Source organism: Perissodus microlepis, chromosome 16 (genome assembly GCF_051167445.1).
Source record: "Perissodus microlepis isolate ML-2025 ecotype Zambia chromosome 16, ASM5116744v1, whole genome shotgun sequence".
NCBI classification, from domain to species: Eukaryota; Metazoa; Chordata; class Actinopteri; order Cichliformes; family Cichlidae; genus Perissodus; species Perissodus microlepis.
Window position 1 is genome coordinate 27872053 of NC_140476.1, and position 72089 is coordinate 27944141.

The 72089-nt window shown below is 41.0% G+C and overlaps 5 protein-coding genes, 1 long non-coding RNA gene and 1 pseudogene across 6 annotated transcripts; 1 reads left to right on the forward strand and 6 right to left on the reverse strand.

The window, feature by feature from the left end:
• Positions 1-657: 657 nt before the first annotated feature.
• On the reverse strand, positions 658-1569 carry LOC146371094 (olfactory receptor 6N2-like). The gene has a single exon (XM_084908232.1). The coding sequence runs from the start codon at positions 1567-1569 to the stop codon at positions 658-660; it is 912 nt and encodes a 303-aa protein (XP_084764358.1).
• A 3554-nt stretch (positions 1570-5123) lies between these two features.
• LOC146371095 (olfactory receptor 6N2-like) lies at positions 5124-6044 on the reverse strand. Its single transcript, XM_084908034.1, has one exon. It carries the CDS (start codon positions 6042-6044, stop codon positions 5124-5126), a length of 921 nt encoding a protein of 306 aa, XP_084764160.1.
• Positions 6045-17733: 11689 nt separating this feature from the next.
• On the reverse strand, positions 17734-21994 carry LOC146371096 (olfactory receptor 13C2-like). Its single transcript, XM_084955040.1, has 3 exons — positions 21063-21994; positions 20915-20922; positions 17734-17966 (listed from the first exon to the last, which is right to left on the reverse strand). The coding sequence occupies exons 1-3, from the start codon at positions 21992-21994 to the stop codon at positions 17734-17736; spliced, it is 1173 nt and encodes a 390-aa protein (XP_084811166.1).
• Positions 21995-38826: 16832 nt separating this feature from the next.
• On the reverse strand, positions 38827-39774 carry LOC146371097 (olfactory receptor 6N2-like). Its single transcript, XM_084955041.1, has one exon. It carries the CDS (start codon positions 39772-39774, stop codon positions 38827-38829), a length of 948 nt encoding a protein of 315 aa, XP_084811167.1.
• Positions 39775-54742: 14968 nt separating this feature from the next.
• Positions 54743-55395, forward strand: LOC146371098 (uncharacterized). The gene is made up of 3 exons (XR_014797110.1): positions 54743-54915; positions 55002-55119; positions 55251-55395. It is a non-coding gene; the product is annotated as an uncharacterized LOC146371098 (long non-coding RNA).
• A 3125-nt stretch (positions 55396-58520) lies between these two features.
• LOC146371099 (olfactory receptor 6M1-like) lies at positions 58521-59453 on the reverse strand. Its single transcript, XM_084907559.1, has one exon. It carries the CDS (start codon positions 59451-59453, stop codon positions 58521-58523), a length of 933 nt encoding a protein of 310 aa, XP_084763685.1.
• A 7399-nt stretch (positions 59454-66852) lies between these two features.
• LOC146371100 (olfactory receptor 2AT4-like) lies at positions 66853-71169 on the reverse strand (annotated as a pseudogene).
• Between the last annotated feature and the right edge of the window lie 920 nt (positions 71170-72089).

Below are 72089 nucleotides of genomic sequence, written 5' to 3' on the forward strand. Positions count from 1 at the left end.
AAACCTCAGCATGTTAATTCTCTCGCTTCCTTATGTACTCGTCCTCATGTCAAACTACTTCCTCCATATTTTCAGTTATCTTCTTACATAGTCTCAGCTTTTGGATTTGATTGTGAGAACCAATAAATATGAAATCACAGTATAAAATTATTAACACACTTCTTTATTCAGAAATCTATATGAGAAAAGTGATATCAGACAGGTAGGATCTTGCTATTTTCTTACTTTCATTTAGAATTTTAAATAATGATCCACTCTCTGCTGCACAAGGAAAAGGCCCAGTTTTTGAATCTCACACTATGACCACAGAAATCTGTGATATTATAATACAAAAGAGAAAAAGCTGTATATTTTTGGTTTTCATTCAATCAATCATTTCAAATGTCCTTAAACTGTATATTAAGAAACAATATTATGAATAGGAGTAAAGATAGTAATATTTTTTAATGAATAATCAAAAAATTACTGAACAGAATCACATGCTTTGAATAGCTGGAGACGTTTATCAGTTTTTACACTGAAAAGAATATGTCTCAGGAATGATAGGTCTTATTAAAGACCTACCAAAGATCAGATATCATTTAACACCTCTTAAATAAACACTAAAAAACAATTTTTAACAAAAGACTGTAAAAGTCTACAATAGTTTACTTTAGTTCAAGAGAACAACCTTTTGAGGTTTTTAGCAATTTCTTTCATTTTTAGTCCATATATTATTGGATTGTAAAGAGGGTTATATGTTACAAATTGCAATGTCATTATAAAACGTGCAGTTTTAGGAAACTCTGATTCCAGTCTAACTATAACCATATCATAAGTAACCAAACAAGAATAGTTAATTAGAACTAGCACATGAGGCAAACAGGTTTGTGCAGCTTTTTTTCTGACATTTCCACAACTCTGACAGGCAACTATAATTATCTTTATGTATGTAAAAAGTATAAAAAGCATGGGGAAAAGTGCACCATTAAATAGAACAACCATACCATATATAGATAGTTCTTTTGAAGTTACACAATAAAGATGGTTTATAGAATTGTTACAAAATATACCTTTCAAAGTAAAGTTACAGAGTGGTGTAATAGAATTTCTTAGTACTGGCACTACAATCTGAATAGCAGGTAAAAACCAGGACAAAATCAGGAAAATACTGACTCTTGTTCTTCTCATGATAGCTGGATATTGCAGAGGTTTACATATAGACACATATCTGTCATAAGCCATGGCTGACAGCAGTAAGAATTCTGAACTGCTTAAAACATAAAACATGAATACTTGAAAAAGACAGGCGTGATACAAAATAATCTGTTTTTCAGATAAGAAGTCAATCAAAAGCTTCGGGTAGATGACAGTGCTCAAAATAACAGAGTTCACTAACAAAGCAGCAATGAAAATGTACATAGGCTCATGAAGGCTTTTTTGAACTATGATGACCCACACAATAGTGGAATTGCTGCAAATTATTAGAACGTATACCATAAACATAATTACAAAATAAATATATCTGTATTTCTCCACTTCCACATGACCACCAAAAGTTATATATGTTATATTCATTTCAGCATTCATGAAAATCAGATATTATAAACTAAACTTTTAAAGAGGCAGAATGTTTAAAAGTAGTACATATAAAATATTATTATTCATAGATACCTAAACTTGGAGTGTGTTCATCTTTAGAAAGTGAACTGTTCAAGTCAGACCAAATATATGATGAAATGAAACTTCAAGCTCCATATATCTCATTCAACTCTCCACAAAGACCTATTACCATGTTCAACCTCTGGAGACATAAGCCGACAGTGGTTAGCCCTTACTTACACGGGTACATTTTCCGGCTCCTCCTCTTTTACTACATACATACGTGGGTATTAATTGAAAAACAAATTTAAAAGAAGAAAAAATTAGTTGACCGGCAGAAATGATAATAAAAGAACAGCAAATATAGTCCTATATTTAAATATGTAATTCTGTTCAGGCTAAGACAATTTAATGTAGATCGACATCATGCACACTGCAATGCAATGTGGGGAGACAAAATAGTTAATGCACTTTAAGATAATTTCTGTTTCTGTTTTCTTTTTTCCTATTTCCGTTGTCGTTTTTCCTATTTCTGTTTTCTTTCTTCCTATTTCCATTGTGTTTTGTGTGCTTTTACAGCATTTTTCTTATTGCTGGTGTTTTCTTAAGTTGCAGTCCGTTTGGCCTCTCAGGGCCACCGTAACAATTCCATAATTTACACAAATTTACTTTAGAGAATATAATTATTTGACAAATTGAAAAGAAATTGCAAAGAAAGGTGGCTATATTGGTCGCTGATTTGTTTTTGTTTTGTTTTTGAATGTCAGAAATGTATATTTGTGAATGTGGAGATGTTATATTGGTGTCACTGGTAAAAATAAATAATTGAAATGGGTATGTATTTGTTTTTTGTTAAGTTGCCTAATAATTATGCACAGTAATAGTCACCTGCACACACAGATATCCCCCTAAAATAGCTAAAACTAAAAACAAACTAAAAACTACTTCCAAAAACATTCAGCTTTGATATTAATGAGTTTTGTGGGTTCATTGAGAACATGGTTGTTGTTCAATAATAAAATTATTCCTCAAAAATACAACTTGCCTAATAATTCTGCACTCCCTGTATAACCACATGAAGGTATGTGAATGTGTGTACAATTTTACACCAGTGCTATAATGTTTTCTGATGTGTGCTATACAGGCCTATAGAAAAAAACATACTCATGACTCTCTCTCTCTGCTTTTACAGTGTGGTGTAGACATGTTGGACCAAATGGCATGGATGTATTCCGTAAGAGCAGCAACACGCAGGTGGCCAGTAGCGGTTTTCAACAATATGCTGGACCTGGCGGCGGTGAATGCCTACATTTTGTACATGGCATGTACAGGGTGGACAGGCAAAAGAAGATTGTTTCTGAGTCTTCTACCTCAGCAACTTCGCTGCCGATTCATGCAGCACAAGGAAATATTAGCACAGAGGCAGGCTGCTGAAGCTGCTGCAGCTGCTGTGCCAGGGACTGTAAAGACAACGCAGTGCCAGGTGCAAGAGAGCTGCAACAGGAATCGCAGCAGGTTTACCTGTGCAACATGTCAGAAATTCACCTGTGCCAAATGCAGGGATGATGGACACTGGGTCTGCAAACGCTGTAAAGTTTGAAACACTTTGAAATAAAACAGACTTGTGTACCCATATATTGTGAATGTGTGTCTTTTGTATGTAGGTTGTAACACAGAGGTTTGGCCTGCCTTGGATCTGAGTAAACAAATGCCAATGTTGCACAGACACATACACACACACACACACACACAGCAAATCTGCATTTATTTTCCCACAAGTGGAAAATCTGCATTGTCATTGCAAAAAAGTGGACAGTGCAAGACAAAAGCAGCTAAATAAAAACTGTAAAAAGAGCACGGTATAGAAAGTGCACTATACAAACAATCTGGAAACATAAATATGGACACGTGTATTCAAAAATATATATATATATATATATGTGTGTGTGTGTGTGTGTGTGTGTGTGTATAACTAGACTATGCATATTATGTAAGGTGTGGCTATATAAATATATGTACAAGTCTGTGTATATGTGTTTATGGACAGGCATGCAATGTAGTGACAAGGACTGACAAGAACTACCATGGTGTACTGTACGCTGCAGGTAAGGAAAGAAAGTAGCCTTGCAGGGAAGGAAAGACCTGAATCACTCATGGTTGGGGGTTGGGGGAGGGTGTGTTTGCACAACAAAAGCAGGAGAACAATGGAGCTGAAGACCTGTGAAAATCTCAGCGGGGTGCCAAGAGGTGTTAGGGTCGGGGGGAATTTACGCAAATTTGCGCAGGCTAGTAAATCTAGTAGTAGGGACTTGCACCAGGGAAAAAAAGGCTCAGTAATTCTAGTGTTAAGGAGGTCAGCCTCTGTCTTTATTTTTGACTTTGTTTTGGTAAGGTCAGGGGTGCGGGATTTGTGTAGATTTGTTTTGTTTATTGTTTTGGCCTTGGTTCACCCTGAAGTGTTGACACTCCCGTTTTGTTGTTCCTTTTTTTCACATTGTAAATAAATCACATTGTAACGAACGGATTTGTTTCCTGTGGCTGCTTGGGTCTTGGGGGGGAAGCGAGTGCCTCATTCATGTTACTGCCTGGCCCTAGACGGGTCGTAACACATCTCAGCGTGATCTCTACCAGGACCAGTACATTATTTGTACGGTACGAATGATTTGCTTTGGTACCTGTTCAAACTTAAGCTCTCCTCTGTCTGCCTGGCTGCGCTTCTCAAACAGCAAACTCGCAGGCAGCAGCTTCTCCCTCACCCCGTCCCTCGCTGAGTCGCTTAGTGCCTGAGCTCGGATCATACCAATATTAGGGGGGATTTACGCACAGTCGTAAATTCCCACAGTGTGCACTATGTGCTTTGAATATTGTGTGTCGTTTTTGTTTTATACAGTTGTCAGCCAGGCATCTAACTATGAAAAAATTACACTCCAAAAGACCCCGGGCTTCTGAAAAAACCCGGGCTTAAGCCCAGTAAGCCACCCCCCGCTCTGCCACTGTATTCCACCACATTCATTTCTAATGACAAGTCATTTCAGGCCAGGAAAACCAAGAGTGTGCAAATGTTGAAAAAACCACCGAAAATTGTATGCAGACTAAGAGAGTTTATTTTTTGTGTTGAAATCCTCTTTGTGGACAAAGTGGTGGAATCATAGGTCAGTCTGATCACTAACGTTTTCAGGAGAAAACTTTTAAATCAGTTAAATTTGACTGGAACACAACATGAGGTTTAATCATTCTCATTCTATTTCCACACTGTAACCACAACAATTCATATCCATGAAAAATAAAAACATTATGTCACAAACTACACTGAAACTGCCAAAGGCTGCCAGAACTATCATCTTTATTCAAAATTACTGGATTATTTTTACTATGATGGTTCCTTTTACAGGATGTTCCAGTTGCCTTTTTTACTCTCTTGATCAATGACTGCAGAAAACATTATGCCTTATAATGCACCATAAACCTGCTTCTTTTACCAGTGTGTGGCACAATAAATAAATTACTGATAAATTAGTAAATAAATGTATAATGACACTACATTATTTCATGTGTTTAAGCAACCTTTTAAGGTGATTAGAAATTTCTTTCATTTTCAGTCCATATATAATTGGATTGCAGAGAGGATTATAAGTTATTATTTGGAGTGTCATTACGAAACGTGCAGTTTTGGGAAAATCAGATTCCAGTTTAACAATGACAACATCATAGGTAATCAAAACAGAATAGTTAATCAAAACTAGCAGATGAGGTAAACAGGTCTGAACAGCTTTTCTTCTGATATCTCCACAACTCTGAAAAGCAATTATGATTATCTTTGTGTATGTGAAAAGTATAAAAAGCATGGGGAAAAGTCCGAGATTCAACAGAACAATTACACCGTATATCGATAATTCGTTTGAAGTCACACAGAAAAGCTTGTTTAGTGAATTATTACAAAAAATTCCTTTCAAAGTAAAGCTACACAGTTTGCTATTAATATTTAGTGCAACTGGCACTACAACATAACAAGCAGGTACCAGCCATGCAAAACACAGCAGTAAACTGACAGTAGTTGTTGTCATGATGGCTGGATATTGCAGGGGTTTACATATAGACACATATCTGTCATAGGCCATAGCTGACAATAGTAAGAACTCTGAAGAGCTTAAAAAATAGAACATAAATGCCTGGAAAAGGCAAGCTTGGTATGATATGATCTGTTTCTCAGATAAGAAGTCAATCAAGAGCTTTGGGTAGATGTTAGTGCTGAAAAGAAGAGAGTTCAATAACAAAGCTGCAATAAAAATATACATTGGCTCATGAAGGTTTTTGTGCATAACAATAAGGCATATGATAGAAACATTAAAGCAAATTAACAGAATATAAGCTGTAAGCATGATCACAAAATAAAGATATTTGTATCTGTGAATTTCCACATGCCCACCAAGTGTTACATATGTCGTATTGAAATCAGCATTCATGAAATAGTCAAAAACAGATACAATAGTTATTTAAAATTACCTGGCACCCATATACATCCGGTGTCTTTGTCAGAATTCAGAAAATAAACCAAATGCCAATGTTTGTGCAGCACTTTAAATCAGACTATGTCACCCTCCGTGGACCTTATTTGCATCTTAACAAACATTTCATCACCATCACAAAACTCTTGAGGCCTGAATTTGATCATGCTGTATCCATACACAGTAAGTGCAACACACATACACACAAATCACTCACCAAAAAGAAGGCATTACTGGGACTAATTGGGTTCTTTATAGTACACAAGACATAACATTTAATCACAAATTTAAAAGGTTTTAAATGGCACGAGCTGTATAAGCACAGGCAATAGCATAGGTGAAACCTAGCAAATACTGATGAGGTTAGTGACCACAGAGTCTGAGAATCTAAACTAAAGTTTACAATGTCTTGGCTTCATTTATAGTGGGGTCCAGCCTGCGATTTACAAGTACTTAATGAATGAAACTTTCCACTGCTCATGCAGACATACTGAGACCGGTGGTCTAATCTTCTAATCTTTTTTAGTTTGTTTCCTTCCCAACAGCCCTTTTCCTGATTCACAATTCCCCTTCCAAGTAAATAATTAAGTGCCCTCCGGCAGACGTAAGTTGGGCAAGTTTGGCATAAGTCAGAGGTGTCCAACTCCAGGCCTCGAGGGCCGGTGTCCTGCAGGTTTTAGATACGTCCTTGATCCATCACAGCTGATTTAAATGGCTAAATTACCTTCACAACATGTCTTGAAGTATCACGCAGGGTGATAAAAACTAAAACCTGCAGGACACCAGCCTGGAGTTGGACACCCCTGGCATAAGTGTTAAGAAAATTTCCCATCAAAAGTACATCACATTTATTGCTTCTAAATAGAAACTGCGTAGAGTGTACTCCATTTACTGAGGCTTGCATCTAGAAAGGCAGCCAAAACGACAGTGTAGTATACAGAAAAGAGTCAGATAACTTTCACATTGTTTCAGAGAAATAAATCTGCTGAAGGGTGTGGTCTCTGCTGCTCGGCAAAATTGTACATTCACAATATGCTACAGTATGTAACAAAGTATGCACTTTGTCTAGCACTTTGAATTAATCCACTCTACTGATTAAACGTCTTCATTTTTTAGTTTCATTTAGCCTGTGTTATGTTGTGTTCACATGTATTTCCACTTCCCTGAACACCCCTCAGTCCATATATTGTCTCCGTTTACCCTGGTCCTTTGTCAGAGCATCTGTTTAGTCACCTCTTTGCCATGTTCCAAGTATTGCAGGTTTCTAGTCTTTAGTTTGTATCAGTCCAACGTAGTGCATTACTATAAATTTTTACCATAATATTGCGAACTAACCACTTTAGTCTCCACCAAACTGAACTAAACTGCTTAGTGTTTTCATGCAAACTTTTAGTAGGGCTAATTATTTAACCTATTTATCAGGTCTTTCACAATATGAACAAAACATAACTTCAGCAACAGATCACATATCTGATTCCTTTGACAATAATCTATCATCTTCCTCTCTTGTCCCAGCTTTCTTTCATTTTTTGTAATGTTACAAAAAAATTACCCTTTTTTGTTCTCTGGGAAATAAAGCATCTATATTTAGTTATCAAAAGCATTATGTGCAGAACTATTTGTGTGTTTAGCACTCTGAACACATCAGAGAAATGAGAAGAAACAAAGGATGTGTTGAAGGTGTAAGCAGTTCGTTCAATATTATAATTGTCTTATTACTGAGCAAATAATAAACTCCATACTGTTGGCTGGAAACAACACAAGACTAAAACAGACAAGGCCACAACAATATTTTGGATTAAACTGCCAATCAGATGTAATTGCTTATTCTGTTACCAGGATGTTGATCTGGATTGCCCATGCTCACTTCAACTCCTGTGTACATTGAAAATATGAATACTGAAAATATCAATTAGTTTAGATTATAATTATACTGCAAATATAAAGTTCTAAAAGCTCTCAACGCATGTCGTGCTTATTGATTTAACTTTAACACAAAGAAAGAAATCTTTTCTATTCATCAGGTGACGTCAAATGCCTCTGAACTTTTTTTGAGGTCACAGGTTTATTAATTATTTATTGAGTGTAGGAAATGGTATATGTTCATTTCGCAACAACATTACTTTATGACACTTTCAGTCTTTAATGATATTGTATGGTGACCAGTGTTGGTCAAGTTACTTGAAAAAAGTAATCAGTAACTAATTACTGATTACTTCCCCCAAAAAGTAATCCTGTTACTTTACTGATTACTTATTTTCAAAAGTAATTAATTACTTAGTTACTTTTTAAAAACACGATTTACAACCTGAATAGGTGATAAAGCAATAGATCTTTCAGCCCAATTCTACAGGAAGTGCAGAATTATTAGGCAAATGAGTATTTTGTCCACATCATCCTCTTCATGCATGTTGTCTTACTCCAAGCTGTATAGGCTCGAAAGCCTACTACCAATTAAGCATATTAGGTGATGTGCATCCCTGTAATGAGAAGGGGTGTGGTCTAATGACATCAACACCCTATATCAGGTGTGCATAATTATTAGGCAACTTCCTTTCCTTTGGCAAAATGGGTCAAAAGAAGGACTTGACAGGCTCAGAAAAGTCAAAAATAGTGAGATATCTTGCAGAGGGATGCAGCAGTCTCAAAATTGCAAAGCTTCTGAAGCGTGATCATCGAACAATCAAGCGTTTCATTCAAAATAGTCAACAGGGTCGCAAGAAGCGTGTGGAAAAACCAAGGCGCAAAATAACTGCCCATGAACTGAGGAAAGTCAAGTGTGCAGCTGCCAAGATGCCACTTGCCACCAGTTTGGCCATATTTCAGAGCTGCAACATCACTGGAGTGCCCAAAAGCACAAGGTGTGCAATACTCAGAGACATGGCCAAGGTAAGAAAGGCTGAAAGACGACCACCACTGAACAAGACACACAAGCTGAAACGTCAAGACTGGGCCAAGAAATATCTCAAGACTGATTTTTCTAAGGTTTTATGGACTGATGAAATGAGAGTGAGTCTTGATGGGCCAGATGGATGGGCCCGTGGCTGGATTGGTAAACGGCAGAGAGCTCCAGTCCGACTCAGACGCCAGCAAGGTGGAGGTGGAGTACTGGTTTGGGCTGGTATCATCAAAGATGAGCTTGTGGGGCCTTTTCGGGTTGAGGATGGAGTCAAGCTCAACTCCCAGTCCTACTGCCAGTTTCTGGAAGACACCTTCTTCAAGCAGTGGTACAGGAAGAAGTCTGCATCCTTCAAGAAAAACATGATTTTCATGCAGGACAATGCTCCATCACACGCGTCCAAGTACTCCACAGCGTGGCTGGCAAGAAAGGGTATAAAAGAAGAAAAACTAATGACATGGCCTCCTTGTTCACCTGATCTGGACCCCATTGAGAACCTGTGGTCCATCATCAAATGTGAGATTTACAAGGAGGGAAAACAGTACACCTCTCTGAACAGTGTCTGGGAGGCTGTGGTTGCTGCTGCACGCAATGTTGATGGTGAACAGATCAAAACACTGACAGAATCCATGGATGGCAGGCTTTTGAGTGTCCTTGCAAAGAAAGGTGGCTATATTGGTCGCTGATTTGTTTTTGTTTTGTTTTTGAATGTCAGAAATGTATATTTGTGAATGTGGAGATGTTATATTGGTTTCACTGGTGAAAATAAATAATTGAAATGGGTATATATTTGGTTTTTGTTAAGTTGCCTAATAATTATGCACAGTAATAGTCACCTGCACACACAGATATCCCCCTAAAATAGCTAAAACTAAAAACAAACTACAAACTACTTCCAAAAACATTCAGCTTTGATATTAATGAGTTTTTTGGGTTCATTGAGAACATGGTTGTTGTTCAATAATAAAATTATTCCTCAAAAATACAACTTGCCTAATAATTCTGCACTCCCTGTATATATATATATATATATATGTGTGTGTGTGTGTGTATACAAACACCAATATTTTTCAATACACGTGTCCATATTTATGTTTCCAGATTGTTTGTATAGTGCACTTTCTATACTGTGCTCTTTGTACAGTTTTTATTTAGCTGCTTTTGTCTTGTGCTGTCCACTTTTCTGCAATGACAATGCAGATTTTCCACTTGTGGGACAAATAAATGCAGATTTGCTGCGTGTGTGTGTGTGTGTGCAACATTGACATTTGTTTACTCAGATCCCAGGCAGGCCAAACCTCTGTGTTACAACCTACATACAAAAGACACACATTCACAATATATGGGTACACAAGTCTGTTTTATTTCAAAGTGTTTCAAACTTTACAGCGTTTGCAGACCCAGTGTCCATCATCCCTGCATTTGGCACAGGTGAATTTGTGACATGTTGCACAGGTAAAAAGGCCACTTCTAAGCACTGAAGTGGAGAATACTTCTCGCTTTGCAGTTTCTTTTGCAAGTTGAGGAAGTTCAAGTCGGACTTTATTTACCGTGCCCAGTAACGTTGTTTTGCGCTGCAGCAGTCTGTGCGACAGTGACAGTGAAGTAAAGAAATTGTCCGTTGTGACGTTTCTCCCATCATCCAAAAATGGCTCCATCAGTTTCATGACCACGTTCTCTGCCAGCCTCTCTCCCTTCTGACGACTGGGGTCTTTTCCCAAGTAAGGAGATGCACTGCAGACATATTTGGTCTCTAAATCCGTGGACATCCAGAACTTGATTCCAAATCTCTCTGGCTTGGTTGCGATATACTGTGTGAATGGACAACGAACCTTGGTAGGGAACAGCTGTTTATGTATGGTCATGTGTTCTCCTGGAGTGAAACTCTTAGCACAGTTCTCGTTGAAGAATGTCCAGATGTCGGAGATCGCCACAAATTTGTCTGTTTTCACCCGTTCTGCCCGCGTGTCCTTGCCATCAGATCGAAGGTGTTGCATAATTGAAATGAATCTATCTCGGGGCATTGTCTCTTTGATTACTGGCACCAGAAATCTTTCTGACCAGCAATCTAGAATGGCACAAACGGACACATTATTGCTCTTACAAAGAGAATTGAAATGAATGCCATCAGTTCATGAACTGACAAATTCCAGTCCGGCTCTGTTCTGTGGGCTTGATGGACCGTACACTCTCTGATGGTCTGCAGCATTCCCAGGTCTAACAGGCAAAGGAAGCTTTGGAGCACACTTGTAATCTTACGCTGTCGGAAGATAAACAAATACAGAATGGCAAATTTACATGAACCTCACTCTAAATGGGTTTATATAAATATCACATGTAATATGGCAATGACAAACCTTAGCAGACTCTGTGGGTCTAGCTTGTGCAGTGAAGCACGAGCGATTTGCTACTGCACTGGGCATTCCAATGCCATCTTGTGCCGTGTGGCTCAGACAGGGCTTTCCAGTACCACGGTGCCTCTTCCGTGGAGGCATGTTGGGTTCTTGTTCCGTTTCCTTTTCAGATTCTTCTGAGGAGGTATCAGTGGCCTGCTGGACAAATGAAACCTCTCCTCCATCAGAATCTGCTTCATCCATTTCCTGAAGCAAGGCCAAAGCCTGTTGCGCGGAGAGGTTCTTCCTGCGTAGCAGTGATACGGAGGCCATCCTGATGTGTGTTCTCAGAAATGCGAACAAGAAATGATTCTCCCACCTGGGTCGGTCTGCTTTTATGCACAGCATTGTGCTGTAGTCAAGCAATGCCACTTCCTCACATACACAGTGACAATGGAACAATGTAGGGTTGCCAACTCCCTGAAAAATAAATAAGGGACACCTCGTGGCCAGGGCCGGGCAACCCAGTTCACCCTTCCCAGTGTGGTGAATTTTGTAGCTCTTTTTTTTGTGTGTGAAATTATTTTTTAACCATTTGACTTGAATTTGATTTAAGCAGATGCATATTCTTTGTGATATGACCATATGGGAAACAAATGATCATTTAGCCATTTATTTTTAGCTCAAAATGACAGCATTAACACAGTAAAACAGGTCTCTTTCTTAAACAGAAGCCTGTCATGCTTAACTTTTGAGAATATAAGTAAATCTTTCTTTAAAAGAACTCTGTCCTGCTTAACTTAAAATTATATAAATTAATAGAAAATAATAGAACGAAAAATATTCTTGTAACAGTGCACATATAGTGCATTTAGTACAATTGGCTTCAGTTGAGGTATTATTTCAGCTTTTCTAATGCTAATCAGCTGCTCCTGTTTGTAAACCCACTTGTTCCCAAGATTACGCATCATAACTCATCATCATTATTCATCTATGTATTTACTTTTAGCGCTGATATTCACTGCACATGCCCATATTAACCTTAACCAGAGGGTTTAAAAAAACAAACCAGTGTTTACATACCATATCTGCTTCTGCCGTGGCCTGGTGGACAAAAAATTGGTTAAGGGTTCCCCGAGCTTTCACGCCCCTCATGTTCTTCATGTGCCCACCATTAGAAGCATGCCTATGGAAAAAGTGCGCCGGCACACAGTGCAGTGCGCTTTAAAGGTGTTATCGTGCATCTTCCCAGCCAGGTGTTTTCCTTTTCCCATTCCTCCCTGTACTTTTGCAGCCTTTTTTTTCTTTCTCTGAGGGGAGCAAACATTGCTGCTCTAATGCTGGGCTTACACTGTGCGATTTTTGGCCCATTTTGAGCCGATTTTTGAGTCGTGCGACCGATTTGGTGATCGGCCCGATTTTGGCCTTCATCGTGCATCGTCTACTATACGTGGGGTAAGCGATTAACACCTCACGACCAGCTCCTGATCATCAATCGCTCGTCAGGGTGTCACCACAGCCGCTCACACTGCTCACGCGCAAACACGTAAACGTCGGTGAAAAAGACGGAGCAGCACGGCTGTGCAGCCTGTGATCTGGACACAAGCGATGGAGGCACAACTTGTAGAACTTTGGAAAGCTCATCCGAGCCTTTTCGATGTGGCATCACAAAATTATCACGACCACAACAACCGTGAAAATAGTTGGATTTACATTGCTGCTCAATCACAGCTGCCTGATCAATGTTTTTCATTAGCAATTTAGCAAAGTTGATGGTGGTGACGTGCGTGTCTGTGTGAGTGAAAGACAGAGAGAGAGAGAGAGAGAGAGAGAGAGTGACAGATTTTCTGTTATAACCTTCATTTTATGGAGGCACAGTGTGAGCATTCAGGTCGCATCAGAGCATCGGGCGGTATAGTGTGAGACCCTGCATCGTGACCTACCAACTTCTAACCCCTGCGAGTCAATCGTGCAGTTTGAGCAGGAGCTGAATAACGTGACTGAAAAAATCGCACAGTGTCTGCCCAGCTTTAGGTGTACTGTCGTCCGAGACTTGCACCGCAGTGTCGGCGTTTGTTTCCCTGTTGGCCATGCTTCTTGTTGTGGTCATCTGTTGTCTTCCGGTATTTTCTCCGTAAGCGACCTTTCCTCGACCAATGAGATGAGCGGTAATCTGAATTGTCATACTCGAATTGACATAAGTGTGCTGTCAGCTCATTGGTCACAAAGCAGGAGAGGGGCTGGGAATTATGTTTTCAAACAAAGCGTTAATTCCATAAACATTTATAGACTACTTTTGATTCTCACTGTATTACGGGACAAAGTGCGTCCCTTATTAGCTCAATACGGGACGTGTACTTTTGTTTCTAAATACGGGACGATTCCGTTTTTTAAGGGACGGTTGGCAACCCTAGAACAATGGAAGATCTGTGCTGAGAGTCAAGGAAGGTGTGAATGTGTGTCTTTTATATTTGCAGGTCAGTCAATGTGTGGGATATTTTGTATAGATACGGCAGGCATTTCTGAAAGTTGTAACACAGAGGTTTGGCCTGACCTCTCTGAGCAACTCTGAGTGAGCAAATGCAAACGTGCCAGGCCTCAAGGATAATGGGTGGTTTGCACAACAAAAGCTGGAGGAAAAACAAGCTGACAACCTGTGAAAATCTCAACAGGGGTGATTAACACCTCGGGATTTGCACCAGAAAATAAAAAAACCCAGTAATTCTAGTAGGTGTTGGGTTGAGGGAAGTTACGCAAATTTGTGCAGGTTTAGTAAACCTAGTGCATACATCTACAGCATATATATAACCTACAATCTTTACATGCAGCGTCATAGGACGCTAACAAACCCTAACATAAAGTTTAATCCTTACAATTATACATGTACAGCCACATGGCTAATAGCAATAGCCGCAATAGCCACTAGCATGTCATCGTTAGTGGCTTAAACTCTTGTTCACAACAAATTACCTCACCCAGAAGAATCCGAGCAGTAACAAAACTCCTTTCCAGTTAATAACAATTTCCAGCTAGTTATTTCCACCGTACATCTGACTGAATAAAAGCAACCACGCTTTCCACTTGGGAAAAAACTGACTTTTTCTTCCTCTCCCTTTTTCCTGATATCTGTAGCTGCTACGCAGTGAACGGCAGGAGGCGGTACTTCCCCCTGTATACTTCAAGGACCATCAGGACATTATAGACATCTTCTATTTTATTAATTCTCAACAAAATAATTTAACTTAACAAAACTTAACAGTGAACTCAAAATACTAACATCACTCATAACACACTAAAACCCTTAGTAACTCTCCAGGGTTACATTATGCCTCTAACACTCTGCCTATTGGCTTCATATTAAATAATTTTTTGAACAATAATTTTTAAAAATATTTCTTCACGTCATTAAGCAGGCTGCAAGTAGAGGTGACATGGGTTGCGAGATTGAGACCCAGACATTAGAGCCTCTTAATGAGTGTTTTGTTTGGGTTTCCACAGTCGTGGATTAACCAAAAACAGAGAGGGCATAGCCTATGATATGAATCACTTATGTACTGATGTACACAACGATGGCCATAAGGGGCTTCTCTCAAAGACAAAAATCAGGTAAATTTTATTTTATATATTATGCTTTGTATGTTCAGTATATTTCTGTGCAAAACGAGAAATTTCAATGCACAGCAGTATCTTCACAGTTGAAACCAGATTTTTACATACACTTTAGGGAAAAAAAAAAAAAAATTTTTTTTACTGTTAAACATCAATTTAGAGTAAACTTTTTTGTTTTAGATAAGTAAATATCGAAATATCTTTTGATTTAGTTAAATGTACGAATAAAGAGAGAGAGAGCTGCTGCTGAGGAAATATTTGAGAAGGCCATGGACATTTGTAGAAGCTGCAACATCAAGATTCCTCAGGGAGCAAGGCCATATTATCTATTGAAAAGGAATATTTGAATAATATTGACCCTGAAAAGGTCATTGATAGGTTCACAAAACTCAAGTCTCTAAGATACAGTCTCATGTTACCACAATAAAGAGGTGTTTTCAGTGTAGTGCAGGTCTATGATGATTTTCAGTGCTACTATCATGTAGTATTGATTCTGGTTGTGTCTTGGTTAAGTCCTAAAGTAATCCTGATTTTGAACTGTTGTAGTCCTGTTTTAATTCCAGATCAGTTCTGGGTCTGGTTGAATTGGGGTTTAGGCCCCGTGTCTTGATGCAGCCTCTGATTTTGTTCTGCCTTGCTGCTTAATTAAAAAACTAGTTTAACCCTTTAAGACCTACCATAGAACCAAGTCCGCCAGAGCTTATATTATATTTTTACATGCTGTGGAGCCATTTTTGGGAGCATTTCAAGTTGCTATACATCAATACAACCATTATAACCCAGATTTTAATAATATGTATGCATTAAGTGCATAGTAATTACATAAATTGCAAAAAAGTGCAATAAACTACAAAAAAATTGAAAAATCGTTTTTGTTTTTTTAACATATATTTCTAGTTAGAGAAATTTAAGAGGCTTATCCCTCAAAACTGTAAATACAAAAAAGTTGCACAAAATAGTTTCCCACCACAGGAAATTTATTTTGAGTGTCTTCATAGTTTTATTTTTGAAATACACCAATTTTTATATACTGCAGGAAAAACAAAAATAAATATTATAGTGCAAATTTGCAAAAAAGCAGCATATGCATCAAAATAAACTATTTCCAGCAGTGGAATATGAGTCCTAAGCATCCCAGAAACGACACAGAAAGTCATAAAGTCAAAGATAACTTTTAAAAACACCAGTATAGGCTCATGAGGCCCTGATGGTAAAAAACTACATTTCCGCGAAAATGACGTCACTTCCGGTTTCGGGCAGGTAATGGCGGACATGCGATAGTTGACGCTGACGTCTATTCTAACGTAGGAAGTGTTATGAACACCTGATCGGATCGGCAAAGCGTGTTTCTGGAATATTATGTTTTTGTTGCTGCAAGCGGTTTTTATGCAGTTTTTGCAAAGCTATATGTGGAAGGAAACTGTGACCTAGGACAAGCTGATGGCATAAGATGTAAGTACAACTCCTCCAGTTTCATATGCAAAAAAAATTATAGTGCTAGCTTATGTGGTTGCAGTTCTACAAGGATTTAAAAGTAGTTGCGCAAAACGGAGCATGCCCGCCCTGACCGGTTTTAAAGGGTTAAACATATCAGGTTCCCCATAAGGAGAATCATGTGCTAACGGCTGTCTAAATGACTCGGGTAAAGTTTGTAGCATGCGTGCTTGTTGTTTTTGTCTGCTTCCACTTGTCTTTGCACTAGGATGATGTCGGAGTAAATGTGCAGTCATATTCATTGTGTTCCCACTAGTGCTGTCAGCGTTAATCTCGTTGAAATGACGTTAAAGCCACAACACGGCAAATCTCCGTTAACGAGCTACCACGCTAATGCACTAGTTCCCACCAATGTAATTGAGCATTGCGTGGCACATCCAACATACTGTTTTACTTTAGTCCATGACGCGCTTACCTTCAGGGTCATACGTCACATTAAAACCAAAATAGTTCCAAACGCCAGATCTGAATTAGGGTAGGGGAGCTTCAATTTGCCATTTTGCAACGTGAGCTTAACTTCTGTCTCGCTAGCTTTCCCTGCGGTCAGTGAATCTGCGTTCGACTACTCCGCCTAGGTTGCACTGTCGAGCACAGATCCACTGAGCGCTCAACACAGACAGCATCGTCAGAAGAAAAGTTGATAAAATAAATTTAAAAATTTGTATTGTTCGATACATATGCATATCGAACCGAAAGCACTGTATCGAACGGTTCAATATCGATACGAGTATTGTTGCACCCCTACTAAATACATCATCTTAGATTAGTGTAAGGGTTACTAGCAAGTGCCTTTATCCTGTAAAGAATACACAGCTTTTCAGATTCCAGGAATAGGTTTTTTTCAGTACACCGTTTTGCATTTTGGTCTTCACTGGGGCACCTGCAACTTTTCGAAGGTTGATGGACATTACCCTTAATGGTTGTTCCAAGTTTCTAGCTGCCTATCTGGATGATGTGGCGATTTACAGTGAATCTTGGGAGGAAAACCTGCAGCATCTAAAGGTTGTGATGGTAAAGATCCAGAAGGCTGGTTTGAATGTGAGCAAGTGTCACAAACAAGGATGCAGTGGACTCAAGAGCAGACTCAATTGCTCGAGGTATGTACAGTTTATTGAAAGGAAAAGGAACTTAAACAAGACTGGGTCTAACAGAAATCATTTGCAGGAACTGAGGGAGGCCCGAGGGCGGAGAAACGGACGTAGAACACAAGAAGAACACGGGCGGGAACTTCTGCAAACACAGGAAAAGGGTTTTACTGAATGGGAAACAATTAAAGGGCAGAGGTGAGTGGTACTAGTGGAGAGTCTTGTGCTTACTTGAAAACACCGGCTATTAGGCGGGGAAGGGGTTGCCGTGGGAGCATCCCAGGGATGGTTGAGAGTGTGGGGAAGCTGGTCCAGGTTCCAAGGTGTCCAGGGAAGTTGAAGTACGGGCTGGAGGGCAGGCTGAGGAGAAGATGAGTGTGTGGTCCTAGGGCTCTAGGCAGACTGGAGAACGGGATGGAAACAGAACCAGCGCTGCTGATGAGTATGATGGGTGATGAATCTGGAGAACACAGGAGACGGAGAACACATTAACCCACGATCCAGGCACACGGAGTCCGAGCACAGAGGAGGCCAAGTTTACTACTGGTGGTAGCAGGACGAACTGGCGAGGAGTGGCAGGCAGTGCTGGCTTAAAAACCCTCTAGATGGAGCCCCGGAAATTGGAAGCAGGTGATGAGCTGGCCAACTCCACCCCAGGGGACGGACAACAGGAACCTGGACCACACCCGGCCAGACACTCCCACAGCATATGACAGTAAGTGTGCCTGGGCACAAGAAGAAGTGAAAGATCTAGGATACATTGTTGGCCATGGACAAATAAAGCCGCAAATTAAAAAAATAAAAGCTATACAAACAATCCCCAGACTTAGAAAACAAGAAGCAAGTGAGGTCATTTCTGGGCTTTGTTATGGTCCTGGGTCGGTGACCCAGTGTTTTTGTTTTTGTACTTTTACTTTTGATTTCATCATGGTTTGTGACTGTTTGTGTTTTGGGTTTCTGTCCCAGTGTTTCTAGCTCCCTAGTTTCGTGGTACTTTCTGAGTTCTGATTTTTAGGTTTTGTTATTCGACATCCCAGTGTTAATTCTGTGCTCCCTTTGTTCTGTGTCATCCCTACCTGTGTATCCCCTCTAGTCAGGTCTCTGTGTAAAGCCCACGTCTCTGAGTCTGTGTCTTCGCGTGTGTTTTGAGTTTCTTGTCTTATTGTGAAAGTCTGTGTCTTATGCCAGTGTGTTCAGTTTGCGTTTCCACTGTCTCGTCTTGTCGATCACAATCAGCTGTGCCTCCCTCCTGTGCGTAGTTTCCTCGTTCCCTTCTGTGTATTTATAGTGGGTGTTCACTCATGTTTGTTGCTAGTCCGTCTGTGTTTCTTCTCTGTGTGTTTCTCCCAGAGTCGTCCGTTCGGGTTTTTTTTGTTAGTCACTCCCAGTCTAGGTCACCTTTAGGTTTTGTTTCTGTTCGCCATGTTTCTGATTGTGCCACCAGTGTGATAATAAAAGCTCACTCACTTCCAAGCCAGTGCCTGCCTCTGGATCTTGTCTCTCACTCATCACACGTCTGCCCCACGCAGCCGTGACAGGCTTGGTTGGATGGTATCCAAGTTTTATTCTCCATCTCTCAACCTTGGCAGCCCCTCTTATAGAATTAATGAGAAAAAACACCTCTAAAGTGATGTGGAATGATGGCTGTGAACATGCCTTCCAATCTTTAAAGAGAGTTTTCTGAAGCACCTGTTTTGCAAAGCCCTGGATCAGAGAGTAGCTGGTTTAAAAAAAACTTGCACTTTTCTTAAGTAAGAAGCTGTTTGACAGGGAGAAAAAGGTACTCTGCAGTAGAAAAAGAAGGACTGGCAATTAAATGGCCTACTGACTCTTTAAAATATTACCTCCTTGGAAGAGAATTTACGCTTCAGACGGATCACAGACCCCTGGTATAGATGCACTCCAAGCCACATCAAAATGCAAGGATACTGTGCTGGTGCCTAGTGCTCCAGCCTTACCAGTTCACCATCCAGCATTTTCCAAGAATCTTATTGTCCAAGAATCTTATTGCTGACTATCTTTCCATTTGCCGGATATGTGTCAACCAGAAGGCAGGGTAGTGAGTAATGTTGGGAAGCACTAATGCAGCAATATGTTTGCAAGTTACATCTGTGGTAGCTATCTTGTTTTTCTTGTAAAGAGGGTAAAGCCCAACTTAATTGCAGTTCTTTTATAGGCCAGTTTGAATTGAGAAGGTGTGGTCTCAGAGTATATAAAGCTGGCAGGAAACGGATAGGGGGGCATTTTGGAAGTTGCTGAACACATCAGACATTACTCATCAGAGTAATGTCTGATGTTCCACACCACACCACTCTGCTTAACATTTTCTAACCAGCCTATAGCACATATAAACAACAGATGCCGACCTTTTCCTCTGTACTTTTTCACCTCAACTGTTTCACTTTTGTTTTCCCATCTTTATCAAACACTTCTTCCACACAAAACTCTGTTCTACAAGGTGCATGAGTACACAAGGAAGACAGGGCCGACTGAGATTTGATTGGGGAATCCAGTGTCAGTAATGAAAATGAACAATGGGTTGCTCTGATGGTGAGCAGCAGCCCTTCAGGCCGGCCTGTATAATTGTATTGAAAAAGAAAAATAATTATACCGACCGGTCGGTCCACTGGGCTAATGCCCAGTATGCCAGATTACCAGTCTCTGAACACAACCCACATACTTGACTGTGCTGCTTAACCAGCAAATTTGTTTTCCTTACAAATGTGACATTATGTGAGGGTAAATAAACAGCCTTTCCAGCAGTACAAGATTCATTGCCAAAAAGCAAAACCGACAAAACACACATTTTCCTACCTACTTGTGCTATGTTTATATACATGCCACTCAGATATCATGTCACATATAGAGTAATAAATGAACCAGTGAAAGAGACAGGATAAATAGTCAATGTAACAATGAAAACAACCCAGGTACATGGAGCTCTAATTAAATCCAAATAAATGATAGCAGAATTAACAAAATACATCTAATGTAAAGCTAATTAAAATTTCTACATTTCTGTGCTTTATCATTATTCATTCTTCATATATTTATTTCTTGAATTAATAAATTAAAGAAATTCGACAATATTAATGTCGAATTTCAGTTGATTTTTTTTCAGTTAGCTGTACCTAAATCACAGTTGGTGTCTATATAAAGAACAGTGCATTTGTATAACTTTTTTATTAATTCCTCTACCTTAAGATCTTAGCTTTCATGTTATTAGAACTTTTCATGTCTGAAACTATATTTCTCACACTCTATTCTCTTACTGAGCTTAACAAGTGGCGACTTAAAAAATAAAATCAAGAAAAATGTAAATCGACAGGTCTAGAAGAGAGCTATGAGAACATTAATCAACAGTAAAAGAGGTTATTATATCAACATGAAAAGACTAATTCCTCTTACTAAGGTACCTGTAGGAACAGTTCCACTTTTATGTTATGAATCATCAGTACTATCAATTTTAATATTACTAGTAATATTTAAACAGCAAAATAAATAATACTGATGTTAAACGATTTTTTTTTTTCATTTTATATTTCTTTCCACAGACGATTCCACGATAATTTTGGCCTGACAAAGCAGCTTTTTTAGATGTTTTGAAATTTCCTTCATTTTGAGCCCATATACAAATGGATTAAACAAAGGGTGATAGAGCACAATTTGTAATGTCATTACTATGCGTGCAGTTTTTGGAAAATCTAGTTCCACCCGAGCTATGCTTATATCATACACAAAGAACACAGAGGCACTGATTAAAACTAAGAGATGGGGTAAACAAGTCTCTGCAGCTTTCTTCCTAATTTCTTTGCAACTTTGATAAGAAACAATAAATATTATTGTGTATGTGAAAACTATGAAGAGCATAGGAAGTATTACAAGATCTAGTAAACTAACCATACCAAAGACAGTAATTAATCTTGATCTTTGACACTGAAGAGTGTAAACTGCATTATTACAAAATATTCCTTTTATATTAGAGTCACACAGTTTAGCTTCAGCACTCGCTATTGCTTGGACAGCAACATGACAAGCAGGTACAAGCCAAGCCACAACAAGGAAAATACTCACAGTAGTTTTTGTCATGATAGCTTGATATTCCAGAGGTTTACATATAGCCACATATCTGTCATAGGCCATGGCAGCCAAGAGAGGTAACTCTGAACCACCTAGAGTGTAAAACATAAAAAACTGAAAGAGACAGGCTGAATATGTTGTGACTTGTTTTTCAGATAAAAAGTCAATCAGAAGTTTTGGGTACATAGTTGTGCTGTAAAGAACAGAGTTAAGTAGCAAGGCTGCAATGAAAATGTACATAGGCTCATGGAGGTTTTTATGAGTAAAAATTAAATACACAATAGTAGAATTAGTGCAGATTATTAGAATATATAATGTAAACATAGTAAAAAAGAAAATATATCTGTAGTTGTTAATTTCCGTGTACCAATCCAGAGTTAGAAAGGTAACATTTAACTCTTTCTCCATTATTGTTTTCAAAGACAAAACATTTGCTCATAAAACAAATTGCATAACAACTATTGAATAGAAAACTTTTAGAATTATGCCAACATGCAACAGGCGTTTTTCTGCTTTTCATAAAGGTCTCTGAACTTAAAATATATCTTGGAGAGCATTCATTACCAAGATTCATACAGTTATTCATACAAATCTGTGGCAGGTTTTTATTATTTTGCTTCATCCTCAAGGGAGGGAGAGTTCTGAAACCTCATTGTTCTGCCTTTTTGTAATTGATGCTTTGGGAATGTACAATTATTCCTTCCATTCTGTTCAATGTGAACATTCAGGATGGAAATGCTATCTCTCCTTATAAGTATAAAATTAAAAGTAATACAATAGAAGAGTAAAAAATAAAAATGAATAAAGTCAATAAGAACAGTTGTCTCTCATACAGCAGTTTCAAGGTGCCAACATATGTTTTCAACATACAATAAATGTTGTTCTCAAATCATTGATTAGGTGACTTCATAGCAGTATTCATGTTGGTGATGTCCTTTGTGCAAAAACTGTTCAAAAGTCTTCTTTTGTTTGTCCTGTATCATTAGCCCAAGGACAGAAATTCTTATACAAACTAAGTGCAAAAATAAATAATGCAATTTGCATATGACCAGAACAATAAAACAGTGGGTTATTTGGTTATGTTCATCAGTGTGACAGCCTGGGGGGGAAGAAACTCTCTCTGTAGTGTGTAGTTTTTGTAAACAGCGCTCTGTAGCACCTGCCTGAAGGCTGCAGTTTAAAGATTTTGTGTCCAGAATGTGAGGGGTTTGCAGAAATGCTTTCTGCCCATTTCCTAACCCAGGACCTGAACACGTTCTGGATGAAAGGAGTCTCTCAAGATTCAAAATCTTTTTTCTGTGGTCAAACTTTCAAATGTTTTTTAGTGTTCCTGTGCAAAAGAGAGTGTGGGTTTTGATTTATATTCAAGTTTTATGGCAATAGTTTCTCCATTGTAAGATGGACTCACACACGCAATGGGTGTGTTCACAGTTTTCTGTGAGTGTTATATGTTTTGGTTTAATTCCTGTTAAGATTTGCTAGTTCTTAGGTTTTGGTTTCTGTGCTCCCTCTGTTTATTGTCTAGTCTGTGTCTTTCTGCTCTCCCTGGTCCGACATCACCTGTCTAAGTCATCCTGTGTTTCCCTTCTTTCTCCCATTTCCTGGTTACCACCTTGTGTGTTTTAGTCCTTTGCCATTCCCTGCTTGTTGTCGCATCGTACCCTCATACATGTGGTGTTCCCCTGTAACTTCTGGTTTCCTGTTCCATAGCCCTAACTTCTAGTTTTCCTGTTTTGTTTTTGTTTTGAAGTATTCAAGTGTTTTACATGAAAATACATTTCTCAGAACAACACAATCATTGTCTTGTGCTGACTGAATTCCTCCAGTAGCGTGACTTCTGTTGGGTCTGTCTAGCACAGGCCCACCGCTGGAACGAGACAATTTAACTACACAGCAAAAGCATTGAACACCAAGTAGGCAAAGTTCTTTATGTTACTCATGCATGAGGGAGAGAACCACAAGCGCCATTCCTTCACTTGACCCAGTCGCTCTCGTCCACTTCCCCCGTAACACTGCTCTTTTATTGAGGTTACATGAATATACATAGGTTCATTAATATATCGTTAATATACTGCCACGGTGAGCAGATGTTTACCGTGTATGCTTTTGCTTCCTTACAAGTAAAGTAAATGTGTTGGAACTCGCTACTCTGTGTGTCTCACTTTATAAGAGAATTTTATTTTTTTCTAACAAGCCTATAGCACATTTAAACAACAGAAAATGACAGGCACATTTACATTTCAGGATTCTAAAAAAAAACAGAATATCAATATATAAGAAAAGTTGAAAGGTATTGTGGTATTGTGGTGGGGCATCCATGCAGGAAAGGCGGACGCACCTGCACGGCATCCGCAATAACGCCCGCTGAGTTAAACACGGGTAATTAGGATTTGTAGGTGGGAATAGAGAGTTGGTAGTGGTGTGATGTGTTTTGGTGGTGCTGTCACTTGGTGTTCGCTCTCTTCTCACTTCCTGTTCCTGCTCAAACACAGTGGTGTTTTTCAGTAGCTTATCTGCTTAGCAGTTTAATTAAAAACTTTTAGATACATTCTTTTTTCATAGTATAATCTTCACGTGCTTGATCTGAAGCACACTTTCTGTGTACTCACTACCTAATTCACTCACTTTGTCTTTACCGTTTCGCTAGCTTATCTTAGCTTGTAGCAAACAAGTTTGTAGCAAACTCGCTAGCAGCATGGCCTCTTCACCTGTCCCTCCTGCACTTTCCTGCTCATTGTGTCAGATGATTAGTTACTCCTCGGCCTCCTTTAGCAGTAATGATACTTGTAACAAATGTAGCATATTTGCAGCTCTGGAGGCCAGGATTACTGAATTGGAGACTCGGCTTCACACCCTTCATTCACCCGTAGCTAGCCAGGCCCCTGTAGCTGGTGCAGCAAAAGATAGCGTAGGCCCCAGTAACTGTTCCCCGGCGGACCCCAAGCAGCTGGGGAAAGAGGGCGGCTGGGTGATGGTGAGGAGGAAGCATAGTCTTAAACAGAAGCCCCAGTTACACCACCAACCAGTTCATGTGTCTAACCATTTTTCCCCACTTGGCGACACTCCCGCCGGGGGTCAAATTCAGGTAATTGCTGATTCTGTTCTCAGACATGAAGCTAGAGACACCTGCAACCATAGTCAATTGTCTTCCAGGGGCCAGAGCAGGCGACATTGAAGGAAATTTAAAACTGCTGGCTAAGGGTAAACGTAAATTCAGTAAAATCATAATTCACGTCGGCAGTAATGACACCCGGTTAGGCCAATCGGAGGTCACTAAAATCAATATTGAATCTGTGTGTAGCTTTGCCAAAACAATGTCGGACTCTGTAGTTTTCTCTGGTCCCCTCCCCAATCAGACCAGGAGTGACATGTTTAGCCGCATGTTCTCCTTAAATTGCTGGCTGTCTGACTGGTGTCCAAAAAATGATGTGGGCTTCATAGATAATTGACAAACCTTCTGGAGGAAAAAATAAACAACTTAAACATAAAAAATCACAAAGAAAGTACAATTTAGTATCCACATCTTACTCAAAGAGTAAAACAGTGAAATGTGGATTATTAAATATTAGGTCTCTCTCCTCCAATCTCTGTTAGTACATGACTTAATAATTGATCAACAAATCGATTTACTTTGCCTTATAGAAATCTGGTTGCAGCAGGATGAGTATGTTAGTTTAAACGAAGCAGAGCAGAGCAGCTATCTGAACGCTACTCCAATAGAGGTCAATTATCTTGTTAATAATGTTACCGCCTCACTATGTACGACTCTGGATACTGTAGCTCCTGTGAAAACTAAGGCCTCAAATCAGAAGTATCTGACTCCGTGGTATAATTCTCAAACATGTAGCCTAAAGCAGATAACTCATAAGCTGGAGAGGAAATGGCGTGTCACAAATTCAGTAGATCACCCTTTAGCCTGGAGAAACAGTTTGTTGCTTTATAAGAAAGCCCTCTGCAAAGCCAGAACATCTTACTATTCATCACTGATTGAAGAAAATAAGAACAACCCTAGGTTTCTCTTCAGCACGGTAGCCAGGCTGACAAAAAGTCTGAGTACTGTAGAGCCAACTGTGATATTTATAGAGATTTTATTTTGAAAGGTCAAATGTATGGCGGAAGGAGAATATAGAAAAGAGAGAGAACGAAAAACGTTACATGAACAAGTTAGCGCTGCAGACTGTGTTGCCGCTGCAAGCCTGAGAATTAAAGAATGGAACTGAGAAATACTGAACGTGTCATCATTAATGTTTGAGGCATGCAAACATTACATTGGCGACGAGAATAAAGGCTACAACCAAAGTAAGACGAAAGAAGTTGCCCTGCGGGGAGTTTAGGAGACAAGAACATGGCTGCACACGCTTCTCCACTTCCACCCTTCGACACGGAGACCGACCTCGGTTCTGTCAGACCTCGCTGGATGAAATGGCTTCAGAGGTTTGAAAATTACACCACAGCAATGAATATTACTGGAGATGCGAGATTAAGAGCATTATTGCAGCATGTGGCTGGTGAAAAAGTGCATGACGTTTACAACACGTTAGCAACAGATGGCGACAAGTACGCAGATACAAAACAGAAACTGTCAGCATTCTTTGCGCCTAAGAAAAACGTGCAGTATCAGATTTATGTGTTCAGGAAAGTGGTGCACGAGTCAGGTGAAACGTTGGACAACTATCACACCAGGCTTAGGATTTTAGCCAAAAACTGTGAGTTTGCAGACATGACTGCAGAGATTAAAACACAAATTATCCAAAGCTGTACATCATCACAGCTGCGTAGAAAAGCACTCAGAGAACCTGATTAACGTTGGATGATCGATTAAATTATGGCCGTGCATGTGAGTTGTCTGAATTGCAAGCTACAGGGATGGAAGCTGACAAGACAGCTGCAGTTAATAAAGTACAGCACAAAACAGGACGTGACACCACGGCTAGAAACAAATGGACACCCTCATGACAGCCAAATAACCGCTGTCGAAACTGTGGAGGCAGATATCCTAATGAGCAAGACTGCCCAGCGAAAGACAAAATCTGTAATTCTTGTGGCAAATCCAATCATTTTGCAAAGCAATGTCGCTCAAAGAGAAAAGAGACACACTGTGGAAAGAGGTATAAGAAAAACCTGCCACCGCAAACTGTTCATCAAGTAACTGATAGCGCTGCACATGTGGAGACAGGTCACACATCCAGCAGGGATGATGCTTATGTATATGTGGTGAACACAGCTCAACATCCTAAACTCCCACACACTGAAGTCAGAGTAATGGGCACCCAGATACCGGTGCTAATCGATTCTGGGGCCACTGCTAACTGCTTAACTGAAGCCACCTACAACAAACTGACACCACGTCCTACGTTAACTTCTACAGACATCAAGATTTACCCATACCACTCATCTACGTCTGGATCTACCGTGTTCTCAAAACTTGATCTCAGGGCAGGTTACAACCAACTTGAACTACACCCTGACAGCCGCTACATTACAACGTTCACTACTCATCTGGGACTTCGGAGGTATAAAAGACTGAGCTTCGGAGTTTCTTCTGCAGCTGAAGTGTTCCAAAATGCTATTCATCAGACACTGCAAGGACTGAACGGAGTCAAAAATCTCAGTGATGACATTATAGTCTTCGGCAGGGACCAGGCTGACCATGACAACAATCTTACAGCTCTCTTTAAGCGACTATCAGAGTCGGGTCTTACTCTGAATCGAGAGAAGTGTGAATTTAATAAAACAAAACTTGAGTTTTTTGGTTTCATCTTCTCCGCAGGTGGCGTTTCAGCAGATCCTAAAAAGGTTGCAGCAGTTCAACACGCTCCCAACCCAAAAACACCTGCTGACATCAAAAGTCTCCTTGGCATGGCCAATTACTGCTCGAGGTTCATCAGGGACTTCTCATCAACCTCTGAGCCACTGCGCAGGCTCGCACACAAGGACACCCCTTGGACATGGGGTCAGGACCAAGAAACTGCGTTGTAGGCACTCAAGGTCAGTCTCACTAGCGACACGACGATGTCCTACTTCTATCCCAGCAGACAGACTGAACTGATTGTTGATGCTAGTCCAGTAGGACTGGGCGCCATTCTCTGTCAAAAAGATGAAAAGGGGATTAAGCACATTATTGCATATGCAAGCAGAGCACTGAGTGATGTGGAAAGGAGATACTCGCAAACTGAGAAAGAAGCACTCGCCATTGTGTGGAGTTGCAAACATTTCCATTTATATGTCTGTGGACATCCATTCACACTGGTGACTGATCACAAGGCACTCAAAATCATCTGGAATAACCCAAGATCAAAACCACCTGCCAGAATCGAAAGATGGGGACTGAGACTTCAGCCATATAACTTCAGAGTGGAATACAGAAAAGGTGCTGATAATCCAGCTGACTTTATGTCACGTCATCCAGTGCCAACACAGGAGAATGAAAGTGCTCGTGCATGTAAGGTTGCAGAAGAGTATGTTAATTTCTTCTCTTATCACTCCACCCCAAAAGTCATGACACTTCAGGAGATAAAAACAGAGACTCTGAAAGACCAGGTTCTGCAGGAAGTCATCGGTCCCATCAGGAACAACACGTGGCATCTAACAGATAAATCCCAGCATGCTGACATTTTGAAATCATTCAAACGTGTTCAAAGTGAACTAACAGTAGCTGACTCATCTGACTTCATACTCAGAGGTACGAGGATAGTTATTCCAACTGTTCTACAAGAAAGAGCATTACAACTGGCACACGAAGGGCACCAGGGTATCGTCAAGACCAAAGCGCTACTATGTACCAAAGTATGGTTCCCAGAGATCGATCGGAAAGCAGAATCTGCAGTTCAAAACTGTCTGCCATGCCAAGCTAGCACACCTGTTACACACACCGACCCTCTGCAGATGTCACCATTACCCGAAACATCCTGGCACAGTGTCAGTGCAGACTTTTATGGACCGCTCCCTACGGGGGAATACCTGCTCGTTATCAAGACGAGTATTCTTGCTATCCAGTCGTTGAAAGTGTACGCTCAACATCAGCATCTTCTGTTATCCCAGTCATTGACAAAGTATTCTCCATTTTGGAATCCCAAGGACTGACAATGGTCCTCCTTTCAACAGTGAGGCTTTCTCACAGTTTACAGACTACCTAAGATTTCATCATCGCAAAATCACACCTTGTTGGCCTCAGGCGAATGCTATTGCTGAGAGATTTATGAGAACCCTAGGCAAAGCACTGAGAGTTGCCGAGACACAGGGCACACCATGGAAACAGCAACTGAACATCTTTCTTCGTGAGTACAGATCTACACCTCATAGCACAACGGCGAGCTCACCAGCTGAAATACTGTTCCAACGCCAGCTATACACCAAGCTCCCTTTCTTTAACATCACTCCACGGAAGTGTTCAGATGCTGAAGTGAGAGCAAGGGTTGATAGTGCAAAGATCAAGATGAAGGTGATCGCAGATGCAATCCGTCGTGCCAGACAACAAATTATCCACACCATACAATGCAAAACCCTACACAGTGACCAAGGTTAAGGTTCTGAAATTACAGCTACAAGGGATGGACACTCGATTGTCAGGAATGCATCACTCTTCAAGAAAATCAGACATGGACTTGAAAATGCCCCACCTGGATGGCATGTCGACCCCGCCTTAACAGACAAGCCCAGATACCCAGTCAAATCTAACAGACGCGTACCTATGCATCTGTCTGATTACATCAGTTCTAAGACTTGAATATCTGAGTGACCAGTTAAAGGGTACGCTGTGTGAACATGTTTGATGTTCCTGAATCTAACACTGTAACCTGTATTCTAGTGTTGAATGTTTATAGTGTTTAGTCAGAGATCTGCGCAAATGCAGTACTGTTCAAATTGATGTTTAGGTGTGGAGAAACTTAAGTACTGATAATGTTCAGTGATTTTATCAGGTTTGTTTGTCATAGGTTCAGATTAATAATTCACCTTGCTGAGTGCCTAAGTTTGTTTAAAAAAAGAAGGAGAAAGGAGGTGATTGTGATGTTTATAGAGATTTTATTTTGAAAGGTCGATTGTAACGTGGAAGGAGAATATAGAAAAGAGAGAACGAAAAACGTTAGATGAACAAGTTAGCGCTGCAGACTGTGTTGTGGCTGCAAGCCTGAGAATTAAAGAATGGAACTGAGAAATACTGAAGGTGTCATCATTAATGTTTGAGGTATGCAAACATTACACCAACCATCCCTTTAATGTTAACTAGTAATGACTTCATGAATTTCTTTACAAAAAAAAATTTAATCATTAGAGAAAAAATTACCAATAATCATCCCACAGATGTAATATTATCTGTCACAGACTGCCGGGGCAGACTGTGTGGAGTGAGTAGAGGACCCAAGAGCAGACAGAGGCGAGGAGACTAAACTGGACTTAACCAAGGCGAGCCTTTATTTACAGCTGAAAACTCACGGGAAAAAAACAGAGTAACTGAGGGAAAACCTGAACATAGACTGGGAAACTATGACTCTTACTGTGATTTTATACTATGACTAAACAACATACAAACTATGACTTACTATGACTTGACTGGGAAACCATGACAAAGGGTAGGGGAGATAACACAGACGACGTGACATTGAACACAGCAAGATTGAGGACTAAATACACTCATGAGGTGATGAGGGGAAGTGGAGACACATGAGAACACAGCTGACTAGAATGAAACATAATGACAACCAGTGTACGGACGCGTTATTAAGTAACACATTACAGTAACTACGTTATTATTGTGGTAACAAGCACGGTAACTAGTTATTATGCCAAAATCAGGAACGCGTTAATTGTTACTGGGATTTAGATAAGGTCGTTATTTGTTACTTTGTGTGTTGTGTTCGACCTATCTCGGAAACTCGAGTAAACGCCGTTCTGGTTAGCCTCGTCAGAGAAGTTGGGATTCCAATATGTCAATGCCCTCAAAAACGGTTGTTTTGCTAGCCCTCTGCAAAAACAAATTACTACTAAACACCTGTGCAGCCATAGCTGGACTCGGTGGGCTGATGGTGATTTTTCGTTTTGATATGCCGATGTCTTTTGTTTTGTTTTTTTTCCGTAATGGTATAAACAATGAAAGGTGGTGGATTGGCCAAATGCTGGCAGATGTGTAAAAAATTAACTCAACTGTTTGGTGGTGGCATCGCGGAGCTTCCACAGATTCAGTAACATTAGCAAGAAGTGGAGGCCAGCAGGTGGATGAGGGAAAGGGGAGGCAGGAGGACGACAGACCCGAGGTGGCCGAGTCTCAGGTGAACTGAACTTCAGGTAAGAAGTTAAGACCTGCAGTCTGTCTGGGTCAGATATAAGTTTAGGTGTAGTTTATTTTCATTGTGCTGACTTTTTACAGTCAGTTACAATAACTCGTACTGCATACTAGCTAGCATGACGGACTTTATATACTGCTGGGGGGTGCTATGATGTTACTGATGTTGAACTTTATTTTGTTCATAAGGTTAGTTATTAGAGTTGCCAATTGTCCTGTAAAAACCGGAATCGTCTCGTATTCAGAGAAAATATTACGCAGTTTGTATTGAGGTGAAAAGGATCGCAGTTTGTCCCATACTTCAGCTACAAAGAAAAAAAAGACACAAAGCTGGAGTTATTCTGCATCTTTACGCTGCAAAGCTGTCTCTTCTTCTCTCATTCTCTCCCCTCCCTCTCCTGTTTCTACTTCAATCATGAAACTAATCAGTGATCAGCTGATCGGCTTTTCTCTCGTGCTTGTTTATCGCCCACTTTGCGCCAGAAAGAGGAAACCATCGGATGTCGCGCTAAACAACAGCAGCACGTTTAAGCTTGATCAGCTGTTGTTAGAATTTATTCAATATTAATTTCTAGTATCAGCTGATGTTTGCTGGAGCCACAGCTGTAAAAGCTGCTGGTCATGATATCGGTTTGGATATCTGGTGAGAGGGAAACATGAAGATGAAACCAGAAGATGTCCTTACTGAATCATCAGAGTTGAACAGGTGATGGAGAAACAGGTTTACCTTTTAGGTGACATGAATGAGTTGAAGGGAAGTTATGAACTGTTTCTGAGAGACAAATAACACCAGGATCCTTTTTTTTTTTACGTAGCTCACAGCTGGTAACTGTGCAGGGGTGGGTCTAGCAAAGTTTTGCCAGGGAGGCCAGGTAGGGAATTAACAGGGAAAGAGGGGGAACAAAGTAATACTTTTCTTTCTTATTCTCATTTAAAATGTCTAGCTTTTAACAAATAATTATCTGAATCTTACAACAAACGATTGATAGAATGATACATATATACCAACAAGACAGTGTACATCACTGTCACAACAGCGTTTTCTTTCATTCAAAGGCTTTATGGTTTTTCCTATAATGGTGGGCCGGTCTCTAGTCAAAATGCCTGGGCTGATTTTTTGTCCCAGTCCTGCCCTGTATGCAGCTCATCTTCCTACTAGGAAGGCAGAATTTCCGAGTACAGTTGAAAGCACCATGGCTGCAGTTTTCGTGTTGGATGTAAAAAGCGCACGTGACGCTGTGACGTAAGTTAGAATCATGGCGTCAGTCAACGACGGTCCAGGCTTGGGATTTCTCTTTTGGAAATATGCACATTATTTTTTCCTTTCTGTTGGTAGGTAGCACAGTGCACTTGTGGCAGGATAGTGCTAACATGTAAGTAAGCTAGAAGACTGGCAATCTTGCTGGGTATCCAGTTAGGGAAGCAATACATTAACAAGAGAATTCTGAGTAAAACCAAAGTTACTTTCCCTAGTAACTAGTTACTTTGAAGTTACTAATTTAAAGTAACTTACCCAACACTAATGACAACACAGGGGAGAGTGAAACTAAATGCAGTGAACAAAGAACACCAGAGTCTTTCAAAATAAAACAGGAAACACAGAGACATAGACATGAAAGAAACTTGACAACAAGAGCCATACAGACATGACCAGAGATGGGCAGTAACGCGTTACTTGTAACGCATTACTGTAATCTGATTACTTTTTTCAGGTAACGAATAAAGTAAGGGATTACTATTGCAAAAATGGTAATTAGATTACCGTTACTTTCCCGTAGGAACGCTGCGTTACTGCGTTACTAAAACCGTGATTTTTTTGCGAGAATGTCTCATGACAGTGACGTAAGCGAGTGCGACGTTTGTGACAACAGCTGTGTGCAGATCAACAGTGCATCATATATCGAGTGCGGGAGAGAGTATGAGTATGCAGAGAGTATGCAGCGTTTAAAGCGTGGAAGTACTGACCTTACTTTGAGTTTGATTCCATAAAAAGTGACAAAACCATTTGTGTCCGTTGTGCGTGGGAAGAAAACTTCTTTTTAAAGCGAAAAAAACCCCCCCAAACTTCCAAGCAAGCACCGGGAGTGCGCTACGACGTAATGGGAAACTCACAGAGAAACTCGCGGATTCTTCAACTGACCGCTGCGGCACACCTGCACCAGAGCACACCTCCGCCTACCCTACTCCTGCTTTACAGGTGAAAATAGAGCAACAGGACCGCTAGTCTTTGATGTTATTTATTTTCTGCTGTGTTTTACTTGCATCTATTTGAAAGAGTGAGTGTAAACACACACAAAAAATATTTTATGTGCTGGAATGTGCAGAAAATAAGTTTAAATGTTAAACAAATTTCTTCCAGTCAGAGAATGTTGCATATAATTAAATTTTTGCTTGATGCATAAAGTTAAAACTAATAAAACAAGTTTTAAAAAGAGACTTTTCCATTTGATTACATTTTGTATGATGGATTATGCAGAAAAAGTAGAATTGGGCTGAAAGATCTAGCGCTTTATCACCTATTCAGGTTGTAAATCGTGTTTTTAAAAAGTAACTAAGTAATTAATTACTTTTGAAAATAAGTAATCAGTAAAGTAACGGGATTACTTTTTTGGGGGAGTAATCGGTAATTAGTTACTGATTACTTTTTTCAAGTAACTTGACCAACATCACATGACCCAGTGCCATGACAATTATCTAGAGCTTCTTTCAGTACCATTGATATTCATTTAGACTCTTTTTCTCCAATTGATCTTTCTGATTTAACTTCAATAATTACAGGGAGTGCAGAATTATTAGGCAAGTTGTATTTTTGAGGAATAATTTTATTATTGAACAACAACCATGTTCTCAATGAACCCAAAAAACTCATTAAAATCAAAGCTGAATGTTTTTGGAAGTAGTTTTTAGTTTGTTTTTAGTTTTAGCTATTTTAGGGGGATATCTGTGTGTGCAGGTGACTATTACTGTGCATAATTATTAGGCAACTTAACAAAAAACAAATATATACCCATTTCAATTATTTATTTTTACCAGTGACACCAATATAACATCTCCACATTCACAAATATACATTTCTGACATTCAAAAACAAAACAAAAACAAATCAGCGACCAATATAGCCACCTTTCTTTGCAAGGACACTCAAAAGCCTGCCATCCATGGATTCTGTCAGTGTTTTGATCTGTTCACCATCAACATTGCGTGCAGCAGCAACCACAGCCTCCCAGACACTGTTCAGAGAGGTGTACTGTTTTCCCTCCTTGTAAATCTCACATTTGATGATGGACCACAGGTTCTCAATGGGGTTCAGATCAGGTGAACAAGGTGGCCATGTCATTAGTTTTTCTTCTTTTATACCCTTTCTTGCCAGCCACGCTGTGGAGTACTTGGACGCGTGTGATGGAGCATTGTCCTGCATGAAAATCATGTTTTTCTTGAAGGATGCAGACTTCTTCCTGTACCACTGCTTGAAGAAGGTGTCTTCCAGAAACTGGCAGTAGGACTGGGAGTTGAGCTTGACTCCATCCTCAACCCGAAAAGGCCCCACAAGCTCATCTTTGATGATACCAGCCCAAACCAGTACTCCACCTCCACCTTGCTGGCATCTGAGTCGGACTGGAGCTCTCTGCCCTTTACCAATCCAGCCACGGGCCCATCCATCTGGCCCATCAAGACTCACTCTCATTTCATCAGTCCATAAAACCTTAGAAAAATCAGTCTTGAGATATTTCTTGGCCCAGTCTTGACGTTTCAGCTTGTGTGTCTTGTTCAGTGGTGGTCGTCTTTCAGCCTTTCTTACCTTGGCCATGTCTCTGAGTATTGCACACCTTGTGCTTTTGGGCACTCCAGTGATGTTGCAGCTCTGAAATATGGCCAAACTGGTGGCAAGTGGCATCTTGGCAGCTGCACGCTTGACTTTTCTCAGCTCATGGGCAGTTATTTTGCGCCTTGGTTTTTCCACACGCTTCTTGCGACCCTGTTGACTATTTTGAATGAAACGCTTGATTGGTCGATGATCACGCTTCAGAAGCTTTGCAATTTTGAGACTGCTGCATCCCCTCTGCAAGATATCTCACTATTTTTGACTTTTCTGAGCCTGTCAAGTCCTTCTTTTGACCCATTTTGCCAAAGGAAAGGAAGTTGCCTAATAATTATGCACACCTGATATGGGGTGTTGATGTCATTAGACCACACCCCTTCTCATTACAGCGATGCACATCACCTAATATGCTTAATTGGTAGTAGGCTTTCGAGCCTATACAGCTTGGAGTAAGACAACATGCATGAGGAGGATGAAGTGGACAAAATACTCATTTGCCTAATAATTCTGCACTCCCTGTATTTCCTCCAACCCATCAACGTGTCTTTTAGACCCCATTTCTACAAAACTGCTCAAAGAAGTCCTGCCATTAATTAATGCTTCAGTCTTAAATATGATCAACCTATCTCTAATAATCGACACATATTAAAAAAACATGTAAGACTGCTTTCTTCCGTTGGCACAACATCTCTAAAATTAGAAATATCCTGTCTCAGAGTGATGCTGAAAAACTAGTTCATGCATTTATTACTTCCAGGCTGGACTACTGCAATTCATTATTATCAGGATGTCCTAAAAACTCCCTTAAAAAGCCTTCAGTTAATTTTCAGTTAACGCTGTAGCAAGAGTACTGACGGGGACTAGCAAGAGAGAGCATATTTCTCCTGTATTGGCTTCCCTTCATTGGCTTCCTTTTAAATCCAGAATCGAATACAAAATCCTGCTCCTCACATACAAGGTCTTAAATAATCAGGCCCCATCTTATCTTAATGACCTTGTAGTACCATATCACCCTCTTAGAACACTTCGCTCTCGCACTGCAGGCCTACTTGTTGTTCCTAGAGTATGTAAAAGTAGAATGGGAGGGAGAGCCTTCAGTTTTCAGGCCCCTCTTCTGTGGAACCAGCTTCCAGTTTGGATTCGGGAGACAGACACTATCTCTACTTTTAAGATTAGGCTTAAAACTTTCCTTTTTGGTAAAGCATATAGTTAGGGCTGGACCAGGTGACCCTTAATCCTCCCTTAGTTATGCTGCAATAGACGTAGGCTGCCGGGGGATTCCCATGATGCATTGAGTTTTTCCTTTCCAGTCACCTTTCTCACTCACTATGTGTTAATATACCTCTGCATTGAATCATACCTGTTATTAATCTCTGGCTCTCTTCCACAGCATGTCTTTATGCTGTTTTACTTCTCTCACCCCAACCGGTCGCAGCAGATGGCCGCCCCTCCCTGAGCCTGGTTCTGCCGGAGGTTTCTTACTGTTAAAAGGGAGTTTTTCCTTTCCACAGTCACCAAAGTGCTTGCTCATAGGGGGTCATATAATTGTTGGGATTTTCTCTGTATCTATTATTGTACAATCTACTGTACAATATAAAGCACTTTGAGGCGACAGTTGTGGTGATTTAGCACTATATAAATAAAATCGAATTGAATTGAATTGAAGCAGCCAAACTAATAAAGATGGCCTGCAACCTTGTTCTGTGGACTTGCCATGTGTCATTCACACCACACTGGTGCCGAAACCAAGGAGCATGGCATGGCGGGTCCACGCCGGAGCCAGGAAAGGGCGGAGCTCGTCCAGATGGTGTCCAGCGGGAGCAGTCAGAGGAGGTGTGCCGCCAGCAGGAAGAGCTGCGGTACCAGACTGAGCGTCACCTGGAGAGCATCGCGAATCTGGCAACTCTGCTCCGGGCCTGGTCAACACCGCCACCGCAATGCCCACCGGTGTATCCTGATGGTGGGGAAGCAGTGGTGGAGCCATGTGGGCCACCTCAGCAGCCAGGGTCAGTGGTCGAGGCGTGCGGAAGTTCGCGCCTGCCAGAGGAGGGGAAGCAGCCGGGTGAAGGACTGCTCCAGTCGGAAGCGGTGGAGGAGCTGCTCTTGCTAGATGTGGATGAGGTGCGAGAGGGTCCATGCCTGCTGGTGGTGGAGGAGCCACTGCGTGAAGAGCTGCTCCAGCCGGGAGAGGTGGAGGTCCCCATGCCAGGGGAGCCTGCTTGACCTGAGCCCGAGGTCGAGGTGCCAGCTGTTCCTGTTCGGATGCCGGCCGAGCCACCTGTGAGCAGGGGCTCACGAACGTGCCTGCAGGCCCGTGTTTGCGTTCAACATGGTCAACCTTCGGACCAGCTGCGCCGCCACTGCAGGTGCCTCCCCACTTCAATCGCAAACCAAACCACCACCACATACCGCCATCGCCCGATTGAGATGGGGTATGTCTTGGGGCGTGGCTTGCGGTGCCATGCGGAGAGGGTGGACACACCTGCGCGGCATCTGCAATCACACCCACCGAGTTAAACATGGGGAAATAGGGTTGTGTTTTTGATTGTGGTGTGATGTATGTCCGGCTGGTAGCTGGTGAGCTTCAGCTGTGATAAATAAAATGGCTCAAAACCAAAACTTGAGCCGTGGACTCGCTGTGTCTCATTCACACCACAGGTATATTTTGGTGGTCATTAAATTGTGTTCCGAATTTGGCAAATTCATGATGATTCAGGTCATAAATCATGACACACTGATCTGCTCTGGATAAGCTCACATTAAAAGTATTAGAATAGGAAGTACTACCCTTAATTTAATGGGTGTCGGATCAATACCAAAATTTTCAGTTTTGCAGAACACTAACTAACATGTAAGTAAATTTGACACATTTTGCTGCATCTATTTGTAGTTTCAATGACAGCATTTTTTCCCTCTCTACTTTTTCACCTCAACTGTTTCACTTTTGTTTGTCCATCTTTATCAAACACTTATTCCACACTAAACTCTGTTCTACAAGGTGCATGAGCACAAAAGTAAGACAGGGCCGACTGAGATTTGATTGAGGAATCCAGTGTCAGTAATGAAAATGAAGAATGGGTTGCTGTGGTGGTGAGCACCAGCCCTTCAGGCCGACCTGGATAATTGTATCGACAAAGAACAATAATTATACCGGTCGGTCTGCTGGGCTAATGCCCAGTATGCCAGATCACCAGTCTATCCCTGAACACAACACACACACACACACACTCAACTCTGCTGTTTAACAACAAATGTGTTTTTCCTTACAAATGTGACATTATGTAAGGATCAATAAACAGGCTTTCCAGCAGTATAAGATTCATTGCCAAAAAGCAAAACCGACAAAACACACATTTCCTTACTTCTTATGCTATTTTTATATACATGCCACTCAGATATCATGGCACATACAGAGTAATAAATGAACCAGTGAAAGAGATAAATAGTCAAAGTAAAAATGAAAACAACCCGGGTACATGGAGCTTTAACTAAATACAAATATCTAATGTAAAGCTAAATTACAAAGCATTTCTGTGCTTTATCATTATTCACCCATTATATATTTATTTCTTGAATTAATAAATGAAAGAAATTCGACAACAATAATGTGGATTATACAGGTGATTTTTTTCAGTTAGCTGTACCTAAAGCACAGTTGGTGTCTATATTAAGAAAAACTTTTTCATTAATTCCGCTATCTAAAGATCGTAGCTTTCATGTTATTAGAACTCTTCAGGTCTGAAAATGTAATTCTCATTCTCTTACTGAGCTTAACAAGTGGAAAACTAAAAAGTCAGAAAAATACAAATGTAAATCGACAGGTGCAAAAGAGAGCTATGAGAACATTAATCAAAAGTAACAGAGGTTATTATATCAAAATGGAAAGACTAATTCCTCTTTTGGAATTAAGGTACCTGTAGGAACAGTTATTCCATGTTTATATTATGTATCATCAGTACTATGAATGTTAATATTACTAGTAATATTTAAGCCGCAAAATAAATAATACAAATGTCATCTCTTCAAAACATGGTGACAGTTTGGTAAATAAATTAATGAAAGTGATTTATTTTCCATTTTATATTTCTTTCCACAGATACAATGATGGTGTAAAACTCATTATAGAACAAATGACTGTACTTAAGATCCAGTTTTAATACAAGAAGTTATTTTGCCCTGATAAAGCAGCCCTTTTAGGTGTTTTGAAATTTCCTTCATTTTGAGCCCATATACAAATGGATTAAACAAAGGGTGATAGAGCACTATTTGTAATGTCATTATTATGCGTGCAGTTTTTGGAAAATCTGCTTCCACCCGAGCTATGCTTACATCATACACAAAAAACAAACAGGCACTAATTAAAACTAAAAGATGGGGTAAACAAGTCTCTGCAGCTTTCTTCCTAATTTCTTTACAACTTTGATAAGAAACAATAAATATTATTGTGTATGTGAAAACTATGAAGAGCATAGGAAGTATTACAAGATCTAGTAATGCAATCACACCAAAGATGATAATTAATCTTGATCTTTGACACTGAAGAGTGTAAACTGCATTATTACAAAATATTCCTTTTATATTAGAGTCACACAATTTAGCTTCAGCACTCGCTATTGCTAGGACAGCAATATGACAAACAGGTACAAGCCAAGCTATGATCAGGGAAATACTCACAGTGGTTTTTCTCATGATAATATGATATTGTAGAGGTTTACATATAGCCACATATCTGTCATAGGCCATGGCAGCCAGGAGAAAAAACTCTGAACCACCTAGAGTGTAAAACATAAAAAACTGAAAGAGACAGGCTGAATATGTTGTGACTTGTTTATCAGATAAAACGTCAATCAGAAGTTTTGGGTAAATAGTTGTGCTGTAAAGAACAGAGTTAAGTAGCAAAGCAGCAATGAAAATGTACATAGGCTCATGGAGGTTTTTATGAATCCAGATTAAATACACAATAGTAGAATTAGTGCAGATTATTAGAATATATAATGTAAACATAATAAAAAAGAAAATATATCTGTAGTTGTTAATTTCCGTGTACCAATCCAGAGTTAGAAAGGTAACATTTAACTCTTTATCCATTATTGTTTTCAAAGACAAAACATTTGCTCATAAAACTAATTACATAACAAGTATGAATGGAAAACCAAAAACAAGACAAAGACTTTACACAGTCATATGAGTATGTGGCAGGTTTTTATTATTTTGCCTTATCCTCAAGGGAGGGAGAGTTCTGAAACACCATTGTTCTGCCTTTTATAATTGATGCTTTGGGAATGTACAATTAATCCTTCTTTTCTGTTCAATGTGAACATTCAGGATGGCAACACTATCTCTCCTTATTAAAAAAAATAAAAGTAATACCAGATTAGATGTGTAAACAATGAAGAGCAAAAACTAAAAATGAATAAAGTCAATAAGAACAATTCTCTCTCACACAGTAATTTCAAGGTGCGAAAATGTGCTTTAAACATAAAATAAATGTTGTTCTCAAGTCATTGATTAGGTGACTTCATAGCAGTATACATGTTGGTGATGTCCTTTGTGTAAAAACTGTTCAGTTTTGTGTGTCCTGTATCATTAGCCCAAGGACAGAAATTCTTATACAAACAATGTGCATATGTCCAGAATAATATAACAGTGGGTTATTTGATTATGTTCATCAGTGTGACAGCCTGGGGGAAGAAACTCTCTCTGTAGCATCCGGTTTTTGTAAACAGCGCTCTGTAGCACCTTCCTGAAGACAGCAGTTTGAAGAGTTTATGTCCAGAATGTGAAGGGTTTGCAGAAATGTTTTCTGCCCATTTCCTAACCTGAACATGTTCTGGATGAAGGGAGTCCCTCAAGTTTCAACATCTTTTTCCTCTGGTTGAACTTTCAAATGTTCTTTAGTGTTCTTGTACACAAACAGTGTGTGGGTTTTGATTTGTATTGAAGTTTTATGGCAATCCTTACACTTTCATCATACTTTGAAATTATTATTGAAAGTTTTACTATTTATTGATGGAAAGTCTAAACCAGGGGTATGCAACCTTTTTGATGATGAGTGCCATTAAAAATTAAAAACTAAAATTTCCTCAGAGGTCAATATGCCATATAATTGCATTAGCAATAAATTTAATAACGCTCTATATTAACAGTTACACACTATATAGAACAACTTTATCGAATTATATTTGTTTGCAGATGTTTGCAGATGTTGGCAGCTATCAGCGAATAGTTATCAGCTATTTTGAAACAAAAAATGACACTTTTTATCCATAACAAGAACTCCATAACAGCAAATGAACTGTACAACAGAAAATGCAAATGCTATTTATGGTCTCCTCACAACAATGATAAGAAAAATAAACTGGGCCAATATGGCATGTTTGTTAATACAGAGATACACATGTTAATGTGATCTCTGTTCTCCTACTCAGAGACACAGGTCTCCGAGTGTCCAGCGCTCAGACGGCTACCTAAGGACACTTATGTGAGAGAAAATCTGCTTACACACAGTGTAGAGCCAAATACTGTCAATAAGGCCTCTGCAATGTTCTGAAGACAGTTAAACTTGTCAGGTCGTGATGTCCAGCAGGTGGAAATGCAAGCTCCATGAACACGCACAGCTGTGGATTCCAGCTGCGTCTGTAGTTCTGCAAACTTTGACCCCCACAGAGTCGAGCTTGTCAGTTCAATCAGCTGCATTTCGATGTCCTCTGTGTCCAGGCAGTTAATGCGAGAAATATCCAGCTGCTCATTGGTGCTAACATTGGTCCATACACCTGAAAGTCCCAAAAACGCATTGTGAATTCTGTCTCGAGTCTATGAATGTATCCGTGTATTTCCACGGTGCTGATGCTGCGCTGAGCAGACAGCTCCTGAAGCATTTGAAGTGTTGGAAATTTCAACATCGCTTGACAAAAACTGCCAGCTAGCAACATCCCTCTCACCGGTAGGCTAAGTTATTTTTAGCCAATTACAAGTTGAATCTCGTAGTTTGGGTTGTTAGCTAAGTTTCTGTCATTAAGGAGCAGCACAACTAATGTGTCTATGCGAGCTAATTTGCGACGTGCACCGCTGGCCCGGCCATTTATTTTTTAATGCACCTTCTCAGATTAATTCACTGCATGTCTGCAGTGCACTGCTGGACTGGGACAAAAGAATCGGCCTGGGCATTTTGACTAGAGACCGGCCCACCAGGTATTATAGGAAAAGCCATAAAGCCTTTGAATGAAAACAAATGCTGTTGTGACAGTGATGTACAGTCTTGTTGGTATATGTATAATTTCTATACATTTTACATCAGATAAAAACTTTGGTTGTAAGATTCAGATAATTATTTAATAAAAGCTAGATATTTTAAATGAGAATAAGAAAGAAAAGTATTTCTTTGTGCCCCCCTTTCCCTGTTAATGCCCTACCTGGCCCCCTGGCAAAACTTTGCTAGGCCCACTCCTGCACAGTTACCAGCTGTCAGCTACATAAAAAAAAGGATCCTGGTGTTATTTGTCTCTCAGAAACAGTTCATAACTTCCCTTCAACTCATTCATGTCACCTAAAAGGTAAACCTGTTTCTCCATCATCTGTTCAGCTCTGATAATTCAGTAAGGACATCTTTTGGTTTCATCTTCATGTTTCCCTCTCATCAGATAACCAAACCGATATCATGACCAGCAGCTTTTACAGCTGTGGCTCCAGCAAGCATCAGCTGATACTAGAAATTAATATTAAATAAATTCTAACAACAGCTGATCAAGCTTAAACGTGCTGCTGTTGTTTAGCGCAACATCTGCTGGTTTCCTCTTTCTGGCACAAAGTGAGCGATAAACAAACGAGAGAAAAGCCGATCAGCTGATCACTGATTAGTTTCATGATTGAAGTAGCAACAGGAGAGGGAGGGGGAGAGAATGAGAGAAGAAGAGGCAGCTGTGCAGCGTAAAGACACAGAATAACTCCAGCTTTGTGTCAAGGCTAGCGGGTTGGACTCAAGCGCAGGCAGCGGGTTGCGTTCAGTCTTTTCGTTTTATTATACACCAGGTGCTATTTACAAAAGTGAGGGATTGGGAAAGGGCGCTGGAGCCCCTGTCAAACACGCTCCTGAACTTAAGCAGAAAATCAGCATAAGAGATGTCAGGATTAGATTTAAGCATGACTTGTGACCACCGCAGCGCCCAGTCGCGTAATAGCTGAACAAAGTAGGCGATTTTTGCACCGTCACTGGCATACAAGTCTTGCTGCTGGCAAAACTGGAGGGAGCATTGCATAAGAAATCCTGCACATTTGCCCAGCTCACCCGTAAAGGGCTCAGGAGTTGGGAGAGATCTGTCAAAAGCGACGGGAGCAGGTGTGGATGTGGGCGGATGATCACTTACAGCCGGAGCAGGTTCCTCCAGTGGGGGTGCACTAGATGGTGGAGACGCAAGTAGCGGTGTTTGTTGAGCCAGTGCTTGGGCTAACTTAACCAACTCTCCTTGCGTAGCCGTGATTAGCTGTTCATGACGGGCCAGCCGCGCCTCCAATGCCGCAAAGGCCTGAGCCAGCGGGTCCGAGCCTGCTGAGTCCATCGTGTCTGGAATATTCTGTCGAGGCTAGCGGGTTGGACTCAAGCGCAGGCAACGGGTTGCGTTCAGTCTTTTCGTTTTATTATACACCAGGTGCTATTTACAAAAGTGAGGCATTGGGGAAGGGCTTCCACGGGTCCATGGGTAGAAGAGGAAAGGGACGGATGCTCCAAACACATGGGGTCTTAGCCGCTCCTCACACTCTGCTCTCGCTGTCAGCTCACTCACAATTCCCCAGATTGCGAGGAAACAGGAAGGGACCGGGGATCTGGAGACAGGAAGGAAAGCAATCACTAATGATCCGTGACACAATTCACTAATCTACAAGCTGGGATTCTCACTAACGTGGTGATTCAATATTCCAGCGACGAGAGGCTCTGAGCTGCTGACTTTAGTAGGGTCCAAGAGTGGTGATAAGCTACAGGTGATTGATTAGTGGCAGGTGCACATGCCAAGGGCAGGAGCCCGAAGACAGCTCCGCCCCGGCTGAGTACGATTCCATTTCTTACGGGACAGTTGGCAACTCTACTAAATAACCTTATGAATAAAATAAAGTTGACTATCAGTAACATCATAGCACCCACCCAACTGTATAGAAACTCCATCATTCTAGCTAGTATACAGTACGAGTTATTATAACTGACTTTAAAAAGTTAGCACAATGAAAATAAACTACACCTAAACTTGATTTATATCTGACCCAGATAGACCGCAGGTTATAACTTCTTACCTGAAGTTCGGCTCGGGTCTCTCCTCCTCCTGTCTCCCCTTTCCCTCATCCACCTGCTGGCCTCTGTGGAAGCTCCGCCATAGCCACCACCAAACAACTGAGTTATTTTTACACATCTGCCAGCACCTGGCCAATCCACCATCTTTCATTGTTTATACCGTGACTAAAAAAAAAATAAAAAATCATCGTCCCATAAAAACGAAAAATCTCCATCGGCCATCAGGCACATGCCCGGTATGCCCGATGGCCAGTTCAGCTATGGTCGTGCCATCAGTTAACCCTTCACGTGCTAGCTCTGGCACACGTGCTCAGGGTTGCCGACCTCTGGTCTAAACTCTCTGACACTCACTCCAGGTTCTGTTGTTCTACACTATGTTAATGATTTCCTTCTGACTAAACCTAATTAATAGTGATATGAATCTGTTGAAGCATTTGGCCGCTGAAGGTCATAAGGCCAGCCTTCTAGAGCTGCAGATTGTTTAGCAGGAAGTTACATTCCAGGGGTATCAGATTTTAGCTAATGGTATCTGTCTCCCAAATACACTGATGCCCAAGAGCGCAAATCAAAACCATTCACTAAGAACCAAATTATGTCATTTTTGAGGATGTGTTCTTATTGTAATTTTACAGCTTTTATGCTCAGCTGTCATGTCACCATAATGGACAATTACAATGTCCGCATCACTGCAGAGCCAATCAATCTATCAATCTCCCACTCCTCACTTGTGAACAAGACCCCGAGATACATAAACTCATCTACTTGGGGCAGCAACTTGTCCCTGACCCGGAGAGGCCACTCTAATTTTGTAGTCACATGAAATGTGTGAGCTTACTAAAGGCTCATGTCATGTTACTCATGTTTTTCTCTGGATTTTTAAAGCTAAATAAACATTCATTCACATGAAAGTTGCCTTGCAGGCCCCACTCACTGTGGGCCAGTCACTGTGGGCTTCACTGACTCCACCAGACTCGTGGCCTGCTTCTCCCCTAAGCTAGATCCTTTGGCTCCATGTTTTATAACATATAATGTGGTTTAATTATGAGTTTATGAGAGTCTTATGTATAATGATTTTTTACTCTACATATGGTTCTTTAGAATCAAAAGGAGAAAATGTTGAAGATTATTTTGTTATATACTAAGATACAGCTTTCTTGGTCCAGTGCCTATATTTTTGTTTTACACCTGCAAATGCAGAAGGGCAGGTATGCAGGATCTTCTTAATTGAAGCAATGTCCTACTTCCTTCCTCTGAACAATTAAGTTTTTGTTTAACCTGTCTGTTCCATATATCCTATTCAACTGTGCTTCACCTGGAGGTTGACCAGTTTTCGGCGTGACAACAAGTTAAAAAAGATGAGGTGAGGAGTCTATATAAGTAGGGACTGGTTCCTTTGTTTGGGTGAATTTCAAAGGTCAACACAATCACTGCCTTTTGCTGACTGAATTCCTTCCTTGAATAAACTGTTCAAAATACAACTCCAGTAGCGTGACTTTGTTTATTTAATGCACTAAATTTCAACAACAGTCTTGTGGGAGGCAATCATTAGCGTAGAGGGAGAAGAGCAGTGGGGAGACAACACACCCCTGGGGGAGGCCGGTGCTGATGGTCTGTGTGTGGAATGAGCTCTAGTCCACAAACAGGATCTTGGAATATGTCCCTGGTTTTTTGAAGTGATGCAGGATTTATCTTCGATTGACCTGGTTCCCTGGTAAGCAAACTGCAGGTGTTCCACCAGTGGCTCCCCACCAGTCTTTCAAAGCTTTTAATTGCCAAAGACATCAGGGTGATAGGCCTGTAGTCATTTAATCCTGTGATGATCGACCTCTTTGGTTCAGTACAAGTAGACCAAGTAACTGTTTTGCTGTAAGAGTGTCACACACATATTGTCAAGGAAGAACCCTCATTGACAATATGTGTCAAGGAGAGGCCAGGACGTAAAATGTGGACCCAAACACAGATACAATCACAGACAGCAACAACCAGATTTAACACAAACCATTGAAAAACACAGGAATAGATAACAACACTAGAAGAGTGTACAGGGGAGTGCAGGGGTCTCGAGCGTGGAGGGTCTGAAACAGAGGAACAGCGTGGTTAGGGGAAGGAAACAGAGGCTACAGGGATTGAGAATGACCCGAGTAAGTGATGTCTTGCTTGGCAGATAAGAGGAAGGCTTCCCTGGGGAACTGAGGTAAGCATAAGAAGGAAAGGCCGTGCAGTACTAACATAGGTTTGTAGACCATCTGGTGAAGAATAGTTGTAGATGCTTGTCCTAAATACTGCTGGTTGATTGTAGACAGGTGAGGAGGTGACACTTATTCCACTTGGGGCAGGAACCTCAACTTGTAGAACAGTTACTCATGCAACTGTTCTACAAGTTGCATGAGTACACAAGGAAGACAGGGCCGACTGAGATTTGATTGGGGAATCCAGTGTCAGTAATGAAAATGAAGAATGGGTTGCTGTGATGGTGAGCAGCAGCCCTTCAGGGCGGCCTGTAAAATAGTACCAACAAAGAAAAATAATTATATTGACCCCTCGGTTCACTGGGCAAATGCCCAGTATGCCAGATTATCTCCATCCCTCTTCCCCGCTGTTTTTCTTTCCCTCTTTCTTTCTCCCCTTTCTTTTCCCCAGTCAAGTCTGTCCCGTATTTAACAAGTAAAAATAAAATAAACTAAACAATAAAAGGTGAATCAAATAGACCATTACGGCAAGGCTGGGATGGTCCATTTGGTAAAGTAAATCCGTTGGGCATCTTTCTTCGCCTTTAGACAATAATTCTGATGGCCAAAGAGTCAAACGGGACAGGCAAAAAAACAAAACAAAACAAAACAAAAAAACACGGTGACAGTTTGGTAAATAAATAAATTAATGAAAGCCTTTTTTTAAAATATTTTTTTCCACAGATACAATAAATGAACATGAAAAGTGTTCTGGAAGGGATGATTTGATGATGTAAAACTCATTATAGAACAAATGACAAATACTTAGCATCCAATTTTAATACAAGTAATGAATTTGGCCTGCAGACCTTTTAGGTGTTTTGAAATTTCCTTCATTTTGAGCCCATATACAAATGGATTAAACAAAGGGTGATAGAGTACTATTTGTAATGTCATTATTATGTGTGCAGTTTTTTGAAAATCTAGTTCCACTCGAGCTATAACTACATCATACACAAAAAACACACAGGCACTGATTAAAACTAACAGATGGGATAAACAAGTCTCTGTGGCTTTCTTCCTAATTTCTTTACAACTTTGATAAGAAACAATAAATATTTTTGTGTATGTATAAACTATGAAGAGCATTGGAAGTATTGCAAGATCTAGTAAAGTAACCACACCAAAGATGGTAATTAATCTTGATCTTTCACACTGAAGAGTGTAAACTGCATTATTACAAAATATTCCTTTTATTTTAAAGTCACACAGTTTTGCTTCCATACTCACTATTGCTAGGACAGCCATATGACAAACAGGTACAAGCCAAGCTATGATCGGGGAAATACTCACAGTGGTTTTTCTCATGATAATATGATATTGTAGAGGTTTACATATAACCACATATCTGTCATGGCGACCAGAAGCAAGAACTCTGAACCACCTAGAGTGTAAAACATAAAAAACTGAAGAGACAGGCTGAATATGTTGTGACTTGTTTTTCAGATAAAAAGTCTGAAAAATAAACCAAAACCAAAACCAAAACATAAACCAAACTAAACAAAATTACAGTAACATCAACCCTGTGTTGTGTGTCCTGTTCATAAACATATCTGAACTTGAATTATATCTTTATCATTCACGAACCACATAAACACAATGAATCATGTGCAGTGTTGGTCAAGTTACTTGAAAAAAGTAATCAGTAACTAATTACTGATTACTTCCCCAAAAAAGTAATCCGTTACTTTACTGATTACTTATTTTCAAAAGTAATTAATTACTTAGTTACTTTTTAAAAACACGATTTACAACCTGAATAGGTGATAAAGCATAGATCTTTCAGCCCAATTCTACTTTTTCTGCATAATCCATCATACAAAATGTAATCAAATGGAAAAGTCTCTTTTTTTTTTTAACTTGCTTTATCAGTTTTAATCTTTTAACTTTATGCATCAAGCAAAAAATAAATTATATGCACCATTCTCTGACTTGAAGAAATTAGTTTAACATTTAAACCTATTTTCTGCACATTCCAGCACATAAAATAATTGTTGTTTTTTTTTGTGTGTACACTCAGTCTTTCAAATATATGCAAGTAAAACACAGCAGAAAATAAATAAAAGTAGCAAGGTAATTTTAAATTCAGTGTTATGGCCCTAGGTCATAACACTGAATTTTAATTTAATTTTTGTATTATGGTTTATGTTAAGCTCATTTAGTTAGTCTTGAGGTTATTCTATATTGCCTAGGTTTCCTTGTTTAGTTCCTTGTTTATTAGGTTGCTCTTCTGTCTTTGTCCTCTGTGTCAAAGTCAGTGTCAAAGTAGGATTTATTTATATAGCATATTTAAAACAATAATTGTTGACCAAGGTGCTGTACATTCAACATAATCAAAAGTGATCAAAACTAACATAATTCCCTCTGCCAGTGTCCAGGTTACTCAGGGATGTGTGAAGCAAGTGCGACATGGCCTCATCTCAGAACGATTAGTCTGGTATGCAAACTGAAGTCGGTCAGTGGTGGCAGGAAGTGAAGTGATGTGGTCTCTTACCAGTCTCTCGAAACACTTCATCACTATTGATGTCAGTGCTACTGGGCGGTAATCACTGTGGCAAGCGGGTTGTTGTTTCTTAGTAACAGGAACAATGATGGGCTGCTTAAAACATGTGGGTACCACTGCTTGGGTCAGGGAGAGGTTGAAAATCCCCGTGAACACCAGTGCTAGCTGGTCAGCAAAGGCTCTCAGGTGTCGACCAGGGATTGCATCTAGTCCTGCTGACTTCCTTGTGTTCACTCTCCTGAAAGCTTTTCTCACATCATGCTCTGTAATGATGAAAACCATTACAAATAGCTTGGCCTTATGGAAGGCAATGATATACATTATGCATGTTTGTTATGTACATTGTTTTTGAGCTACACCAGGGACATCTGATGCTCAAAACTCATATTCAGTTCAGAGTTTTATAGGAAAGGTATCCATTGAGCTTTCTTTCGAACTGTGCAATTTTATGTTATGGAATCAAGTTCCTTTTTGTCATCGTTTGTTTTTTTTGTTGGATGCAGCAGTTTTTCTAACCCAACAACTATCGGCCTATTCACATGATGATTCCACAGCAGCAGTTTCCAAAGGAAGAAAGTAATTTTTGGCTATGTACCAGATGCATTTAAGGTGGCAGTAATTATACTATTACTTAAAAAGCCATCTTTTGACCCAACTGCCTTGGCTAACATGATGACATAAGCCAATCTCCAACCTTACTTTTATCTGAAAAATTGTTGAAGCATTGTTGTAAAAGAGTTTCAATCAGAATTCATCACAGTATATAAACAGCATTGATGAAAGGTACAAATGATCTCCTTATGGCTTCTTCTGACAGTGAACTCATCTCTGTGCTTGTCCTGCTAGACCTCAGTGCAGCATTTAGTTCCAACGACATGCTAGCGGTGCAAGCTGTGCAGGACTTGAGTGACATGCTGAATGGGGCAGAGCAGGTCCAACTGGCGCACTGACCTGCAGCTTGGGCTGAGACGGGGCTGGATCAGATGGAGCGATGACCTCTGGCTGAGAAGTAGCAGGCTGGGGCTGCACAGCAGATTCTGGTTGCTTTGGCTTGGGCTGCGCAGTGCTCACACCAGACCTGCTTGATCCCTGTAGTTGGTGGTGGTGTGGAGGCCACAGGCGGATGAACTGATGGTGGCATGACAGCCGCAAGCGGTTGAACAGGAGTCAGTGTGGCAGCCGCAGACAGTTGAACTAGTGGCGCCATGGTAGCCACAGAGAGTTGAACTGGTGGCAGTTGCAAATTGCTGGGCGGACTCTAGACGCTAGAGCCCCCAGCGACGACAGGGACTGAGCCAGAATGCTGGACATGCTCTCCTGAGCCTCCAGCGGAAACAGGTTGCTGGACAGGGTATCCAGAGCTCCCAGGGGGATGTGCAGTAGCGGTTTTAGATACGGGCGACACGGGCGGTGTCAAAAAAAAAAATGCTTGTACTCATGCTGCCCCGACGTCAGCCAGCGCATATTGGGAATGGCATAGGCACCGATCGGTTTTCTATCGCCCATTTGCTGGGAGTATAGGGCGCCCTTGGTTTGCGAGGTGCGCCTGCTGCTTGCAGCGCAGAGAGGAGACGGCGGGGCGTGGGGGATTCTCTGACTGGCTGGAGCAGCATCTAATAACCAACTCGCAAAATAAAACAAAATAAAAACAAACCAACAAACACGAAAACACCAAACATTATAATACAGACTTATAATTTGCACCGATGTTTTTTCTCGAAATTCTATACACGAAAAGTGAGCGCGAGAGCCCTCGGTGCACCTGCTTGCTGCTGAAGTCAAAGTAAACTTTATTGTCATCTCCGCTACAGTACAGTATATAGAGAGACGAGACGACGAGGCTCCAGTTACAGCAGTGCAAGTAAACAAACAATATATATAAGAAGAGTAAGAAAATAAATATACACTTTAGGACTAGGGATAAAGGGATCAATAACAATTTAAAATTTACAGTTTGATGATTTAAAGTCTCACACACAACCCGTCGAAAGGGGAGGGGGGGGCCCTGCTGCTTCCAAATAGAGCACATTTCATTCATAATGATGTAAATCCAAGCCCATTATGTATTCATGATTTGAATCCTGGGTTGTGTGAAATCTCAGAAATGCACCCTAGACAAAGTGAATCTGTGAACTAAGGTGTAGGTGTGTTAGATCATGTTGTGGTGATCCTTGGGTTGAGGGATGGGTGTTCATACTGGAGTGCAAAATTAAAACCAATGGAAGATGGACAAGAAAAGTTCAAAGCCAGAGGGAGTGTTCACCCAGGGCGCCAAACAGGCTAGGACCGCCACTGGGGATGGCTACAGGTGCGGAGGTCAACTGTGTCTTGGCTGACCTTCCCCAGAAACCAGCACGGGTAACCGGGTAGACTGGACGCCAGCCACTCCCATCCAAGGAGTAGGTTCGGGTGCAGGAGCAAGCTGAGTCACGGTCACCCTCACCCAAGTTGTTGGCACAGGCAATGGCTGTACATCTGCTATCCCCACCGGAGGAACAGGTATGGGTGCAAGGGCCAGTGAAGCTTTAGCCAGCCTAGGAACAGCAGGAGTGACCAGCAGAATTCCAGTCACTGTCACCCGAGGCACTGGAACAGGTGCAGGAAAAAGCTGGAGCACTGCCACCCAGAAAGCAGGAACAGAAGTAGGCAGAGGAGATGACTCTGGGAGTAACCACAGGTAATACTGTGCTCTCAGAACCTGATGTCTGGGGAGCAAAACACTCCTTGGAGAGAACAGGCTCAGGTGTAACAACTGTCCTTGACAATGCTCCTTGTTAAGCGCAGCAGACAATCTTAGGAGGGATTTAGTCATTAACACGATGAGTTTAGCTAATTTTTGCGGGCTCATGAACAGAGAATGCAGTGACATGTTGAGGGTTGAGAGTAATAGCCTTACCACTGCCATACCACTGTTTAGTTCTTCAGAAATTTTCTTATTCCTATGCACCAACTTAAGTTCTGACTTGGCCACTTAAAGTGAATTTGCCCTTACTTTTGGACTCACACGCATTCCTCTCCCCACTCTCCCCCTTGAATGAAAACATGGATTTGGAAAAACTTTTAAGAAACACAGTTTAAATATGGGCAGGCTCGTGCATAGCAGCCTGAGAACAAAGCTCTGCTTCGGTGACACCACAATGATCTGGCTCTGAACACACCTCTTCAGTAGCAGCTGCACTGGAACAAACACCTGACCTGGAAATGCTAGCTGTATCATCCCTCTTCCCAGATGTATTAGCCAGAACACTTTCATTCTTAGGAATCTCTGACTCATTACCCCCTGTTGAATCAATATCACTGTCTGCAGTCTCAACACTCCTGATAGGTCTGGAAAACAGTCACTAACCTTGAGTCCTTTGGGAGTGAATTCACCTAATTGGCTGAGACAGCTCCCAATGAAGCCGCATCAACAAGCTGGGATGTGGTATGACAACAATGAGGACTCTGTCTCCGCCGTAGGGGAGTGGCGGAATGCACCATGACGACCGAAGAAGGGGAATCCATCCTCTGCTGTTGAGCAAACCAAGCACAACGGTTTCTAGAAGAGAGGCAGATTACTGCATGTTACGATATAAAACAATTTGAGGCGACTACTCGCTGTGTTTTGGCACTATATAAAATAAAACAGAATTGGTCTCAGAATCTCATCTCTGCTTTTTGCAGATCATGTAGTTCTGTTGGCTTTATCGGATGATGGTCTCCAGCTCTCACAGGGATGGTTTGCAGTGGAGTGTGAAGCAGTAGGAATGAGAGTAAGCACCTCCAAATCTGAGGACATGGCACTCAGCCGTGGCATACTAGTTTGGGGAGTTTAAGCCATGGCATACTTAAACTCCTCTAGGAGTTTAAATATGTCGAGTTCTTGTTCATAAATGATGGGAGGAGGGAAAGGGAGACCAAGAGATGGATTGGTGCTGCAGCTGCAATGATGAAAGAACGAGATCACAGATACAAATGGCAGAAATGAGCATCCTCTAAAGGGTGGCTGGCCTCTCCCTTAGAGATAGGGTGAGAAGTTCACCTATCTAGAAGGGGCTCAGAGTGGAGCTGCTGCTCCTCCACATTGAAAGGAGCCAGTTGAGATGGTTCGGGCATCTGACAAAGAGGCCTCCTGGGTGAGGTGTTCCGGCATTGTCAGTGACCTGGGTCTGGGCAACCCAGGGCCCTCGAGCAGTTGTGGACTCGTTTTATGTTATGTATGTTTGCTGCACTGTGCTGCTGTTCTTGTGTTCTCCATTCTGGTATGTATAGGCAAGTGGGTGTGTGTATGGGTGTGGCTGAACACTGGGTTTCAGGCAGGCCTGGTGGGTGTGTCCCGTCTGGAGGCTGGCCACACCTGAGGAAATGATCACACCTGCAGCTGATCAAGCCTCGTCAGAGGAGCTACTTAGGAGTATGGTGGAGCTCTCTCCGATGCTGGATCATTGCGTAAGACTTCCCATCAGTTCTCCAGCTTGTCAGTTTGTGAGTGTGAGCTTACCAGTGAAATTAATGGTACTAACGGCTGCCTCTGTTTTCCCAGGAGGACTGAAGGAATGAGAGGGCGGCAGGCACGGAGTACACGGGCACGAGGGAGTGGTTTGCCAGCGCGAACTGTGATAGGCATGTCCCACTAGGAGGAGGAGGCCCTGTGGTAGACCCAGGACATGCTGGAGTGATTTTGTCTCTTTTTTTTTTTTTTTGTCCCGTAGTTTGTGTCCCGTAGTTTGTAACTGTTACGATCCGGCTCAAGGCCGCAACATAAAAAAGGAGACGAATACCAGAGTGTAAATAGGAAGAGGTTTTAATCTTACAATGGCATCACAGGCCGGCTAAAATGGCTGGTGCCACCCAGGCAAAGACAAGTGAGCTCCTTGGAAGCTTGCCTTCAGGTCCTTTTATCCACACCTGACTAGGTGTGGCCAATTAGCACCAGCTGAACACATTGAGATGATTAGGGGCTGCAGAGGGACGCAACACCTCCTCCCTCAAAAGGGTTCCTCTAGGACCCCTAAATTTATTAAAAGCCTCTCTGAAACCTTCAGGTCCTTGACCCACAAACCTGAAATAAAAGTAAAAGCCAACAGAAGCACAGTGTTCACATTATAGTTGGCATCTTTAAGCATGGATGCCCCTACATGAGGATTTTGAAGTTGCCACACTGAACACACAAAAAGTAACATGTGACCAACACAGAGTACAACAGTACAACTCAAAATGATTACTTGACCTGCTACAACACAAAACCAAAAATAGCAACAAATAACCACAACCAAGTGATCTGTTGTCTCCACCACACAAATGGTCACTTACAAGTGGCCTCATACCATAACAAGTTACTTTAAACTCCAAAGTTCAGTAAAGCAAGCATGCTAGTGACCAACCACAAACGGAGAGCTATGGCCACACAATGATCACAACAAGGGTGGCTCATCACCTCACAGTGTTATTGCCATCACCTGGCCGACAACACTCACAAGTGATCCAACAAAAGTTTTCTCCATTCCCCCATTCCCCACAACACTAAAGGTCACAGCACAAAACACTCACCACACAATGATCTCGAGGCAACTTTAAACGCAAACTCAAGGGTAGGCAGCAGACCAGGGATATAATCTCCTACCAAACTCTGAAGCGTACCCCCACCCAGGATAACCACCAAACACAATAAACTAAAACAATAAAGCAAAACAACAACCAAGTGCTTCGATGGAAGGGCAGCACAGCCACCCAGCTGAAACACACTTACTAAAGGGACGTTGCTCAATCACAGTGAACACCTTCACTCACCCACTTAAAAGTAAAACAAACTGATATTCAGTTTCCACTAAAATGTCCAAAGATCCTGGACGATAGTGATGTGACGTTCTGTATCGAGGCTTCGAAGCTTGTGTCAAGTAATTGAGGGGGCATTTCCGCAATGCGCGTATCGAGGCTTGCTTCATTTATGGGAGGAGCTGAAAATTATGACGCCCGAAGCCTCGCTGCCTGGCTGTACCACGTGACTGGTTCATGAAGTGGTTCGAACTTTGCCGCGAGCTATGACAGCAATATAAACCCCTCAGACTTCATTCAAAAATGTGGGTGTTTGATGGAGAGTTGCGGTTAGTGAGAGTTTGGAGACAGTTTGGAGGTTTATGAGAGTGAGGAGAGAAAGTCAGGAGAGAATGGAGCCAACTAAGAAGAGGAGGATGTCCTCCCCTGTGTGGGAACATTTTGATTTTATTCCTCCCAACAAGGTATGTAAATTTCTACAGAAGATGCATTTTCATAATACTGATGGTGCAATACAATTTATGTTAAGCTGTCTTTACTTTTGTACAAGGTGAAGTGTTTGCTATGTGCCAGGAAGCTGGGATATAACAACAACACCTCATCCATGCTTAGGCACTACAGAGCTTTGCATGAGAATAGGGGGAACACCGATTGTGGAGCAAGACCAGGTGAGCCATCAAATGCCATGATAATATAGCATGCAGTAATGTTACTAAATGATATAACAATATTATACAGCTGTAATAAGTTACGTGTGTGATATTTATATTTGTGCTTTGTTTTTGTTGTCTTTCCTCAGGAGAACAATCTCAAATAGATGAAGACCTGGTTAGCATGGTGATTGAGGACTCCCAGCCATTTAGCATTGTGGAGGACAAAGGATTTAAAAGATTTGTTAAATCATTAAATCCTAGCTATGTTCTCCCCACTAAAAAGGTCATAAAAGCAGTGAAAATTGAATTTTTACAGAATAAAATGTGGGCAGGACTGAGGCTCAAAGCCTCAGTGTGTAGCTGTCCATACCTCAACGTTACAAAAGCACAACTACTGTCCACACCCCAACCACACCTCACCTCACAGTAAATGATCATTTCCATTTTAAGCATTTCCAAATTATCATTTTCCATACTGCCAGTATAAATATAAACAGTATACTGCCATCACTACAATATAGATGTTTTACACACTCCTTTTGTTGTTGATATTTACAGGCTGTGTGCAAAATGCCACACTCTTCAAATTCATGCCAACTAATATTTTTACGTCCAGTAGGTGTCCTACTAGAGCAAATGAAGCTTCAAGACGCTTTGCGCTGGGGTGAACCAATTGGATGAAAAGCTTCAGTGCTTCATGAAGCTTCATCTGCCCATCACTACTGGACGAGCCCCCACTTATGTTACGACCAGGCTCAAAAGCCACAACATAAAAAAAAAGATGAATACCAGAGTGTTAGTGAGAAGAGGTTTTATCTTAAAATGGAATACCAGGTTGGCTAAAATGGCTGGTGCCACCAAGGCAAAGACAAGTGAGCTCCCCGGGAAGCTCGCCTCAGGTATGCTTTTATCCACACCAGCTGAACACATTGAGATGATTAGGGGCTGCAGAGGGACATAAGTATTCCATTAAGTTACACAATGTGTGTGCATTCTGAATACTTTGGATTACTTAATATATTGTCATGCTTTTTACAACTACATACTATTGTTGTGTGATTTATTACTATTACTGAAGACTACTCACCACTGAGCTAACATTGTTAGCTGGTGTTAGCTGAGGTTAGTGCTTACAGAACTGCAAATAATTATTTGCAGCTAGCAGGTTGTTCATGCTCTCCATCAAGTCTAACAGTCTGCAGTCTAGGTAGCTATAACAACTAAAACAAAGTAACTGTAGTAGGCTAACTTTAGTTTTTAAAAATGAACTTACTTCCTGATATTTCTTTAGGTTGGAGGTGGAGTCTTTTGATGCTGAGAGCAGCTTGGTTGCTGGCAAACAGAGTTTGTGTTAAACAATCAGATTTCGCCCATCCCTTTCTTCTTTAAATATCAAGAGATGTCTGAATTTCTAAGAAAGAAACAAATTCCTGCCCGTGCACTGCTGGCTCTGTTATGTTGGCTATGGGTCCATCGTGTAACTGACGGCATGAACATTAACAGTACACTTACATCTACACCAGAGACTGCACCCCCTGACATCCCTGCAACATCACCATCAAATTTGCAGATGATACCACTCTGATGGGGCTCATCACCAACAATGACGACACCGCCTACAGAGATGAGGTCCACTGTCTGAAAGAATGGTGTAACTACAATACCCTTACCCTAAACACCAAGAAAACCAAGGAAGTGGTCATGGACTTCCACAAGACAAGAACTGATCCCCCTCCTCTTCCCATAAAAATGTGGATAGAGTGCCCTTCTTTAAGTTCCTCAGTACCCATATATCTGAGGACCTATTTTGGTCCACAAAAACATCAGTCCTATTGAAGAAAGCCCAGCAGACTGACATACTAATGTCCTTCTATCGAGCCACAATTGAGAGTGTGTGGTGTACGCCAACCCTTATTTATTTATTATAATATATAACTGGCCTTGTATAAGGCCCCACAATGTTTCTGGTTCAGTGTTTCTACACACACACAATGCATATAGTTTACACACACACACACACTATGTATATATATATACATACATACATACATACATACATATATTGCTTTTTTCTTATCTACTTTTGCACCTCTGTGGTCCTGCTGCCCAATTTCACTGTGCAAGAAACTACACAATGACAATGAAAAGTTCTAAGTTCATTAGAGCCTCTTATTTTGTCTTTTGTTTCGGTTTCTGGGAATGCGTGGAATTACCAAAATTGGAGAGGGGATAGCCTAAAATGTGAAGCAGGAAAAGACTGCCATGTAATCCATTTATTTCAACAAAGTAACTGTCTCCTAATTATCACCTATTTAAATGGTAACTGTAACGGAATACAGTTACTTATATTTTGTATTTTAAATACGTAACGCCGGTACGCGTATTCTATTACCCCCCAACACTGTTTATGCTTATGTCATTTTTCATGTTGGCAACAGGTTTATTGTTTTTTCCTTTCTTCCCCCCCTTCTCACCGTCTCTTCTCCCCTTTGGTTTTCTTTCTCTCCCTCTCTTTCTTTCATTCTTTCTCCCTGTCCTATCCCCCAGTCACGTCTGTCCCGTTTGTAGCAACCGAAAATAAAATAAATACATAATTATAATAAAGGTCAATCAAATGGACCAATATGGCAAGGCCATGATGATCCACTTGGTAAAATAAATCCGCTTGGCATCTTTCTTGGCCTTAAGACAACAATTCTGATGGCTAAAGATCCAAACGGGACACAAAAAAAAAGAAAAAAAAAAAAGAAAAAAAAACCCAGGTTTATTGTAAATTCAACATCACCGAACTGCTGTTGATATTAGCACATAAAACAACAGAGAGCCTGTATCTGCTTACACCAAATGCATATTGGTTTTTCCATTGTTTTAGAAATAGTAATACACCGATTCAACAATTATTCAGGGGAATTTATCTATTTATAATTGTATGTGTGATGATTTCAGTAGCAGCTAATGTGAAACATAAATGTACTTCTGAGAACTGGCACATACTCAGTTTCCATGTTATATATCCAGTGATTTGTTCAGTTTCAAAATTTGCTTCCAAAGTAAAGTATTATTTATTAGTCCTAAATATACTAATGAAAAACCTCATAAATAATTAGAATAAATAATTTTGGTGTGTGTTAAGAATTTTTTGATTAATTCAATCGACTCTAACAATAAAAATACAAGATGCTATCAACACATATCATTATTAATATTAATATCCAGAAACTAAATAAATAAATGCCAGTGCCATCTCTTCAAAAACACAACAGTGATATGTTTTAAACTTTACATTTTTTGCATTTCTTGTTCATACATAAAATATATAAACATGATAGTTTGGATGATTTTATGTTGTCATATGAAAAGTGTTTTAAGTAACTGCAGCCAAAAAATAACAGCAATGTTCTACTAGGCATTTACTTTTAATAAAGGATTGATTGTGGCCTGGGAAAGCACCTTTTCAGGTGTTTTGAAATTTTTTTCATTTTGAGTCCATAGATGAATGGATTAAAAATAGGATGATACAGAACTACTTGTAATGTCATTACTATCCGTACAGTTTTTGGAAAATTTGTTTCCACCCGAGCTATGCTTACATCATACACAAAAAACACAGAGGCACTGATTAAAACTAAAAGATGGGGTAAACAAGTCTCTGCAGCTTTCTGCTGAATTTCTTTACATCTTTGATAAGAGACTATAAATATTTTTGTGTATGTAAAAACTATGAAGAGCATAGGAAGTACTGCAAGATCTAGTAAAGTAACCACACCAAAGATGGTAATTAATGTCGATCTTTCACACTGAGCAGTGTAAACCGCATTGTTACAAAATATTCCTTTTATTTTAAAGTCACACAGTTTAACAGTAGCACTCCCTATTGTTAAAACAGCAAGATGACAAGAAGGTACAAGCCAAGCCATGATCAGAAAAATACTCACAGTGGTTTTTCTCATGATAATATGATATTGCAGAGGTTTACATATTGCCACATATCTGTCATAGGCCATGGCAGCCAAGATAAAGAACTCTGAACCACCTAGAGTGTAAAACATAAAAAACTGAAAGAGACAGGCTGAATATGTTGTGACTTGTTTTTCAGATAAAAAGTCAATCAGGAGTTTTGGGTAAATAGTTGTACTGTAAAGAACAGAGTTCAGTAATAAAGCTGCAATGAAAATGTACATAGGCTCATGAAGGTTTTTATGAATCCAGATTATGTACACAATAGTAGAATTAGTGCAGATTATTAGACTATATAATGCAAACATAATAAAAAAGAAAACATATCTGTACTTGTTAATGTCCACATACCAGTCCAGAGTTACATATGTAAAATTTAACTGTTGATCCATTATTGTCTTCAAAAACTATTTAATAAAAAAAATAAACTGAATAACCAGACTACATAAAAAAATTTAAAAAACCAAACCAAACTAAACAAAATTACAGTAACATAAACCCTGTGTTGTGTGTCCTGTTCATAAAGATATCTGAACTTGAATTATATCTTTATCATTCATGAACCACATATACATAATGAATCATGTGAGTCTTGAGAAGGTTTTTATCAGGTTGATTCATTCTCCAGAGAGGAGGAGGTCTAAAATGGCATTGCTCAGCCTCTTCTAGTTGACTGTACACGGTGTGTACAATTGATGTGTCCAGCCAATGAGTTCACTGTGGGCATTTAGGATTATCTGCTCTACCTTGTGTTTTATTTCAGTGCTGTACTGACCACACATACCTTGGAAATGCATCAGCTACTTTTATGTTTTTTGTCACAGTGAAGAGTTCCATACTCAGCACTTTTGCTTGTACTGGCTGCATCTGACTCTGGTCCACAGATGTCCAATGTGTGTTGCTTTTACACAGGTAAACCCACATTTTGTCAAGTTAATGGCCAGTCAGTCTACAAAGAGATGTTCAATAAAAGAATGCTTGTGCAAGTACATTGTCCACCTAAACAGCATGACGTTCCAGATCACTAACTGCAATCTTCAAAATCTTTTACAAAGTTTCGAATTCACCGTGGAGGACTATTCTCTTGCCTGCCTAAGTTACTGATCAATGCAATTAGTCCACTATTAGTCTTGTACATTGCCAAGCATTCCAGTATCCAGTATGTTTGGGAAATTGAGCCATAGGCTTTCTTGTAGTCTTTCTCTGCTTTTCTGGAGTTTCTCTTCACCCTAGCAGAACCAGCTGTGAACCATTATTTGGTGGTTTCAAGAGACTCAGTTATGAACATCTTGTTGTACCTCTTTTTGATCCCGGATCTGTCTCTCATGACCTGCTTTCTGCACCTGAGTTAACTAGTGAACATCCATCTAGGATTCCCTGATTTTAGCTTACAGCCTTCTTCTCCATGGGGGGGCTTACTCTATGTGCATGCTTGACCCGAGTGCTTCTAGGATTACTGTGAAAGTGACGAATATGAGCTCATTGGTTTAGTGACACTGGCAGTAGAGATGATACATAGAGCACTGTTCACATCTGCAAAGGTGGGAAAATAGCATCTTGGTTGATCGTTATCTTGAGTCTAGGCACAGTCTTCATCCTCAGCTCAGAAAGTGCACTTGCTATTGCAGGTCACTAGGAGTAATCTAGTTCAGTTTCACTGCTCTTTTCTGCCAGGGTTGGCTCATTGTTTAAAATGCTGCTTACTACTGTTCCCATTGCACTCTAGCCTATGGAGCTCCAGTTTTTATAATAGCTGCCTTCACTCTCCCCATCTTTTCCAGCTCTGCCTTTGGTATTTCTCAAGCTTTAGTCTTCCCTTTTCCTGATGTTGCTATCACTTGGTATAGCTACATCTGTCACTACAGGCTTTTTACTTTGCCTTTCCACCCTCCGGTCATGTTCACCTCCTGCCCCTTACTTTAGTGTTCCCGGTCAAAATTGACCGGTCCATTTTAACTGCTCTTAAATTAACACAAAAAACATTTTTAACCACCAAATTCAGTTCAGTGGGTCGCTCACTGGGTTGTTCAGTGGGTTCTTTAGTAGTCGTTCAGTGGTTGTTCAGTGGGTCTTTCATTTGGTTGTTCAGTGGGTCACTCAGTGGGTTGTTCAGTCAGTGAGTGAGTGAGTGAATGCGTGCATTCCCATTCATATTCTATGGTGGTCACTTTTGACTGGGAACACCACAGGTATAACAAGGTTGATTAAAACACTCAAAATTCAATGAAAGAGGTAATCATCACTTTTATATGTTCAAGTGCATAGTGTGGAGGATATCATAAGGCTTTGAGACAATAAGGCCTTGAGACAATATTTATGAGTGTGTTAAGTCTTTTTTTTTTTTTTTTCTTTTTTGTGTCCCGTTTGGATCTTTAGCCATCAGAATTGTTGTCTTAAGGCCAAGAAAGATGCCAAGCGGATTTATTTTACCAAGTGGATCATCATGGCCTTGCCATATTGGTCCATTTGACTGACCTTTATTATAATTATGAATTTATTTTATTTTCGGTTGCTACAAACGGGACAGACATGACTGGGGGATAGGACAGGGAGAAAGAATGAAAGAAAGAGAGGGAGAGAAAGAAAACCAAAGGGGAGAAGAGACGGTGAGAAAGGGGGGAAGAAAGAAAAAACAAACAAACAAAACACCTGGATCACCTGAATGGAGAAAAAAAAACAGAAGAGAAAGCAAACAACAAAGAGCAACATAATAAAAAAAACAGCACCATCACAATAAACTAGCTAGCAGTAGATAACAGTAGATACTAAATATTAAACGATATTGTGCAGCACGCAAGATAGACAGCGCACAATGTGCTTTGAGGCAGCAGCCAAGAAAGGTGTAGTCCGCGTCTGTGAACACCCGTGTGTACACCTGTGTGCATACCTGTGTGGATCGGCATGCTTGTATTCCAAAGGTTTCTCCATGTAACGATCTGCTAAGGAGTGTGGGGAGCCATAGCCCCGTCCACCAGGGTATGAAGCAGGTATGGAGGAGATCCAGGCCCCAGATATCCAGAGGCCCCAGAGTACAAGGACCCGAGGAGGACCACCAAAGGGGGGGGAACCGTGCCACCCTCCTGGGAAGAGCTGAGTAGAGCCCCAAACGAGAGGTCACCCAGCAGCTATGGAGCAGAGGCCAGAGGGGGTTGCAGTGGCGTGCCCGTGGGCTCTGCCGGCAGCCAGCTGTGCCAGAGAGGACCGAGCTTCAGGCCCAGAGGCCAGAGGGCATCCCACCCCCCGGAAGGAGCACAGCCGGGCCACAGGCGCCCGGCCCCGCCAATCGGCCACCAGGAGTGAGCCGGTACATCCATGAGCGCCCAGCCCCAGACGACAGGGACCACCAACACACCAACGTCTGAGGGCACCAGCCACCGGCAGGGAGTGTGGTGAGGGGAGAAAGGCCTCCGTACTTTAGAGGGCCTGAGATGTACCCAGAGAGGTTGAGTCTAAGACCCAACCTGACATATAGACACAGACGAACAGGCGTGCATTCCCACCCCATATGCACAACCAAATACTCGGCACTCACCCAACGTGTAGACAGACACAAATAGACACTGCACAGAAAGTCGCACTCCCCAAACATACTCTATATCCCAGGTCCAGGTACCCCCGCCCTCAGAGGGGCAAGCCGCACCTAGACCCAGGAGATGTAACCCTTCTCTCTGGGGTGGAGGCAAGCGGACCACCTCCTTATCTGCAGTAGCAGGGAGGCCCCGCATCCCAGACCCCAGTCTGACGGCCAGCACCTCCTCCCAGCCCCCCAGCCCTGACGGCTAACAGAACCGGGGTGAGTGAAGATCTCAAACCTCCCTACGCCCGCTCATATGTAGTGTTGCTGTGTGCTGTTCTAAAGTGCATTTAAAACTCAGGAGAGCATGGTACTTGCTTCCTCTCAGAGAGCAGCACGGCTCCTCCCGAAAACCCTTAGTGTCTAAATGCATTTAAAATTGAGGGTAGGGCACCAGCGCCAGAGGTGGGTTGGAGTACACCGACCATCCTCTGGATGCTGTAAAACGTGCCCACCCCCAAGGCCCTATATGTATGTGTTATGTGAGAGTGTGAGTAATGTGGATGTCTAGGTTGCAGAATAAAATTGAGGCACAGGCGGCCACAAGAGGACAGAGGGGGAATGCCTCCCCTGCACCCTGGTGACATACCTGCACCCAAAGCCCTGCGTGTGTGGGTGGGTGTGGTAGAGCGGGAATAGGGAGGCAGCTGAGGATGGGGAGGGAAGAAAGGGAGGGGCAAGCGGCCCCTCCCTGAGGCCAGCTCCCCCGCTGACCCCAGTGACCCCAGTGTGTTAAGTCTTAAATCGGTCAGATTTGACCCGAACACAACGAGAATATTACTATGTCCGTTGGTTAACAGCCAATAGTTTGTCTGTTTCTATTTGCAGTTCCTTCAGGATCTTAGCTTGGACATTCTCAATAACCTCTGGGGATGTACAGCGTGGGCCATTTATATGGATACACCGTAATAACATGGGTTATATGGTTGGTGATATAAAGTCGCCTTGAGGCGACTTTTGTTGTGATTTGGCGCTATATAAATAAAATTGAATTGAATTGAATTGAATTGATATTAAAGTTCTGTTTGTGGCACATTAGTATATGTGGAATCCAACTCCTCAAGATGGATGGTGACGATGGTGGCGATTTAGAAGCCGGCCATCTTGGATACAACTTTTGTTTTTTCAATAGGAAGAGGGCCATGTGACACATCAAACTTATTGGTAATGTCACAAGAAAAACAATGGTGTGCTTGGTTTCAACGTAACTTTATTCTTTCATGAGTTATTTACAAGTTTCTGACCACTTATAAAATGTGTTCAATGTGCTGCCTATGGTGTTGGATTGTCAATGCAACCCTCTTCTCCCACTCTTCACGTACTTATAGCAACACCGCAGGAGAAATGCCAGCACAGGCATCCAGTATCCGTAGTTTCAGGTGCTGCACATTTCGTATCTTCACACCATAGACAATTGCCTTCAGATGACCCCAAAGATAAAAGTCTAAGGGGGTCACATCGGGAGACCTTGGGGGCCATTCAACTGGCCTACATCTAGGAATGCTCAGACCTGGCACCCATAATGTGGTGGTGCACCATCTTGCTGGAAAAACTCAGGGAACGTGCCAGCTTCAGTGCATAAAGAGGGAAACACATCATCATGTAGCAATTTCAAATATCCAGTGGCCTTGAGGTTACCATTGATGAAGAATGGACCCACTATCGTTGTACCCCATATACTACACCAAACCATCACTTTTGTTGTTCCAACAGTCTTGGAGGGATCCATCCAATGTGGGTTAGTGTCAGACCAATAGCGGTGGTTTTGTTTGTTAACTTCACCATTCACATAAAAGTTTGCCTCATCACTGAACAAAATCTCCTGCGTGAACTGAGGGTCCTGTTCCAATTTTTGTTTTGCCCATTCTGCAAATTCTGTGTGCCGATCTGGGTCATCCTCGTTGAGATGCTGCAGTAGCTGGAGTTTGTAAGGGTGCCAGTTGTGAGTAGCTAATATCCACCGAAGGGATGTTCGACTAATGCCACTCTCCAGTGACATGCGGCGAGTGCTACGCTGTGGGCTCTTGCTAAATGAAGCTAGGACAGCCACTGATGAAATGGCCACCATGGTCACCACCCATCTTGCCGAGTTTTCCCCCTCACATATACTAATGTGCCACAAATAGGACTTTAATATCACCAACCATTCCCATGTTATTATGGTGAATCCATATAAATGGCCCACCCTGTACAATGCCAATTCCAATGAAGTTGGGATGTTGTGTAAAACTTAAATAAAAGCAGAATATAATGATTTGCAAATCCTTTTCAACCTCGAGTATATTCAGATGAATACACTACAAAGACTAGTTATCTGATGTTCAACCTGATAAACTTTATTGTTGTTTTGAAAATCTTCACTCATTTTGAATTTGATGCCTTCAACACATTCCAAAAAAGCTGCGACAGGGGCATGTTACCTTTCCTTTTACAACACCAATAAGCGTTTGGGAACAGAGGACACTAATTGTTGAAGCTGCATAGGTGGAATTTTTTCCCATTCTTGCTTGATGTACAATTTCAGTTGCTCAACAGTCCGGGGTCTCAGTTGTCGTATTGTAACACATGCAGAATGTCCTTCTGAAGTAAGCAAGGACGTCCCTGAAATAGACCTTGCTTGGATGGGAGCATATGTTGCCCCAAAACCTGTATGTACCTTTCAGCATTAATGGTCCCTTCACAAATGTGCAAGTTACCTATGCCATGGGCAAAAACACACCCCATACCATCACAGATGCTGGCTTTTGAACTTTGCGCCGATAACAATCCGGATGGTTATTTTCCTCCTTTCCCCGGAGGACACAACATCCATGATTTCCAAAAACAATTTGAAATGTGAATTCGGCAGACCACAGCACGCTTTTCCACTTTTTGTCAGTCCATCTCAGATGAGCTCAGGCCCAGAGAAGCCGACGGCGTTTCTGGGTGTTGTTTGTATGGTAGAGGTGTAACTTGCACCTGTTAGACAAACTGTGTTAACTAACAATGGTTTTTCTGAAAGTATTCCTGAGCCCACGTGGTAATATCCTTTAACCCTTTAAGACCTACCGTAGAACCAAGTCCGCCAGAGCTTATATTATATTTTTACATGTTGTAGAGCCATTTTTGGGAGCATTTCAAGTTGATATACATCAATACAATCATTATAGCCCAAATTTTAGTAATATGTATGCATTAAATGCATAGTAATTACATAAATTGCAAAAAAGTGCAATAAACTACAAAAAGATTTAAAATCGTTTTTGTTTTTTTAACATATATTTCTAGTTAGAGAAATCTAAGAGGCTTATCCCTCAAAACTGTAAATACAAAAAAGTTGCACAAAATAGTTTCCCCCCACAGGAAATTTATTTTAAGTGTCTTCATAGAAACGACACAGAAAGTCATAAAGTCAAACATAACTTTTAAAAACACAAGTATAGGCTCATAAGGACCTGATGGTAAAAAAAAAAACGACATTTCCGCAAAAATGACGTCACTTCCAGTTTTGGGCAGGTCATGGTGGACATGCGATAGTTTGCGCTGATGGACGTAGGAAGTGTTACAAACAGCTGATCGGATCGGCAAAGCCTGTTTCTGGAGTATTATGTTTTTGTTGCTGCAAGTGCTTTTTATGCAGTTTTTGCAAAGCTATATGTGGAAGGAAACTGTGACCTAGGGCAAGCTGATGGCATAAGATGTAAGTACAACTCCTCTGGTTTCATATGCAAAAAAATTTTTTGCGTTAGCTTACGTGGTTGCAGCGCTACCGGGATTTAAAAATAGTTACACAAAACGGAGCGTGCCTGCTCCGACCAGCTTTAAAGGGTTAAAGAATGATGTCGGATTTTTAATGCGGTGCTGCCTTAGAGATCGAAGGTCGTTTTATACCCAGTCATGACAAACACCTGTTTCCAATTGACCTGTTCACCTGTGGAATGTTCAAAACAGGTATTTCTTGAAAATTCCTCAACTTTCCCAGTCTAATGTTGCCCCTGTTCCAGCTTTTTGGGAACGTGTTGCTGGCATCAAGTTCGAAATGAGTGATGATGTCACGATCCTGGGTTGTTTGACTCAGCGCTCTGAGTTTGGATATTTTTTATTTTTTTATTTATTAGTTCAGCTCATTCCTATTTTCCCTAGGTTGCTGTTTTAGTTCTGCTTCTTATATCCCTTTGTGTCATCACCCCCTGTGTTTTAGTCTTCCTCATCATGTTAAGTCTGATTGTCTTAATCTGTCATTGCAGTGAGGCGTGGTTGGTGGTGCCATGCGGATGCACCTGCACAGCATCCGTCATCATGCCGGCCATGTTAAAACTTGGGGAATTAGGGGTTGGGCAGAGTGGCAACCAGTTGTGTATTGTGGTGTGATGTATATGCAAATGCCAGCCGAGAGCTGCAGCCGCGGAATGAATAAAGATGGCTCTGAATAACAACCTGTGGACCTGCCGTGTCTCAATCACACCACAGTGGTGCCAAAATCCCGGGACGCGGTACGATGGGGCACAAACCAGAGCCAGGAAAGGGGGGAGCTGGCCCAGATGGTGGCCGAAATGGGAGCCACCCAGCGGGAGCAGGCGGCGGAGGCACGCCGCCAGCGGGAATAGTTGCGGGACCGGGCTGACCGCCATCTGGGGCGAATCGCAGAGCTGCGATGCTGCTCCAGGCATGGTCCACACCGCTGCCGCTAACCCCACCGGTGGAACCTGGTGGTGGGGAAGCGGTGGAGGAGCCGTGTGGGGCACCTCGGCAGCCAGAGGTGGTGGACGAGGCGCACAGGGGTCCACGCTAGCCAGAGGAGGGGGAAAAGCCGGGTGAAGGGCTACTTCTGTCGGGAGCGGTGGAGCGGTGGAGGAGAAGCTCCAACCAGAAGTGAACGAGGGGCAAGAGGGCCCATGCCTGCTGGAGGGGGATGAGCCGCCGTATGAAAGGCTGCTCCAGCCGGGAGCAGTGGAGGAACCGTGTGGGGAGACGGAGGTCCCTGTGCCAGGCGAGCCTGCTTGACCTGGGTCCGAGGTCAAGGCGCAAGCTGCTCCAGAGTGACGGATGATGGCCCCAGCCGGCCATGAGCAGGGTTGTGCCGGCTATATTATAAAGACTCTGGTGTTTCCATGTGCATTGTGTTTAGTTTCACGTCCCCTGTGGTGTTATTATGTTCATTCGCATCAGCTGTTTCCCACGTGTTTCCACTTCCCCTCATCTCCTCCTATGTGTATTTTATCTGTGCGTTTTCATTCATTCCTTATCTGTTTTTCTGGTTTGTATCCATGTCTCGCCATATTTCCAGGTTTATAAATTCATGGCAGGTTTTCGTGTTTCAAGTTTCTCATGTCAGGTTTCTATGTTCACGTTCACATTGCAGGGGTTTTTTATGTTTAGACTTAGCTCTCCCAGTTTAGGTTATGGTTTAGTTTGGCATTTGCCTTTTTTAAACTGTTTTATCAGCCTAGAATAATGTTTACTCTTTCTGTGTCAGCACTTGGGTCCTCCTTCTCACTTCTATACAGTCATCTTCTCTGCTGTGTGGCCTGTAAGTCCAAAATACAGTACAAGTTAGGCTAAGTTAAAGGTTAATTCTTAATTGGCTGAAGATGAAGAGGTGGGAGTGAAATGCCAAACTTAGTTTGGCTTATTCACATGGGCCTCTATGGCTAATGCTCTTAACTCTTAAGGAATCTTAAATCAAAATTAACCTGCAGCAAACTGTTTGTGCTCTACGGATGCTGAAACTATTGATTGCTAAATAGCATGTAAAAACACTGAAAGTACCATGAAGAAATAACTTTTGTTATTTGTAAATAAACATAAATAAACATAAAACAGTTCTTATTTAGTGGTAGTATATTTCCTCCACAAAAACATCTTGAAACTCCACACAATGCTTATTTAGTTTGAGTTACAGTAAGAATATTGCTGTATACAGTTAACTGATAAAGAAAATTCTCTTGGAGGTTTAACATAATACCTGTCACTTTAATTTATACTACTGGAGTTAGTAGATTTTTTACTCTTGAGTTCTTGTAATTCAAAATATAAAGCATAACATATTTATGTTACAATAAACATGTACCAGAGAAATCGTGATCAAAAAACAGGAAAAAACAGGTTTAAATTCTGCAGATTAAATTTATAGCAATGATGCAAAAAACGGAGAAAAAATAAATTTCAGGACTTTAATATTTAACAAAACTATTTTTAAAATAGCTTAAGAATCTTAACAATTCAGAATTAATGCATCAATATTTTTCTTTATTTTTTGGGGGGGGGGATGGGGTAAATGACCTTTTCAGGTGTTTAAAAATTTCCTTCAGTTTAAGCCCATATACAAATGGATTAAACATAGGATGATACAAGGCTAGTTGTAATGTCATTATTAAGCGTGCAGTTTTTGGAAAATCTGATTAAAACTGTAAGGTGGGGTAAACAGGTCTCTGCAGCTTTCTTCCTAATTTCTTTACACCTTTGATACGACATTAAGAATATTTTTGTGTATGTGTAAAGTATGAATAACAGAGGGAGTATTCCAAGATCTAGCAAACAAACCAAACCAAAGGCAGCAAAAAATTCTGATCTTACACACTGAAGAGTATAAATTCTATTGGTACAAAATGTTTCATTTAAATAAAAGGAACACAATTTAGCTTTAGCACTCCCTATTGCTGGGATTGTAATATGAAAAGCAGGCACAAGCAAAGCTATGAACAGGAAAATACTCACAGTCTTTTTTCTCATGATGGTTGGATATTGAAGAGGTTTGCATATAGCCACATATCTGTCATAGGCCATGGCTGCCAAGAGAAAAAACTCTGAGCAAGCTAGACTGTAAAACAGAAAATACATACAAAAAGACATGCCGAATAGGATATGACCTGTTTTTCAGATAAAAAGTCAATGAGATATTTAGGGTAAACAACTGTAGAGTAAAGAGCACAATTCAACAGCAAAGCTGCAGTGAAAATGTACATAGGCCCATGGAGATTTTGATGAATACAAATGAGATACAAAATAGTAGAATTACAGCAGATTATATACTATAAACATAATGTAAAAATAAATATATCTATATTTGTCAATTTCCATCAAGAGTTATATAGGTAACATTTATTTTTTCATCCATTAATTCTTTAAAAACTATGTTTTATCATATAAAGAGGGAAACATGACCAGTATAGGTGGAAAAAAGAAGACTCAAAACTGCACCACCAAGCACCCTGGGTTGTGTCATTTTAATTTAAAGACATCGTCATCATCATCATCAAACTTACACAGTGAGCAGTCAGAGTGTGTCGAAGGTTTTTATCAGGTGGCTTAAGCCTCCTCTGAAGGCCCCTCACACCTTTTTTTACACCCACTCAATTGACTAAAGTGTCTGTTATGCAACCATTACAATCTCTGGAAAAACAGGCCTAAATTCCATCAGTTTATGACTTTCCCCATCAGGGGAAATAAAACATTGGACGACTGCTACAGCAACATCAGAAATCCCTTTTCAGCTGAACCAAAATCCCACTTTGGAAAGTCTGATCACAGCAATCCGGCTCAAACCAGTTTACAACAAAAGGCTAAAGACAAAGCCCTACCCCAGATAGCAAGGAGACATTGAACAGATGTCGATTTTCCATCTGAACCATCAGAATCGTCAGGATTGAAATGTCAACACAAAACCAATGTTGAAACAACATTGAAATACTGATGAAACCTGACACTGACATTGAAATAACATTGATTCACTGTTGTTCTGTCATCGTTGATTGTTCATCTATTTATAGTTGACAAGGTGACAACAATCACGTTGAAAAACCATCGATTAATGGTTGAGCGGGAAATTAAAGCTGCTACCACTTGGACTATTCCATAGCACCCCCTCTCACAGTGGTACATCCCTCCAGGTAACCATTGTCTTGTACAGTAGACATTAGATTTACTCTCAGCAGAATTGACCGGAGAAGGCATCAGTTCATGCACTGCACTGGCCTGCACCACGATTAGTATAAGGTAAGAATGAATGACTTTTGTTCTATTCGTTATTTCCACGGTTGCATTTGAATAACAGTAAAAAAAAACAAAAACAAACTTGTTAATGTAAAGTTTCGGACAAAATGTGGGAGCCCGAAATTGTGTCTACTTTCATCTTACAATCCGGCAACAAATAAATTGCACTGCGAACAAAGTCTGTCAACAAAGAAAACATTTTCGTTTCATATTTTTCCGTTATATTCCCTTACAAAGCTAGCTTTAACGCTTCGAGGGTTCCTTTGTTGTTGCCGTCGCCTCGGCGCTTGACCCAGACTTTCGCTCTGTAGTTGCTTTTTAGCATAGTACTACAAAAAATTGTAAATCTGTGATATATGATTGATAAACGTAAAGGTAACTGTATAAATGTGTTCAATGACTTTGTTACTTTTAATGATTGGAGAGCACCCGCTTCGATTCGCACTCAATTCAAACTTTACGTTGCACGCTCACCTAACTTTACGTTGCACGCTCACCTAACTTTACGCTGCACGCTCACCTAACTTTACGTTGCACGCTCACCTACCTTGCGTTTGCACCATTTGTCCACACGTAAACTGCGTTTTATTATTTATTTATTAGTTTTTCGCCTCTTACTGCTTAAGCCATTAATCTTTCTAGAATTGTTTTTTTAAACAGATGCGACCTCACAAAAGATATTAACTATGCTGTCAGACCTGACGAGAGCTGTTAACGAGCTCCGTGAGGAGGTCAGAGCCATCCGCCATCCCTGCTGCAATGAATCGGTAGATGCTGGGGTACTGCCTCTGGATTTGCCCTTGCACAACATTGAGGAGCTAAACAATGCAGAGGCAGCTCTTCAATCACAAGAGGCAAATAAGGCAATGGTAAGTATATAAAGGTTATGTACACTTTGTAACTATAAAGTGTAATAGCTGTCAGATGTGATTTAAATACATAACAACGGCCTGTTGATTAAACACACAAGCACTTGCATACACATTTAAGACATGAGACACGCTAATTCCATCTCTTAAAATGTGTCTATAGGTGAGACGTTTTGCCTTGATTGGAGGGACCACACTGGAGGTGCGAGTCCGCCGTGTAATGGCTTATGCCATTACAAACGAGCTGGCCTCGGTACTCAACTGGGCAGGGAAAAAAACCAAGGACCAGACAAAGCAAAAAATGGCATTTAAACACACAGCGCTCTGCAAATGCATATTTGGTAAGTTTTACCGTTTTTTTGCTATATTACTTTGTCTTTCTTAATAACAAGACTTTCATGTCCGGTTAATCTGGAGATGGAGTCTTTGGTCTTTGGCTTGTTTAGTCCTCGGGTTGTAGTTTGTACATTGTAAGATGAAAGTAGACACAATTTCGGGCTCCCACATTTTGTCCGAAACTTTACATTAACAATTTTTTTTTTTTTTTTTTTTACTGTTATTCAAATGCAACCATGGAAATAACGAATAGAACAAAAGTCATTCATTCTTACCTT

Excerpts from the sequence above, each read along its gene's own strand:
- LOC146371097 (XM_084955041.1), bottom strand. The coding sequence starts at position 39,774 with ATGGATAAAGAGTTAAATGTTACCTTTCTAACTCTGGATTGGTACACG.
- LOC146371096 (XM_084955040.1), bottom strand. The coding sequence starts at position 21,994 with ATGGAGAAAGAGTTAAATGTTACCTTTCTAACTCTGGATTGGTACACG.
- LOC146371094 (XM_084908232.1), bottom strand. The coding sequence starts at position 1,569 with ATGAATGCTGAAATGAATATAACATATATAACTTTTGGTGGTCATGTG.
- LOC146371099 (XM_084907559.1), bottom strand. The coding sequence starts at position 59,453 with ATGGATCAACAGTTAAATTTTACATATGTAACTCTGGACTGGTATGTG.
- LOC146371095 (XM_084908034.1), bottom strand. The coding sequence starts at position 6,044 with ATGAATGCTGATTTCAATACGACATATGTAACACTTGGTGGGCATGTG.